At 38.8% G+C, this 72,089-nt stretch overlaps 2 protein-coding genes across 3 annotated transcripts in view; both read right to left on the bottom strand.

The window, feature by feature from the left end:
- Positions 1-7,712: 7,712 nt before the first annotated feature.
- On the bottom strand, positions 7,713-57,252 carry RAMP3 (receptor activity modifying protein 3). Of its 2 annotated transcripts, XM_038129871.1 has the most exons (5): positions 57,056-57,198; positions 43,286-43,430; positions 39,587-39,616; positions 36,307-36,439; positions 7,713-17,271 (listed from the first exon to the last, which is right to left on the bottom strand). In XM_038129871.1, exons 3-5 carry the CDS (start codon positions 39,603-39,605, stop codon positions 17,016-17,018), a joined length of 408 nt encoding a protein of 135 aa, XP_037985799.1. In that variant the 5' UTR covers positions 39,606-39,616; positions 43,286-43,430; positions 57,056-57,198; the 3' UTR covers positions 7,713-17,015. The 2 variants fall into 2 exon arrangements, with proteins under 2 accessions (XP_037985799.1, XP_037985798.1); XM_038129870.1 differs by lacking the exon at positions 43,286-43,430 and having other exon boundaries at positions 57,056-57,252.
- Positions 57,253-69,654: 12,402 nt separating this feature from the next.
- The window catches only part of LRRC14B (leucine rich repeat containing 14B), a 5,543-nt gene continuing 3,108 nt past the window's right edge, over positions 69,655-72,089 (bottom strand). The window contains exon 2 of the mRNA XM_038129869.1: positions 69,655-72,089. This exon is cut by the window's right edge and continues 621 nt beyond it. Within this exon, the coding sequence (XP_037985797.1) occupies positions 72,065-72,089 (25 nt within the window). The 3' untranslated portion in view covers positions 69,655-72,064.

Raw genomic sequence — 72,089 nt, forward strand, 5'->3', positions numbered from 1 at the left:
GAGTGGCAACAACAGCTTCACTTTTCTTCACTATTCTCTTCAACTTTGTAATTTCTCAAACCATAAGCTCATCTTCAATAAGAAATTGTAATATATTTCCAAAGTTTCCAAACAAGGACTGTTCTCTTCTAAATCAACATTTCAAGAAATATATATACCTCTGCCCTGTCTTTGTTCATCACTTAGCTTTTCTTGATTATTGCAGCAACTTCTTTCAGACTAACTATGCACAGGAGAGTTACTGCTTTATTTACTTGGGGGGGGCATGGAGCAAGTGTATGGTTTTCCATGCAATTATTCATGGTTATAATTCAAGCACAATCCTAGGTATGTAACAAAGATACATTCATGAGATTTCCAAGGGAAAAAAAAAATAGATCAGGCAGATACAGATAAAGAATTCATCTCAGAAAGTGTTAGACCTGACACGTCCTTATTACAGGACAGTAAGTAGTAATATGTCCTTATTACAGGACAGTAATATGTCCTTATTACAGGACAGTAATACTCCTTATTACAAGACAGTAAGTAGACTTACTGCCTTGCTTTGATGCAAGAAGAGATAAGCCCATGCAATTCTGTAACATGGAGTAACCCATCAGTACAAAGCATGCTATATTCTCAGTCCCCTACCCAGGGTCTATCTGATGCAAGAAAAAGTCACAGTTTGCATCAAGCCAAATAGATTTTTCCAAAGTCCAAATAAATTTTGGATTATATGTCTTTAGTGATGTAGAAGCTGACGATGTCTATGTCCTCATCAGGAAAAGGCCTGCAACCCAAAACTCTCCTCCCAGGGAAGACAAAATTCAGTTCTGCTGCAGATTGCAAACAGTGAATATCAGGATTCTGCACCACACACAAGTATGAAATGAGAAAGGATGGATTTCTCAACAGGTAACTAAAATACTGGAAAGAACTGGAACATGAACAAACCTATAAAAATCTTCAGCATGCAACAGAAGGGGGCATATTGTCACCTAAAATTAATACAAGAACAGGATGTATGCCCTGTAAGACTTACATTTTTAATTTTTGACACAAGACACTAATATTTTTCCTTTTACAGTTTGCAACATAAATGTGGATATTAGCAGTTCTATGTATAGCAATGGAAAATATCCATTGAATTGTCCATTCAAGTCATCATAACTGTTGTTATCTGTACACAACTGTTGTTATCTGAAGAACAAACTTGTCATTAATTATGTGGCACTACTAGCTTGACTTGTCATACCTTTACTGATTCCCAGAAGACTACACTGGTGAGATAAGACATATCACAGGGTTCTTCCTCATATATGGCTATGGCAAAGAAGACAATGTTTTGTTAAAACCATGACAATATTACTTTTTGCTTTTAATATCATAGCACTGTTTGTTAACAGTCCAAGGAAATTTTTATGTTCCTTACATAACTGAATCCATACAGACAACTAGTAAAGTACAGCTGTCCTCATTTGAGAGACCACCACAGTAGACAGGCCTACAAAATGACAGTGTGCCCTTTGTGTAAGCAAAGCAGAAGCCAAAAGAGTGTTTCAGTTATTAGAAACATGAAGTCAGCAAGAGTCAATTGTCTTAGGTTTATTTGCAAAATAAAATTAGTTTTCCAGTTGAAAACTAATTCACAAGAGAAAGCTGAATTAGAATGTAAACAACATGTCTGTATCCAAGAGTTAATGAAAGCATTGGAAGCAGTACAACAGGGTAAAAATTTGCAGTTAAAAAATTAATTAAAATATGCAATGAACAGCCAAGGGGAGATGGTCCAGGGGACAGGGCACTAGAGCTAAGTTCAGAGGGCTTGATTCTACCATTAGCCTTAGAGGACCCTGGTTTTAGGAAGTACTGAGTGTCTCAACTCTGAGAAGCTGGCCAGTTTAAGGTTATAGTTGATTCTGGAAGTTCCCTCTTTGCTTAAGAGAACAAAGTATAGCCAAGATATAGTTCTGAATTTATTAAAGTATAATCCCTTCCCTAGCTCTGCTCCATGTACCTCTTTCCCAAAAGATATATTAATTTATTTCCAAAGGGATCCTGAGAGATGCAGGAACGTCAACAGCAGTACTGCAAAGCAAATAATTAACTGAGCTATCCAATCCAACCCTCTACACTCTAATGCTTTTCTTTGAACTGCTGCCAGGTTTGCATCTTTTACATTCACAGAAAGCAAGTTTCCACACATAACGACTCTGCGAAGAGCAAACTTTATTTACTATATAATTTTTATAGTCAGAAAAATTAAAATAAACCCAAACATAATTCATCACCACTTATCTTTATTTTGGAGTTGCTCAGTCAAATCAGTGGATTTGCTGCAGAATAAAACTGGCATATTATGATGATGAATCAAACTCTTAGCCTTTGATAATTTCAGGTTATTTGTGGCCAGTGAAACGGCAACTGCATACAATATCACTGTAGCAATCCATTTTTGACCTTGGTTTCCCTGTAATTTGCATCACGATTTATAAGAAAATTCACAAGGAAATTCAGGCAGGTATTAATCTAACGAGAAATGAGGATCATGTAGATTAGGTTATGTAAGCCAGCCTGTGACCAGGCAGCAAAGGAACAATCCTCACAATTCATGACCAAAAAAAAAGGGAAAAAAAAAGTCAGTTGTCTTACTGAAAAGTTTTGAAAATGGTAAATAAAAAGCTTAAAAGGAAAGTCAATATCTGATCCACAATCATATAGGGTTTGCATTCTTCTAAAGTCATAAGTATGTTACTTTTGTAAACATTGTTTCACATAACAGAGTATCAGCATATATCTCTTGGGAAATTTGGGAGTCTGTTTAAACCATTGCAGCCCAGGAACATAAATACAAAATCATCAAACTACTTGATTCACACACACACAAAGAAAAAAAAAAAAAGTCTTTTTAATTGAAAAAAAAAATAAGCCAGAAGAGACATAGAAACATAGAATCACAGGATGGTTTGTGTTGGAAGGGGCCATCAAAGATCATCTAGTCCCATTCCCCTGCCGGGTGAAGGAGTATCTCATACTAGATCCAGTTGCTCAAAGCCCCATTCAACTAGACATTGAAAACTTCCAATGATGGGGCATGCACAATATCTCTGGGCAACCTGTTCCAGGATCCCACCAACCCTCACCACAAAAAAATCTCTTCCGTATATCCAATCTAAACCAACTTACCTTACATATAATTTCAAGTCCTCTCAAACACCAAAGCACATTTTGTTTGCAGAGAACAAAGCATCTTGCTTAATGCAGAAAGTACTTCAGATTTACAGATCTAAGTGAGCACTAGCTACTGGTCACCAGAGCTAGTCAGTCATCCGTTCCATCACCAGTCATCCCATTCCCATTCTAGGATTGCTGGCACATCACATAAACTGCAAACATGTAAAATGTTTCTTGAAATCAGCTCACTTGTAACCTGCTTGTTCTGTAAGGATAAGCATTAAATGTCTGGCAAAGCAGAGTTACACTAAAATACCACAGCCAGCTACTTCTCAGCTGGACAAGGCTTGGAGCGTCCAGATTTTTTTTTTTTTTAACTGTCAGTAACTTTTCTTTTGGAAAAGCAGGGGAATGTTTGAAGATATATTTGTTAAGAACTCTTTTCCCCTCCTCTAACCCTTCCTTTCACCCTCACAGAAATCTGCTATGGCAAATGAGCTAAAAGAGCTCCTTTAGGGAAAATTTCACATCAGTTTCAGATACTTTTCTCTAGACTTAATGACAGTTTATTACTCTCTACTCCAAGGTCATACTCAGGAAAGCTAGTACTTCTCCTTCTAAAATACCTTCTCAGTCTCCAGCAGTCAATATATTTACTTGACTAGGTAAAAGAAGCCAAATATATTGTGTATTAAAGAGACCAAATGAAAGTTGAAAGTTATACATGAATTACAAGAATCATTAACACAATTATTTGCTTTGATTTCAGAGCTACTCTCTGCATTATATATATATTATTATTTTTTTAGGTTTTGAGGCAGAAATGTACATGGACTCCAAAATTTCCAATGACTCCTGTATGCTTTGGTAACATTAATATTCTTGATTTCGATACACTCAGTTTGTTTTTTGATGCTGCTATCTATCTCAACAAATTCCTGGGCCAATGAGTTCCACAGTTTAATCATATTTTGTGTGAAGAGGCCCACTAGATTAGAATTTTGTACCTATTAAATCTATTTTATATTTCCAGAATCTATCTTACGCACCAGGGAAAATGTGGTTAATAGAAAAAACTAATCGGAAAACTGAAGACTTCACAGCATCTACTGCATTTCATTCAAAATCTATGATGTATTCTTTGGCACCACTCTGTCATCAGTGGTTTAAAAAAACTTGGGCAGGAACATGAATGTAGATTTTTCCAACAATACGAATATACTTCCTTCTAACTAAAATAGCTTCCTAATAACTAAAATAACTTCATTTTTAACAAAATCAAGCAAATTATGACTAATTACTGCCATATCTACGGTGAGCTTTTGATTCCTTCAGCTAAGCTTACTGATCTGTGACATCCTCATAACTCATAAAGGCTAATTCCCAAAGACTATGACTGGGTAATTCTCCTCTTTTGATCACCAATTAGTATTCCCCAGAAAAAAAAAAAAAATAAAAGAAAAAAAATTTTAGTGTCATTGTACTGTGCCATGTCTGGTAATATTGCTTATGTATTTAGTAAGTGGGAAGTTACTTCATTAATTTATTATTTTAGGAGGTTTTGGTGCAAATTTCCATCCCATTAGAGCTGTGTCTCATTAATGCATTATCTCAGTTCATCTCAAAATTCTCCAGTGTTTATAACTGTGAGGTTGTTGCACACACACATGTACACACACATATAGCACACCAGGACTCTACTACTCTAATTTTTGGCCACAGTTTTCAGCTAAATATTAGTGGTTCATGCTTTGCAGTAGTCACACCAGTTTACATGCAGGATGTGAAAGAAGTAAGCATGATCAGTGTTCTGTGGCCACTTTTCTTTCCCTTATGTAAGAAATAATTTTGGAAGAGTATATAACCCGGGATACAACCAGTTATCTTCCCAGAGCATCCAAGAGAATTTGTGTGGCTCTAATAAGATACATACAGATGCAAGACTCCCACTGCCCAGACCTATAAAGCAAATAGAAAGAGGTAGGCACCTCTATTCTAATCATTTGCAATGGGTTTATAACCGGGGTGCCACTCCTCATGTCCTTGATACTGACTGCATTGACAGAGACCCAAAACATGGTACCTTATAGAGAAAGGATCAAATCACACCCCTGAACTCAATAGTTATATTACATACCTTAATGCAAAATGGTTTTCAGGCACCACAGGGAGTAAAGGGTCAAACATATCCACCAGGCCAATCTTCCATCCTGGTCCACATGGACAAACTGATGAATGGGAAATCTGGAGAGTGCCAGGTTTGAACTCAAACATCATTGCAAAGAATCCATACCAAGGAAAGACACACATTAAGTATTAGTAGAGTCTTTTATGCATGATATGGTCAGAGTGAACTTGCCTGGGATTCTTCTTCTTCTTTGGAACCTCCCCCAAAACACAAGCCAATTGAAATAAAATTTGAAATTTTCTTCTGAATTACATTATAAGCCAGCTGCAGTAAAAGTGACCCTATGCCATCATGTAGGCTTCTTATGAACTACATTGTCCTTGTCAAATGCTTGACTTCTTGTCAATCTAATCCCAGTCTCAAAGAGGGACTATAAATAGAGAGCAGTTATTGCACACTTCCAATCCACTGCAGCAGCCAGGAACCCTGCAGTTTCTTAAGAGAGAAACACACAACACAAAGCTATAAATATTTCTGTTTTCTTTATTTCTCAGAAACACTTTTCACCCAAGAGAATGGAAATAAAACTGAGGAAGCTGATCATATGGCCCTGAGAGAACTGAAATGATTGCTCTGAAATGAACATTCTTTGGTAGGATCCTAAGGAACAGCATGCACTGGTGACATTAGCAGCAGTCATTAACTTTTGGTCTTGATCATCGGTCCCAGGAAATCTGTGGCTTGCAGCATGCCTCATATTTACTGCTGCTGGTCTAAGATATGGTTTACCACAACAAGCAATCTTCCATTTTGGAAGGCCTGTGGCTGTCTCAGATACATCATGTTTAGTGAGAGAATTTAACAATAACTTGTACTCTGTTTTCAAAAAAATGAGAAATGTTTGACACAGATTTCTGTGATTTAAGGCATATTTTCTGTAACATTCTGTAAAACTGTAAGACAAGATATTGTAAGAGACAATATAGTTTCAGTTAATTTTTTCAGCCCTTTTTTACTACTATTTTTAAATCTCATCTATTTTTTTTCCTTCAAAACCAAAACCTTTTAATAGACTAATGTCTACATTATGACTACCAGCACACAGACTAATAATTTCCACAGCAACTGATGACTAATGCAAGAAGAAGGTATCTGGTTGAAAGTTCTTCTGCAGCTGGAAATATTCCCTTGCCTTTTCATTCCCTTCGGCCACCAAAAAGGGCAAAATTTTCTCACAATATTTGGGGCTGAATCTGTGATGGCACTGTAAAGACCAAGTTGGGGTTATTTTGAAGCAAAAAGTCAACATCAGTCGAAGTCAAACCTTATTTTGCTCTTTCTGTTCCATCAGTTTCAGAGCTGGATCCAAATTTTGCTCTATACATGTCATAGTTCTGGCATAATCCAGCCAAAGGAAGGTCAGCAGACCAACTCAGCTAACTTCGCTGGTGCATGAGTAGATCCTGAAGTCATTTAAGAACAAGTCAGGAAAGAACCATGGAAATGTACAAGCTTACAAGTAACTGAATCCATCGAAGACACTAAATATGCGCAAAAATAAACAACTTCCCAGATCAGGGATTATATTCCACCCTAGGAGTACTGACTAGTGGATTGCATTGTAATAGACTGCACTTTCATGCAAGTTTGCCTTCTGGCTTCTGTTCAACTAAAACACTCCCATGTTAACCAGGCAATTTAGCTCTACTGCTCTTATTACCATTAACTTATAAACATTAAGTGACACTTGCCCTGGAGACTGCTCTTATGTTACATGCTGCTAATGCATTCTTTCACTCAGATTTGTAGGGGTTTATTTCATGGAATGGAAGGGGACAGAAGCATCTCACTGTTGTTGGTAATCACAGGCTTGTGAGAACGACGTCATGTCCTTTTGGGGCATCAAAGTGTATATAATAAGTTAATCAGTATTTCCCTGGTGTCCAGATGTCAGGGAGCAAGGGCAAAGTATTGCACCCTCATCCCTGTGCCACATAACAGGATGTGATGGCAGGGACCCACCAGGCTACAGGGACATGCCTGGAATGTGACCTGGCTGGCAAGCTATGGTGTCAGGAAAGACCTAGAGAAAACTTTGTTCTTAATGTCATACTTGGTATTCATCAAGGATGTATATTCTCTAGCCCGGCTATCAGTGAAAGGTGATACTTCCCAGAAGTCATACTTTAAAAAAATGACTTGGAAAACCTAGTGCATGAGTTACAAGTGATAACCATCTATGGTAAGAAGCAGATTCATTCTCCATAAATAAAGTGCATTGCACAAGTGCAAAACAGACCCAACTTTTGTTGGTTGCTCATCCCACTGTATTGTCTGGCCATTTTCAAATTCCACCAGACAGACATCAATTCCCTTGCCTATATCCTTGAACATTGAAATAATGCTTCAAAAGAGACACCATGAACTGTTTTGGTTTTTTTTGGTTGTTTTTTTTTTTATTCCAAGACTTTTACTTTGGATAGTACTTTACAGAAGGATAAAAAATGGTGCATTCCATTTGTAACAAACATTAGGAATAACAACAGCCACATTTTTTCCTTTAACTATGTATTCCCATGAGCAAGAATAGCATATATTCAAAGCAGAGAATGATACTCTATTTTTGTCTGTGAACTGGGTGGTCCAATTGGTTACTGCATTGGCCTTTCTTCTATGAACACTTTGATTTTAATAATAGCTTTGGGCACAACAGAATATGAGTATGACAAATTCATCCTACATGTCCTCACTTGTGTTACAAAACCTCTGTACAATATACAGTGTACTTTAAAACACTAGGGAAATTTAGAAGCCAAGGGAAAACATCAGTCTGTAACTTCTGTATAAATTAATTTTACAAATACAATAAAAATTTAAATGAATACTTACACTGATTATATGATTTTTGACACCACACTTGTTACAGGAACTGTAAAATGTATGTCAAGTTTTACATCATCTGGAAACTTTGTAATTTTTCATTCAAGACAATACGTCTGTTACCTTTTACTTCTCCTTATATACATCTTTCTATGATGTATAGATAAATGGGAATAGGTAATATTTTCCATTTGATAACATTTATAAATACCAGCAAAATTTTAAAGGAATCTTGAGTGCTGCTTGGTGTATTTCTGAAGGGCAAAATATTTTAAGACTCTGGAGACTGCACTAAGAATGAAAGAGAACTAAGACATGCAGCAGTGGAGATAATGTTTGACTGACATTTGTTTAAAGCTATTGAGCTAAAATGAAGGTTAACCTTATTAAAGGAGACTGTTAAGACAGGCACATGCTGTGGTCCAAAAGGAAAGTTCTTGTTCTTTGAATTCTCTTCAAAGGAATTGAGTCTAACAGAAAGGATGCACTGTTCTACTTCTTACCACACTTCTCCCTGAAACTTCTCATCATGGCAATTGGAGTGATACTAATTGCACAAAAAAGGACATCTAGTGTCTCCAAATGCAGAGCTGACCCTTTTTGTTACACCTCTGCAAGCAAGGGAATCCAACACTGATTTCTTACCATGAAGTACATGGGCAGAAAATGAGCATGTTCATAACGCTCTATAAATACCATACAACAAGAGAATGTGAAATAGAGTTTGGACCCATAAAACTAACCCACCTCTAAGCAAGTGAAATCAAAACTTTCATTTTTGCAAGCCTAAAGTGATAAAAAAAGAAAAACTGATGAGCAATGTGGGTTTATCAATGCAGAATTGAATGCATTATGGTCTCTGGAATACACATTATTAAGTTGCACTGTTTTTTAAATTTTACTTCATTAGCTTTGTTTCTTCTCTTAAATTTAATGTTCTTAAAACTTCTGGAACCCAGGGCAACTAAGCATAGCAATCCACGGCAGGGCAAAAACATTTGACAGACTCAAATCAAACTCTGTTTACTTTTAGGAAACTTCAGCAGCTGATGCAAATCTAGGTCTTTGCTTTTCCAAGCATTCATCTAACTGCATTCCTGCTCATCACCAGGGTTTGGGTTTCATTTTTTAATGAACGCCTCAACTAGCATCATAACCTATTGTATTGGACCCTTTATGTAAGCAAATACTATAATGTTGATTTTTCCTCAGCATAATACTCCTGTTTAATTAGTACACTTTTGCAGTATTAGAAATATTTGTGACCTGTTGCTGCCCTTGATTTGTATTTCTAAACTGTTATCCTAGAGTATACATTATACAGTATAATACTGCATATATACAGTAGAATACTGCATATTACACAAAACAGCATTTCTTTCAGTCTTGTAATCTACCAAAGTATGCAGCCTGAGGTCAGAAGCATTTTCCTTCACTTTTAAATAAAAATAATTTCATAATTGTTCCTGTCCGTTTGGGGGTCCCCGGGGGCCCCCTAAGCTGTATGTTCGCTGGTAGCAGCAGGCAGGCAAGGAGACTCCACAGGGCTTCTGAGGGTGCTCATTAGATGAGGGTTTATTGGGGGTCCCACCCCCGGGAGCAGCGTGGTTTCTGAGGGAGAAGGGGGGAAGGGGGGGAGGGGGAGGGAGAACCTAGGGAGAAAAGGGGCCAAGAGGGCATCTCGTCTCCCTCGCACAGCTTAAGAGGGAGATTCAAAGTGGGCGCGGAATAAGACTCGGGCCAATGGGATTACAGATACATGATACTGCAGGGGAGGTTCAGAGGCTTGGAATGAACCGTACATTTTCGAGGGGTGAGACAGAGCATACCATTTAACTAAACCACATATCATTATTTCAGATTATAGGCAGCATGCAGATGGAGAGGATCCAGTGATCAATTACCACATCTTAAGTCCTGAAATTATGCTTAATGGTTTCTTTTCTTGAAAAGAGCATAAGAAAATCAAAGTGTATGTAGTAGATTTATGAGAGTATTTTGTGTTGAGTATTAAGGTTTTAGTTATTAGAAAGGACTACTAGTTCTGCTACTCTGCTCAAGAAAGTACTCCTAAATCATGTTATTTTTGCTAGCAAAACCAAATCGTTGAAAGACAGAAAAAAAACCAGGTAGTTTGCAGATATTCTGCCAATGTGATTGTCAAATACTGGTGTTTCTTCCAATGTTTTAAAAAGTTTTATTGCCCAGATTAATTCCTTAAAAGGGTAAAATTTACTTGCAGAGCTCTTCACTTTAAAATAAACTGGGACAAATTAGGCAGTCCAAGAGAACTGGGATTCACTCCCTGCTGAGAGGAAAATTCATTGCAACCACACCATAAATGTCATACTCTAAGCAAACACCTCTCCTTAGAGAGTGAAACTCATGGGAATGCACTTACTGAAAATCCCAGCATGGGGATCCTAGTGCACAGGTCTCTAAAATGCTGATCCTATCAAGTTTCTATAAACTGTAACCTCAATTACTAATAGTTGTCCTTAAAAATTATTCGAATTGTTAAAAGACAGCAAACTCAAGTCTTTCCAAATGAGGCTTCCCGGTCTGCAGAGTGTCTCCAGAGAGCCCCAAGGAGCACTCTACTACAGTGCCCTACTAGGATTAAGAAGGTTTCCTTTATAATCTGACTTGGCTATTCCTTCAGGTCTGCTGGCTCAGATGTGACCCTGACACAACTGTGTCCAGTATTTTCATCAAAAATAAAACAGAAAGCAAGGCAACAGTTGTCTGTATTAATATCTTCATGTCTTTGAAAAAGTATCCATGCTGACCATAAAGAAAGTAATGTACTTTTATACAAAGTCAAAATTGCAAAATAAACCACAGCAATAAAAAATAAATAATTTATTTAAATAAATTAGCAAAATTCTTTATACTTCATAAAAATAATCTGGCATTTTTTCCTTACTCTTCTGTCTTCATTCAGGTTAAAACTCATGCAAAGGGCAGAGACCAACTTAAAAATCAAAGTGTAACTTTGCATGCATTATTTTATCTATAAATGAATATTTTGTTTAATTAGCTAAACATTACAGCTTACTCAAATCCAAGCCTCACTACAGCCATTTGAAATAAGAATGACTGAATGTGCAATTGCTTTCAAATCTAGTTCCTATCCAAGTTCCTAACAAAACAACCTGTTTGTTCAGTTCTCATAAAATAGGCATCTTTGCTTTTGCAAAAATTGACACTACTGTCTATCAAAATCTGAATATTTTGCTGTTATAGGAGTCTGATCAGACACAAGTATGCTCCAAGACTGATATGAGTTGGCCTCCCCAAGTGTCTTGGTTCTAATTAAGCTTGGCTCTGTGCTGACATGTGCCTCCAATGGCTTCCCACGCACATAAACCAGTGGGATCTCCTCTTTACAGTGACAGGCACCCACATAACATTTTCTGGTTTATACAGGATTTTTTTATGCATCAAATGTTGAGCAGATACACCACTCACACTCAGCCATGGAGTCTCCATAATATCAACAACAGGGTGATTGATCACTGGATTTTCTCCATCTGCATGCTGTGTATATATATAGCTAGAAAACAGGAGCACATTTCCCTTGTGATTATGCTACAGTCCTGTTGAAGAGTATGGAGAAATAAGGTACATATTTACATACATAATTAGGTTTTCCCCAGTTGTTTTTGAATTACAAACTAAGGTTGTTTTTATGAGGTGAGCAATTAAATGTACCATAATTTCCCAGGATTTAAAGTGATTTTTTTCAGCAGAATTATCTGTGTTCCCATTCACTCTCTCTACACCTGTGCAGCTCCCTGGTGTGCTCTCCAAGAATAGTTCAGTTAGTTTACAAGTCACTCAACATATTTCACTTTTAAGCAGCTATGTGCTAAAAAGCTTCCACTGTTGTCATTCTGAATCTTTAATGGTATTGAAACTGTCAGGCAAAAATTGCATTCTCCTGCTGTTCTGAGCAGCAGGAGAATGAAGATGACAGAAGAGCCATGTTAATGTTAATCATAGATGAGAAATACAATGGCATTTTTCAGAAACTTAGGGCTCTGCTTTAACAGGCACAGGCTCCCTATTTCCCCCTTTTAGCCCATTTAATTCTAAAAAAGAATAACTGCAAATAAAAATATAACAAAGAAAAACAATTAGCCAAATGGACTGAATCACGAAAATTCTCCCTGGCTGTATTTCCCACTGGTTTTCTAATTGCTGTCATTTTGAATCATTAGATTGTTGTAAGTATGTTCTACAACTCAATAATCTTTAAGCAATTTGTGATCATTCACTTTCTTATGCTCATAGCATCCTTCCGAGATTATCCCTACTCAGATGGGGCACTGAAGAACAGAGGTCTAACGTACCTGGGAGCATGATTAACAGCCTCTATAATTTAGATGTCTACCACACTGTAGCTGAGGCTACAGTGAAACTGTCACTAGGATCCATTTAATGGTTCTTTGAGAGCATTTCTGACCATTAATCTCATGAAAACAAACAGTCTCCCTTAGAACGTGATGAAAACAAAGTATGAGACCCTGTTCTCATGCAGATATCTACACCCTAGATATAAAAACTAGTAAAGAAAAAAATATCCCACCATGAAGGATTTAGAAAGACCTCAGTTATATCTGAATGTCAAACCTTAAGGAGTAATTCCAACTATGCTGCTGCCATCCCTGCAAGTTCCAAAAAAAACCCCAGTACCCTGGTAGTCTTGTCTGTATATGCACACTCCAAATTCTACAAAGGCACATCTTCTACAAATGCATTTGAAGCTGTCTCCACTCCACCAGCCAGGCCATCACGCTAGGGATGGTTTCTGCATAAGGCAAAGAAGGCACATCCCTCAAAGCTGAGTACGGCACTGCATTGATGTGTCTGCAGACAATTCCGAGCAGAGCTGGCTCTTACAGCCAGCTCTAAGCAGGGTGGCACCTCTATACTGCCTCTGACCACCTGGGTCTGCCTCCACTCCCCGAGTGCTTTGACACAGTTGGTGTTGACAGGCTATGCCTATTATTCACCATTACCCTTTGTATCCTTTCAAAATGTTCTGCTGAGAGTTCAGACAAAGACAAGGTCTAGCCTCAATGCTCCACAGATTTCCTACTGTGCAGAAAATTTGCTTTTCTTATCAAATCCACAGAGCTATTTGAGGGTCGCAGTTTCTTATTTCAAAATTCTTTTAGAGTAGCAGAAACACAGACTCTTCAACTAAAATTCTATAGCTTTTTCTATATTCTGAGTATTAAGACACCACTGCATGTATTTCCATCAAAGCACATAGAGAGCTCCATAGTTCTTGTATAAAGAAGCAATGGCAGTCACTAATTTTCCTTATAATTCCAAACCACCCATGAGTTTAAAAAATACAATGTTTTCTTTTCCTCCTATGGAACTCAGACTTTGGAAATACAGCTCAGGACTTTCATTTTCTGAAATATCCTCATACTTCTGACGATCAAGGCTTAAGCAAAATGATGTCCAGCACTGCTGCATTACATCTTGCTGCCTTGCAAAATTCATACTTTGCTTCAGTTTCCAAAAGAGCCAATTTATTGGAACAGGTGGACACCAGCTGCCAGGATCCACACATGACATTTAGGCAGGAAGAGACACCACCTACACCAGTCAGAAAAGGGGCACACCTGCTGAGCATTCCAGTAAATTCATCTGGATGCCCAGTCTGTGTAGAGGGGAATTTAAATATTCATTCATTTAATTGTGGGGATGCCAGAAATGAAAGAGGCTGTTGATTCCCTCTGCATGAACGCTGGACATATGCAGACAGCATGCAGGATTTCCTCACCATTTCCTACCAATGCCCAAGAGACATTTGCTACTAACCTGGTTATGGTGAGGTCATACTCCTGGAAGAAAGGACCACATTTTTTTGTGTTCATGACAATTTTTTCCTTGCCCTGAAGGAACTCTGTTCCTCCTTTGGCCTCCTATTTTTCTTGAAAGAGATGACAGCCCTTTCTGCTTTTGTCTTGGTCCTGCTAGTCATCATCTTCTTCTGTTAACTCTTTGATGGAGCTCTTATACCCCATGGAAATACGCACTTCCAAAGTTGCTACTGAATGCAAAAAATCCCACAACTCACAGCAATTAGCAATGTCAGCTAGCTGTCACTTCTCTTTTGGCCTAAATATTGCTGGGGATCAACCACAGTTCCAGCTCTAGGAAAGATTTTGAACAAGTTTTTTTCTTTCTTTTTGAATAACGTTATTCCTGAGACTCTGTTGTGATATCAAATTAATTTGCAATTAATAAATGAGCCAGATTCTTGGTACCAGATGTGATTTTCTTGCCAATGGAGACAGACTTGGGCGTAAAAAGGTCCTAAAATGCACTAACTCTCATCAACACATAATACAACCTATGTCAAAAGATTCAACAGTTATCATTCTAGGTCCCTATTAATGTACACAACTGTTAAGAACAAACTACTGTAGCTGCATTTTTCCTAAAAACACATTTCTCAGATTTAAAACACAGAGACTACATTACAAAATCTGTGTTGTTTTCCATGCACTGTTTCAAGTTCCCTGCCCTTCTTCAGCCATATAAAAAGTAATAGAAGATCACACTTGGGTGAGGAAGACACAAAACAGTGATTAAATTTTCATCTCTAAAGCACAGACTAGTGTCAGCATCCTCTACCCCTAGTCTACGGCACATGAATTAAAATCTACTATTTCTGTTCCTTTGAGTCTTGTATTTTAAAAGACTCTTTGAACTAGAGATTTTAAACATGGCATTCTTTTAAAGACCACAGTACACACCTGGTGGTATAAATTCATCATGCTTTCTTCCTCACTTAGTAGCCAGGCCAATCCATCTTATAAATTAAGCTTATGAATTAAGCTGACTGATATCTCTCAGGCAACCTGTTCATTAGGTGAACATGATTTCAAATGAGTCAGAAACTGTCCAGAATTTGCCCCAAACACGACAATTAGGTTGAAATGAATGTGGTTTTATAAAAGTAAAAATTTTTGCTATGTGGTGTCCAAACCAAAGTTTTGAAACGTGCCTTGAAGCTTGCTGAAGTTTAAGTAAATGAGAATTAAAATGAAACTCTATGCAGAATATAAGATTGTTTGGTTTTGGCCACACAAAATGCTTAACCAAACAATATTTTGGATAAAATGAATGGGTGGGGTGTCTTCACTGACCACTAGTTTTGGTGGTGCAATGCATTTTAATACAGAAAATAAAAGTTCAATAGAAAATTAAACAGAATTGCTTAATACATTGTTTCATTCTTCTTTTTTACAAAGAGCAAATTCTGCTAGCATCTAGAGAATGAGGAAGAGTCTTTGGAAAAACACACAGGAAACACTTTCAAAATTAAATCATTCCAACATCAGAGTAATGAATAAACAAGCTGGTGCCTTCAACCCTTGTGAACAGATGTGAAAACAAACCAGTACAGCTTATAAGGATTATTTATTTATCTATACACAATGTATGTAGATAAATAATCTAGTAAATTGAACACTTCTAATTTGATTCAAGCATGGAAATGCTTTTCATATTCATAGACCTAAGTCTCAAACATGGAGCCAGAACCTTAAAGGAGAAAATCTAACTATAAAATATATAAAACACAATTACTCAGCCATTCAACTGTATTTTATTTGTGTGCATAATGTATGGAAAAATGAAAAGTCACTTGTAGCAGACATTGCACACTTGTCATAGAAAAGCATTGGACTGAAAGGCATGTTGTGAAAAGAAGGTTTGCAACACATAGAAGTTCTTTTGTTTTGAGCATATGATCTTTATTTCAACTATTACATAACTTTATAGAATAAGATTTCTGAGTTGTATTTTTCTCCTTCCTCCTACTACTATTCCAAGTTTTGGTGTTCATACTTTAGTTCCCACACTCTTCACAGGACAAAGAATTATTTATGTACAATACTCTGAAAGGCACCTCAATCCACATGACACCTTTATATTTATTTGTAGTATATCGCTTGCACAAACTGGAGTGAGAGTGGGGAGTATACAGTGAACACAAGTCATCAAGAATAATAATTATAAAAGAGGAAAAATAAAGAGTCTGGTGTATGAAAGTTTCTTCATTACTCCTTAGTGTATTTATGATCAACCAATTTCCTTTCACGTTTTCCAGCTCTGTAAAGTACGACTTGCATATCCTCCCAAAGTTTGTTTGTAAGACATAAAATTCCAAGCAGTCACGCTTAAAGGAGTTTTATAAACTATTTTATAATGTGGCAGGATAATTTCCCTGTGCAGATAGTCACCGGACGCAGGAGTTATTTCTTTGCCAGAACAATACTTCCCAGTTTTGATAATGATGATTTTGACTAGCTTCTAAGAAAAGCTGCCACCTGGTTATATCCCTAATCAGTTCCTGTGCCAGGGATCTCTCCAAGTCACAGGGCTCACAGATGAAAACCTTCAGTGTCCTGCACAAAACCTCAAGAGATATCACTTCCCCCCCAGCCAGTATTACACACATACAGCTTTGCAAAACTTTACCAGCCACCTTTGCCCACAGGAAAGTAACTTTACTCCTTTTGCAGACAAGGGGTCCATTTGTCTGGGAACTTTCCTGTTTCTGGGAGGTGTCTGAATTCCATGCTGATGAAGCTTGATGGAAGTAGAGCTTTCCACCAGCAATACTCATGGTCAAGACAGAAGCAGTGATGCAGCAGCAGCAGCAACAGCAGGCAGCTCTTCATTCACAGGAGCATCTCAGTATCTCACTGGTTCCATTTCAGCAGATCTGAAATCTTTATGCCATGCTCCTCTCTTCGTCCTCCTTTCTTAGTGTTTAGGGAAGAAAGAAATGAAGAAAAAGAAAACCCAGAGGAAGAACTTACACTAAGATATCACTTCTTTTGCTGCACCATACTACCAGTGTTATCATGGCACATGTCAACATGACTGGGATCAAGATCAGTGTTATGAGAATTTCATCTGGTGGATCTTCCCAGTGAACCTTTTCTGAAGTACAGTTTGAAAAGAATTGTTTATGAATGCCAGTGATAAAGCCTTCTGCAAGGGGGTTTGGCCAAAAGCAACTTGCATTGTTGGCTTCACGTTCTGTGCACTGGGTAAAGTTGTCATAATACCTGGGAGTAGAAGAAAAATAAGAGAAGTTGAAATAGAATGTATATGCATATTACACTTGGAGAAAGCTATGGAGGGCGCCATAAGAAATCTCAAAGAGTGTGTCTATCATGTAGATACTCTGCTGAAGGACCTCCAATGGAAGCTGTGGCACAGTGAGGCAGAAGGAGAACTGACTCATATGTACTAATGCAACTGAGAGATTTCATGTGAAGTTCTGAGATCCCAGATGGACAATAATCAAACCTCGACTGCAGCCAGGACCTTCTAATGCCACTTAAGTACAAATAGAACACCCTCACTAGAGACATCTACAGATTCTTTAAAAAACATGTACGCAAATGTGCCAAGAACAGGACATTTTGAACAAAGTATGGATATTTCATGCCTCAACTGCCACTAGACATGATGTTGTCGTGAAAATTAGAATGTGGCACTAGGACTGAACCACAACATGCAGTACTGTGTAAAAATTTTGGTTCTGTTGCACTCTGATGTAAGAAATTAATGGGAAAATTAAAAAAAAAAAGAAAGTTAGCTTTTGACAAAATTCCTCTTCTTTCCAACTTCAGCAAATGCCCCGCAGGGAATAAATAAAGAAATAAATTCTAATTACACATTTGCTTATGAAAGGCTGGGAATTCCTTGTAATACCTAACATGTGATTTCGATGTTGCATGTGCTAAAATTTACCTGTCCAGGAATAACTTCTATTTATGAGAACTGGCTATCCCTCAGGAAAAAAAAGGCAACAATAAGCCTAAATGAGTTTTGTGGTGTTATTATAAGCCAAAGAAATTCAGGAAATGAATGGATATGGGGGAGGATATCGGAAAATAGGAAGACAAAGAGTGTCTGGTCAGTGCATTACTAGGGCAAGAAATAAGGAAGCTGAATTATTGTCTGTTGCATTTATTTTAATCCTGCGTGACTCAATAAACTTACTTCAAAGGGGAATTAAAAATAGAAAGGAGAGAGCAAAAACCCACATGACACCTCCAGGGACAGCATCCTATTATAGCATCTGAAGACCCTACTCTCCCTTACAGTCCATATAAATATGAACTCCTGATGATTGACTCGTTCTGACATTAAGTCCTACAGGGGACTAATGTTGACTCAATGCTTTGCTGAAAACTAAAGGAGAAGAGACATTCAGCGTTTGGGCCAAGACTGAAGTTTACTGTCTACTGTGTGTCTGTCAGGGGAAATGTCTGCCCACCCATGCTACAACCACACAGGTTGGGAACACAGCCTGCTGAGCACCTAAATTCTCAGGGCTATGTTCACAGAAGAAGAAAAAGCATCACAGAAAGGGCCTTCTGCAAGTTCCTTGTAGTTCTCATTCCCAAGGAGTTTGAGCCAATATTGCTTTATTCATAAGCAAACACACTGGACAATCTAACACCAAACTCCGGCACGAAGATGCATATACGCGCAATGTATGTGCCTTTTAAGCAAAGCGACTAGAAAGGAAGCTTTTGTGACATCAGCAACCACAGGAAAACAACAGGAAATAAGCTAAAAATAAAATACAAATATCAGCTGTTTGCAATTTTAATAGCATCATTCTTCTGTGTGACCTGATGGCATCCATTCTTTATGTCCTTGGACTAAATTAGGAGCTGGAGATGTCTAGTTGAATGTGGGAGATACAGTCCCAGAGGACCTGAAGAGCAACAGGCCTGAAGGCAAGGCTACAAGGTACAGCAGGCTACAATGCACAGATGGAGGAGCATCCATCTGCCCAGCTAAGTCGATGCTCCACCTGGCACAGACACCAGGCAAGACTCCAGAATGATAGACTCTGCTCCAGCCTGCTCTGGGCCATGCTCTCATGGGCACCTTTGTGCCATCAATGGCTGCTGGTACAGCCACCTCAAAAAGAAAATCAACAATAAATCCAGGTGATTTCAGCACAAAAGTACCCTAAGCTCAAAGATTTGTTGATGGAATTTTTTTCCTCTGTGTTTAAAATCCTATAGAAAATTCAGTGTTCTACAAAGAACTCTGTAGGTTTTTTTAAATTTTAGATGGTGTAAACAAAAATATTTCCCACTGATTTTTTGATTGTTAATATAACACAGCTAGAAAAAGCTGGTTAAGTGTTGCCAAAAGGCCAGATAAAAATAACTTGCCAAATAAATTGTATTTGAAATACTGAATCCCTAAGGGCCAAAGTAGAATAAAAATGTTATTGGAATACTTGGAATACCTTACAATTTTTCCTTAAAACCTTCTCTCATTAATAAAAAAGGGGGAAAAAAACCTACCTGCACTATAACTCTTAGTTCACACAACTGTGAGAATGTAGGTAAAGGAAAATCTCAGCTACTGGAGAATTGCGTGTCTGCCAGTAAAGCTGAAATCACTTAAATATTTATGTAGTTTTGTAATTTAGAGTTTATGCATTGCAACAGAAAGCTCATACAAAAATAAAAAGATCCTCTCTGCATGGCACTGTGGAAGAGCTGCCTCAGAAGGAAGCAACTGCATCCTCATTACTACAGCATGGATGTTTTTGTAGTTGATCAATTGATTTGCCAGTTGGGCTTTTTTAAGAGAGAGATCGGGTTAATGGATTTTTAATTTCAGTTCAATTCTCCTATGCCTAATTCCTTAATGCCTTCCGTAATTCTCTTCATTCAAGAGGCAAAGGCTGAAATAGGAAACCTTTCCATTCTTTATAGCAAAATGGCTATGACAAAAATATCCTGGCCTCTGTCTGGAGATACTTCAAGAAGTGCATAAAGTTCCAGAACTTGTGAAAAGAATGAACAAGAAATGACAGTTTCTACTTATTCCCGAAAACAAATAACTAGAGAGCACACTGGAGCTCACGTTCCTTCACTTTTCAGATTATAAGAGGGTGTGGGAACATTCTTATTCTTTGTGCTGAGACACATTTTCATCTCTTTCAGGCTAGCTACAAGGGACCTAGGTAGTACTCAGCAAAGGGATATTCACTGGGAGCCAGGTCACAAGCTTCGTGACAAATGGGCCAAAAAATTATAGGAGTTTCAACTCAGCTAAGTAGTCCAGCACAAAAAACCAAAATCTAAGCATAGTCTGAGCAGCAAAATTCATATAAAGATGTGCTTTGACCTGATATGCTCAGAACAACTATAGTTTCTATTGAGGAACAAACTCCTTTGTCGTACTGCACATAATTGAAAATACTTTCAGAGAACACGAAAAATAATTCCTTTCAGAGCAATCTCTGAACTATATCACATTAGTCATGAAAGATAATTTTCAATATTCTAGAACAATACCTCATTTTCAGAGCACACACACTTTTTCTCCTGTACCTTATGTTTTCACTAAACCAGATAATAACAACTGTGTCACTGGGTTTGTTTTTGTTGACGCTGTGTACTATTTTATTTTGTGAATATTTTACCCATGAGAAAATATATTTTTACATATTACCTATAACTAAGAACCTGGAGAGTAGGCAGTTATTATGAGGAATGGTAGTGTACACATTTGCATAAATGGGACAGTGTTTCATGGAGTGTCCACTCAAACTATTTAAATGGACAGCTGGGTTTATTACATCTCATCTGTCTCAGGGTACACAATTGACTCTCACTCAGGGCACTTCTCAGTCTAAGACAGGCTTGAATCTCATCCATAGTTTCCCACATTTCCAAGGAGGAATACGGTCAATTCTTGCTCTTTCTTCCTCAATATCCCTGCACAGGAAAACTGCAGAGATGATTGGTTTACAAACACACAAGTCCCACAACCGCCTCCTCCACATTTTTGTGAGACTAAGAAAACAAATAGATTGTTTAACTAAGAGTTTTAACAAATAAGCATTTTTCAATGTTATTTCAAAGAATCACAAACAATTATGAAAAAGCTGAATACAATATATATATATTACTTAAAACAAACATTTGCGGGCATTTTCTGGCTGCAGGCAGTACTGTCAGTTCCAATAGGAGAATCTTTCCACCTCTCCAGCACTCATGGATAGACCACCACAGAGACAGCACATAAGCAGTCAGGAATGCTTTGCAGTTGCTTAATGAGGAGGGCCAGGGATTAAAAACCAAAACATCACACTTCCACTACCCCATTTTAAATAATTTCATTTCATGATTCTTGATATAATTATAGAAGGGTAGTACAAGATCTATATAATACATTGTGAGTAATTTTTGTTATTTTGCGTCCACTAAGTACTCAGAATACAGTGAAAAATCTCTCAACCATTACTAAATCTTGATGCAAACCTGGTAATAGATACATCAGGGACACTCACTCCTGCTACTCTAAAATCCCAGACAGCAATCTAGAGGCACTGTTTCAGGACACTACAAGTCACGTGGTGTATTTTAATAAAGATGCTTTAAAACTAATTGCACTCCCCCAGATTATTCAACCAAAAATTTCTTTATACACAATCACATATTAAATTGAATTATCATCCTTGTAATGTCCACCCAGACTGGAATACAAAATGCTGAAATGTAAAAATATTAACAAGAAATATCACATGATAAGAAAGGCTTTTCTTACAGCATTTCCAGATGAAGAGGAGGCAGGAAGTAGCAAAAAACCTCACAAAAATAAAAAGTCTATTCTTATGAGAGATGCAGCCAGACTGTATAGAACTTCAGGGCGTGACAGCCTGATGAACTTCAAATAAGGATCCAAACCTTAAGATGATAATTTCCTGAGGTTTCACCACCATGTTAGAAGGACGTCTTTAATTTTATAGCAAGTTAGGAGCCTGTTGTAAATATGGTGGAATATTTCTGAGATTTTTCTCACGCAACATCTCTCCAAACAGACTTGTGTCTGTGTCTCACCATTCCTTTAATCACATATCTTCTGCCAAGATAAGTATTCTCACAGTCACATTTTTACCTCCCTAATCAGATCAGATCTACTGTTGTGCAGCTCCAATACAGAATTCAGCTTCAAGAAAATAATGTGATACAAAAACACAAGGAAGGAAATGAATGGGGGTGGGGGAAAATGGGTTTAATGAAAAATTATAAAGTACAGTTTACTCTCATGCCACTAAATAATGGACATTGTGACATATTTACTCACTTGGGTTGAAAATAATAAACAGATTCTGGTATTCTTTGAAGCAATTACAGATCTCCACCGTTAGTTTCACATCAACAGCTGTCTGGAAAATTCAAAATAAACCAAACTAAAACCCAAAAATGCACAACTATTACTAAATTGTTGTTAATTCCCTAAAGATACAGCCAGAAAATGTAAATATAAAGAGAAACTACAGATGTAAGCAGTTACTTTATACACCTAATAGCCATCTCTAATAAGCAGCAGAAACCACAATATTAAGCAAATGTAGAAGGAGGAGGTAAATGTAGCCTGACATAAGGAACTGCATTATTAAGATCAAATATTTGGTAGCACCAGAATTTTACCAAGCCAAAAACTTCAACTGGCAAGTGGGCTTTACCTAGATTTTAATGATTACTTAGTTGTACACTCAGCCCATCTTAGGAGAACACCCAGTAAGAGGGGAAGTAGTCTCTGAAGCCATCACTACATCATGTCTTCAGAAGCCAATCCCATAACTCCTTTGAATTAGGCAATAATCAAAAGAGTAAGTGAAGGCAAATCCTAATCCCACAAACACTTAAGCATACATATCCAACTTCTTATAAGCACAGTATCTCATAAATAGCCATCACTGATGATGTGTGAAAACTGTCCTTAATGGCATGAATAGAACCATTACATATCTACTTCTTACAGTCAAACACATCAGGGTTGTGACTCTGCCAGGGAAATGCAAATTTTAACACCTCTTATTTATGGATCAAGTTTCAAAGTTTTTGTCAAGTTGGTCAACTAGTGAAAGCCTTCATTTTTTTGGGCTTCTCAACAAAGCATGTTTCTGGGGGCAAGCACTGTTTTTGTGTACATCAATATTTGAAATTTTACAGTTAAAATTTTAAACCTTGTACTAGAACATGTGAACAGAAGCAAGAAGCCTTCCAAAATTCACATCCAAATTATAAGACCACCTTCTGATCTCCAGTCAACAATTCTCAGTGCTGAAAATGGCAGATGCAAAATCTCTGCTACCTCATCTGCTTTTTTCTCTATCACAGTCAGTTATTTCTCTATTTAATTCAGATTACTTCACAATGACAGGGCAAAGGCAATACCTGACTAAGGCTGGGATTTTTTTCTTTCCCATCAGCTATGCATCTCACCTCAGTGTCATTAGCATTTTCTGGCACATATCCTCTTTCAAAGGCCAAGCATGACAGAGATGAGAGCCCTGAAAAGCCAATAACACAATTTGAAGGCCCATTCCTACTATTTATTGTCATATACAATTTCAAATCAAACTTCTGCATACTTCAAAACTATGTTGCCTTTACAGTCAAAGGTAAAAACACTGGAATAATTGTAGGGCATGATGCACAATATGGCTTCCTTGAAGCTTCCCTTGCCAAGGCAGAGAGCCCAGGACAACTAGTACTTTGGACAGATGAGTCCCACACCTGTTGTGCCTGGCAAAAAAAAAAAAAGCCTCATTAAAAAAAAAAAGCAAGGTAGTAGAGAATTACACTCAAATCTGCCACTGTAGTGATGGAGAGACATGCAAGCAGCACGCTATCCTTGTATCTCTCAGCTCAACTCCTTCCCAAAAGCACTTCCACCTGAGTCACCACAGACAGGCACAATCCTCGCTCTAGTCAGCGTGAGTGTAAGCGTTCTTGGTGCAAGCAGGCATTTGGGTCAGCCACAGACACAGCCACCTCCTGAGGTGGTTCTGCTTTCTCCCAAATACATCAGTCACTTTGTTCATTCACCTTGTAAAGTGTACTACACTTAACAGCTTACTTGTCTCTAGTCTTCTCAGTATGTTCCAACTCCATGATAAAACCATAATTCCAGCACTGCTTCCAAAATTAAATGCTCAGCCAGCTTCAATCCAATCACCCAACGTCTGGGGAGGAGCCAGAGTCAGGAGGGAAGTTGCTGGCCCAGAACTGCTCTGAGCTCACGCCACATTTCAGGAGCTCAAGGCTTTTCTTTCCATCTAGATTAACCAAGCTGACAGGGGAGCAGAGAAAATGTGGCTTGAATTCAGACTAGTGCTCCACAGCTGGGCCTCCAGACAGCCACTCAAAACAAGCAACCATGAAGATAATAATTTTCCTGACCAACAGACAAAAACTCACTGAGAAAGAAGTAACAGAAGGGCCCTTCTTCTTCATTCCAGCTTACATCTACGAACAATTGCTTCATGTTCCATTATTATGAGGACAGTAAAGAGTATCAAAGTGTCACCTGCTGAGTGGAAGCTGTTATTACATTCCACTTAGTCCAAAGTAGCACAAGCCTTTTATAATACCACAGCACTATTTCTTCAAGTGGAAAGAGGGGAGAGAAGTACCTGGTAATATGCAGCTGTGAAACAGAAATCATCAGTCAATCAGGCTTGCATTTTGAAGAACACCCACTGTAGCATCTCCATAGATGATTTTTTTTCATTAAAAAAAAAAATCTGTTACTAAGTTGAACTTTTCACCATCATTTTCCTAACCCTGTACACTTTTCCTGATTATTTATGGAAAATAGGTTTTATATAAACTTATAAAATTCCTGTAATTAAAAAAGCCACTTGCTTTGGGAGGAGAGTGGCTGTTGTGTTCTGCTCCAAGCAGAGCACAAATAATGGGAGTTAAAAATCAGTTGACTAATTACAGATCTTAAGCTTCAGATTAAGTCAGCTACTGGACTAGTTAGAGAATAAATCCTTTTTGCAGTCTTGCATAATAAATGAATTATGTGAAATTGCAATCTAGGCACAGACAGCTCACAAACAAGACCAAAACTGATGAAAAATTAACCATAAAATCGGAGGAACGCTAACAACATTAGAAATTGATTTAAGATTAGGCATAAAGACTGCTAGGGAAGAAGTCTAATATAGAAAAGTTCTGCTTATCTACTATCCAAGTACATAATTATGTTTAGCATGACTTTGACAGCACAGTATGTTCACCACTGATTGTGGGTTTTTTCCTTTCTTATGTCTTCTCCTCTTACTCGTAGTGGAAAAGACACATTACCTCTCCTTATGTAACTACTTCTTGTGCTTTGTGGCTTCCCAAGACTGTTCGAACATCTCATACACACAACAAAAGCAAATGGTGGACCCAAAGCACCTTACTCTTTACCCACAACTGTGTATGAAAGACTGGAATGCTGCAACACTCCCTGGAGTTGCTTAAGGGTAAGCCGGCAACCTCCTAAGCAGGTGCAAAAAACATTATGTCAGAGGATTTTGGATAATATCCAGGCTGATGAAAACAATTATTTATTTTCACAGTGATGGTTAAAAACCAATCTGTTTCCCTGGACAGAAACAGCCAACAGCAGAAAGAACCTTACATTTTTGCACCTACTTTTTATAAGTAGTAATACTAATACCTTATCCCTGCATACTACAAATCAGCCCAAATATATATTAGATATATATACTCCCCAGTAAGAGGAAGCAAAAATCCATTATAGATTACAGTGCAACATGGTAAGTTATACATAATATAGAACCAACTTAAGATCATTGCGACTCTTAAGCTACCTTCCTGCAGATAAAAATTGGACTCAGCACCTCACTGATAACTCCCAGTCCCACAGGCAGACATAGAACCCACTTCTAGATGCCAGAATTCTCATTTTTATATTTCTATGTTTATTTTATAACGATACCTTAATATGAAATGGTACATTTTAACAGTCAGTGAAAAGTATGAGAGATATTTGTATATCTGAGAGAAATGCAAAACATCACTTTCTTGAGAGCTGCAAAGAGCTGTGCTCATAGTTGTTCATCAATGCACTACTGCCTTGACAACCTTTGATTTCCACTCCTTCTATTCTCAGCACTTATCTTAAAGAAAATTTTTAATTTTACAAAGCTGCCATATCTCTATTATTTTTATAAACACTACAGGCATCTTATACATTGCCTACAAGTTTGTCAATGCAGCCAGCAACATGTGTCTGCCTTTTGCAGATTACTCAACAGGCTGAAGAAGGTGACTTATCTGCTTAAGAGTGCAGAAGACTGCACTTCATGTCTTGGAACTACTTTCCAACACATAACTACATACTATTCTGTAAAGATAAATAAAAATAAATAAATAAAATGAGAGTTGGCAATTAACCATGTAGAATACTTTTTTTAAGTACTGTTACATAATAAACTTCTGTAATTGAAACAAGACACTGAATACAAAACATGGTAGTATTAATTCATACCTATTGTGTTGTCAGCAGTTAACCACATGACTAATACCACATGTTGCCTAGAGCAAGAAAATCTATTTTTCTATCTCTGCTGAGTTACTCTTCATTATTGTATGTTTGTGGTTGGTCCATTTAGAAAACAAGAATGTAGAAATTGTTTTGCAAACCAGAAATACCAAAAAAGTTTGCATTAACTTTTCCTTTTCATAATACATTTATATATTCACTTTCACTGCCTCTAAAAAGATAGTGTCTATTATATATGCATTGCATAATACAAAATACTGTTATGTTATGCCATACTATTTTACCACCAAGCAACTTTACACAGAAATCTTATGCAATCATTTTTATTAAATACAGCCTTTAATAATAAGCTCCATGAAGACTGTTTTTGATTACTGATAATAAAATAAAATTCAAAAAGGTCATGAAAGGTGTTGAAAGGCATATCAGCTGACAGTCCTGAGATTTAACAGCAGAACTGCTTTCTAACATGACCTCTAAGGTGCTTACATTATTTTTTCCAAGTGACTTAGAATTATTATATTCTTATATCTATAACTATTTATTAGTTGACTTGGAAATATGAGCACTGACATACTGATGCCACCATGTGAGTGTAAGCTACCACCGTTAGTCCAAGGCATGTGCTGAAGTACACACCAATTTGACCCACAACTCCCTTGCTAAAATATTGTTACTGGGGTCTTCAGGTGACATCGACTTCACCAATGTTGAAAACTCTTTCAGAACTTAAGAAAATAGTGAAATTTATATCACTGACCTCTAGGCAACTGCCAGATTTCACTCCCTTGTTGAAAAAAAAATACTCAGGACAAATAAATGTAACAGGTGTTAAAACTTGCTGAAAAAAGCACTTGAAAAACTGAAATCTGACATTAAAAACTCAAAAATTTTCAGCTCTTGATAATACTCTCTACTTAGCAGTAGGCTCAGAAGATACTTCTCTTTTTTCATACTAACAACTTCCACAAAGATTTGCAAAATTATTGATAAATAGAAGAAGAGAAAGATTTGAGCTCTTGAAAACCTTGAAAAGATCGATAATGGGCTGAAAAAGCATATTATTCTGCCATGATATGGTCATTATATGTTTTTTAATAAAAGACCCAATGTCTCCCATGGCTTAACAAAGAAAGAAACAGTTATCCCTGATGAATAAGAAATTCCAATTGTTTTCTCTTCTCCCCATTCCACTCCACTGGTATCCCTGAATGGTGGCTTTTGTAGACTGTGACTACAACATGTATTGTGGTATAAATAACAAATACATAGTTTTAGTTCACCAAATCTGAGTTCTTGGTAGTGAGTGTATTTAATTCAGCAGCCTCCCAAAATATTGGCAAATTTCTCTTTATCCTCTACAATAAACCCATTTACTGGTTTCAGGTGAGCTCTTCAAAGCAAGGTTTTGTTTGCAACAAGCAAGATTTTTCAGTGTCTAAAATGAAATCCCAAGAAATCTCATCAGACAAAAAACTGATAAGGCTTTGCTAGTTTGTAGCATAGCTATGCCTATAACATGCTGCAGAACAAACTGATGGCTTGGCATTTATAAGCAAAGTGGTCTGCAGGTCATCACAGAATTTAGAAATATCTGTGTTCTTAATATAACATTATAATTCAGAAGTCAGAGTAATTCACTAAAAATTCAACATTCATGACTGCTTTTCATCACCTTTCTGCATCAGGTAAGACAGCCACGGAAAACACAGTTTAAGAAAAACATTGCCGTAATTCTCCACTAAAGAAAGAAAAATTATTAGAAATGAGTATCCAAAGCCTTTCCAATACCTTACCTGGAATTATCAAATATAGACTTTATTTTCACAGCCACATATTATATAAAAAGACTGTGCCTCTCCTTCATAGTAAAGGTGAAAGCTATAATGCACTAAAGAACCATAATTCAGCCTTTGCATCTATCAGGAGAAAAGCAGTTACACAGGAATGATGCACTCCTTTCTCATGTTGAGCCCTGGTGTCTGAATTCAAACTAGCCACTTTACTCATCAGGACATATCCTTATCTACACAATACAAAATAAAGCCAATAGATTTCATATGAAAATATGATCTGAAATCGATATCCTATGGAAGATATTCTTCTACAGCACCATTAATTAAGGGACCCACCGTGCCTTTGCATTAACCTCACAGCAACTAGGATGGCTGATCCCAAAACAGTACATGATTGTCCACATTCTCAGCACAGCCCTGTACCTGGCTACTCCATGAGATTTTATAAACTTTAGGTTTCTTTCATTCCCAATGTTTTAAACAATAGATGGCAAGCATTATTATTTCTGCAATGAAAAATTGCTATTGTCAGCTACCAGCATGATAGCAACACAGGTGCTCAAATATGACATTCTTTTCCATTGTTTTACTTCCTCACACCTAACTGATTTATTAGCTGCTTTGCTTTTGTTTTGAAAAGAAAGGCATGAGTCACAGAAGAAAAATAGTATGTTCTCGGGATAACAATTACCAGCCTGGTTTTGCCATTGCTGCCATGAGTTTTTAGATGGCTTTTTTAGTACAAAACTACTGTAAGTTTTGAGAGGTAAAGAGGTGAAAGAAATATGCAAGTAAGAAATATTAAATATCAGCATCACCTTCATCTTCAGCATCATAAATATAAATATCATAAATATCATAATATCATAAATATCAGCATCATCTTCTTCTTCTACCACACCAGTCCTTTTCCTATACCCAAATGAAGACTAGATGCTAAATCAGCTACATTGACATGAGGCCACACAAAGTGCAGGTTTATTCAACCCTCCATCACAGAGACACTGAGATGACAAATAGTATTTTCTTCTATAAAATCTGGACTAACAAATCTGTGAGGACTTGCAGCCGGCTAAATAAGGGATTTTGGTTCCCCTTCTCAGTTAGATCTTCAGGGGAAAAGATGACATTATTTTTCAGGTCCATACAGAACTTTTGGTAACAAAATTGCAGAAAATTACCCAGAGACCAGGCAATATGATGGCCTTTTGTTGTGCAAGCACATTTGTGATTTGCAGCATTTTCATAATGACTTTGCCAAGGTCCAACGTACTTGTCTGTCTACAGGCATATGAATCCCAACACAAACACAGACAGCACCCTCCTAACATGACACAAATGAGGAATGGTAGGACTCCCTTTAATCAGTACTGTTCTGGATCTAAAATTAAATGTGCTGGTCACTCAAACATCCAGTTTCCAGCAGCTCCAGGTTGCCTTTCATGTGAGAAAATCACATACAAAAATCCAGAATCAAGACTATTCTGATAATATTTAAAAGAATGAACTAAAGGTGTCAGCTTTTTAATTGTGAGACCAATACCATGGAACATATTAGCTCACACAAATCACTGGCTCACCTCAGCTGCAAAACAAACCCACTGGTTTGTCTGAGATTTTCACTAGGGATTTATACTGAGATTTGATACTAGGGAATATGCCAACCCTATCTGGAAGGAAACGGAAGAGGTAGTTACCCAGGAAATGGTAACGCCAAGGTACTCTAATGACCCTTTTGCCTTGGTCTTCACTGGCAAATGCTCCAGTCACTTGCAGACAACAAGTCAGGAATTTGGAGAATGAAGAACTACCCGCAATAGGAGAAGATCAGGTTCAAAAATATGTAAGGAACCTGAAGGTCCACAGGACCTGATGAGAGGCATTTGAAGGTCCTGAAAGAACTGGCAGAGGAAGTGGCTAAGTCACTATCCATCACATTTGAGAAGTCACAGCAGTTGGGTGAAGTTTCCATTGGAAAAGAGGAAACAATCCACATTTTTAAAAAGGAAAATGAAAAGGAGCACCTCTCCTCTGAAAACAGACTGAGATATTTAGGGTTGTTACGCCTGAAGAAGAGGCTTTGTGAAGGAAGACCTTACAGCACCTTGCAGTACCCAAAAGGGACTAAAGAGAGGTGAGAGGGATAGTAGTGACAGAACAAGGGGGAATGGCTTTAAACGGAAAGAGAGTAGGTTTGGATTAGATATTAGAAAGAAATTCTTTATTGTCTAAAACAGGTTGCCCAGAAAAGCCGTGTATGCTCCATCTCTAGAAGTGTTGAGAGAATGGTTGGATGAGGCTTTGAGCAATCTGGTCTAGTGGAGGATGTCCCTGTCCAGAGCTTGCAACCAAAGGATCTTTAAGGTCCCTTCCAACCCAAACCACTCAGCGATTCTATGGTTTTCACAGTACATTCCTCTTCTGTAGAAGTTTTGTCATTAGCAGCTGGATGCAATCGGTGATTGGTGTCTAGATCAGGCTTCATGCAGCAGCCAGTGGGGAAAATGAAAAAACTCAGACAACCAACAAACAAAATTACTCAGTTTGGAGGGTTCTTACATACACACTCAGCCAGCAGAGGTTCTTAGCTCCAAGCTTCAGGAAGTGTGGGCATGTAATTTCATTTTGGGCTGCACATTTTTCTTAAACAGTTTGCCTTCCCATTGATCTAAATGTGATCTGGCTTTCTTTCATTTAATATTTTACTAAGTTTCTTTGAAAACTAGGCACTTTTACAGTTAGCTTAGTTGGGCCAAATTGTAACAGGCAAAACTCCCACTGACTTAAAAATTGTGCAATGTGCAATTGTGCAATTGTAATTTGGATTACTTTTCCAAATTACATCAAATGTAGTCATACAGATTTTTTCCTTAGTTCCTTTTTCAAATCCTCGGCATCTGTACAGAACATGGATGGACTCCCTCATCATCTTCAATGGGACTGAAACTGTTTATAGAATTAACATTTCATGTGAAGTGTTGTGGGAAAACTACACTAAGGCTGTACAGAAAAAAGAACAGTTATTTACAGTGGGCACAGACCTCGGACCATGCACACAGTAAAGCAGAGAATTTCATCAGGTACACACATACCTGCAATGAATCTGCTTCAGATGTACAGTTAAAGAAAAAATTTGCCCTCTTCTATTCTGCTATGAACTGAAATTTAAAACATCAGAAAAATGAGACTTTTAACATCTTCCAGGTACTGTAAAGCAACGTCAGAGAGCCACTGTCTCACAGCAAATCAGGGACTCCTAGAGCTATAAAAAGAAATGTAGAGATTGGAGGAAGAAGTTTGTTACAATCCGTTCTTTTTCTCAAACAGAACACCCAGATCTGACCTGTGTTACAATGCACTTCTTTGCAAGAACTCTCTTCCAAAACGCAAATTGCTATTTCACCCTTGGACTCTAAACCAAATTCCTTGGCTGGTAAACACAGAAAGACTGAATGGGAGCTCCCAAAGTAGCAGGTATACAATCTTAGCAACTTGTGAGATGAGTGCTGCAACAACAGTATTGGCTTGAAATAAGAGAATGCCTCACCTGTAACAGATGACACAATCTGTTTATAGATATAATGGATCAACAGCAATCTTTTAAATGAAGAGCTGATGCCTTTCCATAGTATACTCACTCTTACAGGGTTTAGAGTAGTGACCATTGGGTAGAATACATGGCCTGTATTATGCAACAGTGCATACATGGCCACAGCCATCTCTCTGGCCTCAAAATTACTGAAATGCTGGTAACTACACTCAGAAATATTTGGAAAATGGTGATCCAGAAGAGAGAAAACTGGTACTTGGGAGCAGGCCAAAAGCATAACAAGCCATTGAAAATCTTCTTTAGTACATTTTGGTCCTGCATTTCCATAGGGGTTAGGCCTAGGAGACACACACAGATTTGATCAGAGAATGTTTGTTCTAGCTAAATTGTTTCCAGGATCCAGTCAGAAGTATTTGAAAAACTGTTTCATGAGTTAAGAATAGAAAGTAATCTAAGCAATTACAATAAGGAACATTTTTTCAGGTTCATGTAAGACAATTCTGGGCACTTCCGTCTTCATCTGGTTGTTTGCTTCAGGAATTAGTCATGCCTGGCCTCTCAGCTGCAGTCCCACACCAGTATTTATCACAGCACACAAAAAAAAGTCTGACTGTTAATAATGAATTTTGGCTTGTGGACAGTAGTTGACTTTACATATTCAGCTGTAAATGCTAAATATTAAGAAGATAATAAAGAAATATAATGCATAGTTATTACATGTAATGCAGCACTATTAACATAGATGTTAATATAAGCAGACATAACAGAAATATTACACATGAAAAATAAAAACCTTCCTGCAATTTCCAATCTTCTGGCAAATGAAAAGTGTATTTGCTTTTGTTAATTCCCCATATAGCTTTCACCCACACTTTAGTCTCTGCTAATTCACCTGCCATGCACCATAACTTTTAAACAACCTCGTTGTATTTTCATCTCTTAATAATCTAAAGGCCTCAGCAAAACTGCAATTAGGCAAACTCCATCCCTTCATCAATGAACACCTATGGCTGTGTATGGAAGGTTTTACCTTTCTTGTAAGCTGTTTGCAGTTAGCCTTCATATTCTGATGTCCAAGATAGAACCACTGAAACCCTACCACATCTAAATGACTTAAAAGATGTTAAAATCTCACTTTGATCCCTCATCGTATTTCAGCTTTCAAATACCTTTGGACAATTTGACCCAGAGTACTTGTATCCTAACTAACTGAGAATCCTCACAGAAATATGCAAAAATTAATAGGGAAACTTCCATTAAACAGTGCTTCTGTAAAACTTTACCTGAGAATTTACTGTCTATATGTGATCATCTTATGTTTCCAGCAAGATCAGTATCAGCTGTGGAGGCTAAAACTCTCATATTGGTTTGCAGTACTAGCTGCCACACACAGAAGCCTCATCTGTTCAAAATCAATGAATAGGCTGCTTTTTAAAGAACACAAGTTTGTTAAGAATGTCAGAGATGTCAGAAAATCTTACAGGTTAATTAGGTTACAGCACATTGGAGTCACTGCAAATTCTCTCACAAATGTTTGGCCAAATGGTGAAGCACTACAGATAATTGTTATTTACAAACCCATAACCAAAGGACAGCCATTTACACCAAAGAGCAAAAACTCCTCCACAACACAAGGAATTTAAAAAGTTAGCAGATTTCCATTAACTGTTACATTTCAATATAAATTACAAAGATTTATTTCAAGGTGAAAAGTGCCATGTAGAAATCACTGCATGAAGAAACAGTTTCTTCTACATAAAACTCACAGTTTTAACCCACTATCTGATCCAGACTGATTAATTGTTACTGCTGGAGGCTAGATATAAAATCAGCACAAACTAATATTAACAGGTTTAAATATATGAATTTAAGTGCCTATGGATAGATATACCAATTTTTCATTCATTTGTCAGATTATTCCAAAGAAAGACGTGTTTCTGTCCCATCTCTCAGGGTTCTTCCAATGCACTGGAATAAATTAACCTCTATGTGTCCCTGCTCACAGCAGACGGGCGGGAACTAGAGGATCTTTACAGTTACTTCCAACCCAGGCCCTTCTGTGATTCTATATGCTTCTTATAGAATGCATGATATCAAATAACAATGTCTATTCTCTAAAAAAGTAAAAATCTTAAAGGTAGATGCACATTTGCTGCTTCTTCAGTGCAATGAACCCTAATGATAAGTTTGTAATCAGACTTCTAATGCTGGATTAATGCTTGATTCAAGAGATAAATTTCAAAACAAATTCCTCCTGCTACCCTCTTCTAAAGTAGAACTTGAAACATTTAAAAAAAGGTTTTTTAGAAAATATATAGAGTGTTTAAAATGTAAAAGGTTTTTCTTCTGTAAGAGCCTTGAATTGTCTGGTACTGCTTTTGAGGAAAAATGAGCAAAGCTTGAGACTGACCAACTTCTTCAGAAAAATTTTGTTGTACAGGGAATGAAAACAACACCAAACAGTGAGCACAACTGGAAAAGATAAAATCAAGGTGGGTTCTTAACTCTAATTAAAAGTCAGGAAAACTCAGAGACTTCAGTCACTTCCAAAACTTGAAAAATTCTTGCACATAATATGTAAAGTCTTGAATAAATTTTAGCAGAAGTCTCTCAAGAAGCTGCCTGATTTTTCACCTGCATTAATAAAGATACAGTCTAATATTTTGGATCCTATAGGTACCTTTCACTGCTGCAAGAAATCCCATTAGTTGAGGTCTCTTATTGATTCAAATAAGATATCAGAAAAGAAATCTTGTTATTCTAAAACAATTATAATGAAGATAAAATGGAGCAAAATTACAGTGTTTCCTTCAAAATAAATAAAACATAAATTAAACTCATATAGATGAGTTATAAAATTAAATTTATTGCTGCATAACGTACAGATATTTATTAAATAAATTTAGCAGTACCAGCACTGCAAGGATTTTCTTTTTTTTTTGTATACACACACTTCTTTGTCAGGTTTGACTGCAATTTCTGCAAACTGATTTAGAAGAGCTAACTTTCTCTTACTCTTCCCCACAGCTGGAGAGAGCTGCATGAGTGCATCTTTCACTCCAGTGCTGTAAGATTTAAGAATCTACCTTTTAACAGATTGCAAGATTTTAAAGTCGTCAAGGTGTATGAATAAATGTGCTAAGAAGAAATAGCACCTAAATTGATAGTATTATGTCAGATTATGAAACATTATTAACAGGTGGGGTATTTCAACACAGGTGTTGGTGCTAAGGGAGTCATGGGAAACTGATGCAACACAGCACTGCAGTCTAACACTTCATTATCTGTCCAGTTTGTTGGTGATCAGCTAGTTAAAGTCTGCACCACATGACACGACACTAAACAGGACACAAGACCACTGATCCCACCAGAACATATCTGGGGCTCAATGACACTCTAACATGTGTGGTGACAGCTCGCTTGGGGCTATTCTGCCTCCACAGCAGACTCCAGAAACAACACCAGCACAGTTTCAAATGGAGGAAGTGTTCTGCTTCCTGCTGGCTCATACCATACCAGCTCTAGTTCACTTGACTCTTGTTTTCTGAAGTGCTGAACACCTGCATCTTCTTCTAATTTCAGTTGGAGTAGAGGGTACTCAGCACTTCTGATAACAAGGCACTATGCATGAGCAGACGTGGTCTTAAGAAGCAGATGTTCAACAAAGCCAAAAATGCCACCAATTTCACAAACCCTGTGAGCTTTTCCCAGATCAGAATTTGAAGTGTGCAGCTTTATAGAGAGATGTTTAAATAACTCTTGTAACTATGGAACAGTAAAAAGAGATTAGAGAATAATAATGCCACCCTCACTACTGTCAGTCTTGCAGTATTTTAGACATCCAAACAGAATGGGTGGTGCTTGCTCTCTCCATGCTAGCTGGCAGGCAAAGAAGTATATGACAGCAGGTTCAATCAGACAATTCACTTTAAATTTGGATAGGGCAATTTCACATGAGTTGAATTACTGAAACAGTGTCATCTTACTGAAGAAAAGGAAATCAGAGGAGGGAACTGCATTGCTGTCGAGAGAACAGCATGATTCTAAAAGCATTATTGCTTTAGTGGTTTCACAGAAAAGAGATTAGTTATGGAACATTTGCTTAAAAGGCACGGAAATATAGATTAAATGTAAACACAACTGTCTGAGGTAATGCAAGAGCAGCTAGTATTAAATAGCCCATTGGTTAGTTTTCATTAAAGTGGACTATTTTGCACGCTGTTTGAGTTAAGAGCCAGGTGTCTCTGTGTGTACATGGCCTTACTACCAGGCTTAAGAACTACAGCTTAGCCCTCTGCAAGTGGCAACAAAATACAGAAGGTTTTCTATATTCTGGAACACAAATATTTTATATGCATTAGGGGAGAACTACTAAAACCAAAACTAACTCTTACATGATAAATTCTGTAAGGTTGCACCACTTTCTTGAGTCCACTTTCTTCATCATCTCTTCAAAGGATTTTCCACAGGCAGGCAACTTTTCTAACATGAGAGATTCATTGCAGAGCTCAGTCTGTTGACGTGCACCTAGAAAACATCAGATGCATCTTTAATCACAAACAGTGAAACAGAAGCACAAACACATCACACAAATTTGTTCACACAGCTCAACATGCCAGTTACATTCTCATAAGCTTAACATTTAATTTTCTAAGCAATTCTAGAAAATAGACAAAACACATATTTACGTAAATATGTTAAAAACATAACTTGGTATAAAAAAACTAAAGGTTACCATATACAGTACTGCCTTTTAAACCTAGTGTAGAGGAACCTATCTAATAACTTTTCTAATCTTACTTAGCTACTACTCATACTAACTCATTACCATCCATTTGCATTTTTAGTTGAAAGCTAACTGGATCTCCCAATCCCACATTTCAGTGTAGAAAGCACTTTTCAAGCTTACACACATGCATCACATTTGACTACCTATATTACTGTGAAATTACTTTAACATTGGAAATATTTGTATGTCTTACTAGCTAAAGGGTGTGAATTTCCACAATCAAAGCTTTTTCTTTAGTACAGCCACTAAAGGAATTGTCTAAAGAGATCATGTCCTGTGAGGAGCAGCTGAGGGACCTTGGGATTGTTAAATGTGGAGAAAAGGAGGCTCAGGGGAGACCTTATTGCTCTCTACAACTTACTGAAAGGAGGGTGTAGCCAGGCAGGGTTTGGTCTCTTCTCCCAGGTAACAAGCATCAGAACAGCTCAAAGTGCCAATGGAGGTTTAGACTAGATATTAGGAAAAATTTCTTCACCAAAAGGGGAGGAACAGGCTCCCCAGGGAGGTGGTTGAGCCAGCACCATGGAGGTATTTACAAGATGTGTAGATGCGGAACTTAGGGACAAATTTTAGTGGTGGAATTGGCAGTGTTGGAGTAACAGTTGGACTCAATGATCATAGAGGCCTTTTACAACATAAACAATTCTATAATTCTAAGAATTATCTGCAATTATCAAATGCTGAAATTACAGCATATAGCTACTTGCAAAGAAAGAGTTAACCTTGACTTGAGCAAGCCTGTAACTTTTTCAACCTATAATGGCAACTTCAGTATATTTAGTCAGTCAAATGTTTTTATCATCCAGCACATGCCTGTGTGATAATATTTTAATATTTGTTATAAAATATATATTTGTTATAAATATAACATTAATAAATATTTTAATAAATAAATAAATATGTTAATAAATATTTGTTATAAAATTGAAATTCTGAAAAAATTCTCTTCAGACTAATGTGTTTGATTTTGATAAGCCTGAAACATTTTGTTTTGATCAAGCCATTAAACGTCTTGCTTTACCTCTACAGATGCCACTATTTTGACCATTATTCTGTATAAAAACTGCATTAACATTGAAAATTACCTGTAAATATATGTATATTAACATCTTTAATACAAATGCCTAAATTAAATTAGTCAGAAAAAAAACTGTGTCATTTTTTCCTTTCACAGCAGCTCAAATCCAAGAAATGTATTTACTTGAACAGAACTGCAACCCTAACAAACTGGTACATCAGGGAATCCCCCTGAGAATTCTGCAGGAACAGCTTTTTTTAAGAGTACAGCCAAGGAGAACAGACCATTTACTCCTAAAAAATATTTTCACTGAGGAGAGTGAAAAAAATATTTACACCAGGGAGAGGAGGTACTTCTTTTGCTTCTACTATTTACTTTGAAAGCAGGATCCTATCACTGCTGCAAAGAGCTGATAGTTCTAATTTTGTGTGGTAGCAGCCAAATACATTGCCTGAGGCCAGCGGAGGTCAAAATCAGGCAGGACTTTGCTTGGTAAGAAGAGAAGTCCTCATGGCCCCATTCCTTACCATCTAGTAAAGAAAACCCTGAACTCTAAGGCAAGATGAATGGTCTCAGGCTTCACATCATAACCCAGCCATCAGATACTCAGAAGCTTGAGTATCTCCATTAGAAATGAGGCATCTGATTGTAAAAGAGGCTTGAGTGACCATCATTTCACCCAGGAAGGAGCTGGTTCCTTTGGAGCCTGGGCAGGAGCACCTTGCAATTGCACTCCAGGTATCACAGTTGACTCCTTAGGTGGTGGTCACTCTCTCCATGATGCTGTATGACAAAGGACAACCATCTCATCTGGCCAAATAAACACCTTGCTTTCACATACTTGCCAAGAGCAGCAGGCCCACAACAGGACAGCCTGTGCTGCACCTGAAACCACAAGTCTAATTTCCTACAGACCGCAAACTTCTCCAGGTGTACGGCTCACTCACTGGGACACAATCCTTACTCCTTCATATCTGACTGTCAGTGCTCTTAAAGCTGTCATGAAACCTTCATCCATATTGGCAAAAAGTCATAACTACAATTACTCACCAGTGATAGAAATGGTGAAAATTACCACACAAGGGCAGCATAATTTTATCCATGAGAAGTTGACATGATAACATGGATCCTGCCTACTTAAGTGTTCCTGTCAATTCATCGGGCAGCTGCAGCAGTTACCAGTTACACTTTCCACAGACAGACCTGCAGAGGAATGCTAAAGCTGTGCAGAATTCAAACCACATATGAAAATTGCATAGCTCACAACTTAAATCCTGCACTGATGCTTTGACAAAAGTTACGCAAAGCTGCTTTTTCTGGCAGGGTATTCTAAACAGCCAGCTATCTTACGATTTAAACCAAATCCAACACAGTATAATTTTTTCTTCCACTATGTTTCATGGGCTGACAATTTACTCCAGACCCTTCACACAAGGATGTTTACAAGGATTTTCGATGCCATTGGTATTTTTGCTTGTCTGTACTTAAAATTCCAATATTTTGCAGGGTCATAGGAAAAAAACCTCCATCAGAATCATTTGAGCCCAATCTGATGAAACAAGAGTTTCTGCCTAAAACCCTGACCAAAAGAGTTCAAAATCATGGATAATTCTGCAATTTTTTGTTTAAGGCTGCACCTTAAAACAAAAATGTTTTAAGAACAATTCAGAAAATCTTGTGTAAATATATTGAGAATCACCTTTACAAAACACTACAACACCCTCTTGCATACAGCCAATGGATAAGACCAGTTGTAAAAAATACATGACAATTGACTAATTGAGATGAGATAGGATGGAAGTGTTTCTCAAAGGTCAACCATTAGCAAAACAGAAACAAAAGCCTGAATTTTTGAGGTAAGACTCACCTGCAAATCCAAGCGTCATTACACCATTAACTAGGAAGGGGAAAAAAGAAAGAGATGAGTTAGATACCTCCACACTCTTCTACAAAAGGATTAGTGCAATTAAAGCCAAGTAGAGGATAACTACATTTCAACAGAATATTCAAACTGCTTATTTAAACATTAGTTTGTTTTCTTAAAGAGTAAGTCTAAAAGAAATAATAAGCATTTAGAGAACATTTTGTTTTTAAATTCCTTTTTATCTGTCCTTTAAATGGCTGAGTCAGACTTGTTATGGGTCTCTATTCCTTCCTCTAGTTTCTAATATTAAGGATTAGGGACAGGGCAATTTTTACTTCAAGCTTCTTAAGAAGCTTGGGTGAAAAAGTTCAAGAAGATAACACACACACTCAAAACATAGGGGTACTGCACATTCTAGCATGTAGAGAATAAAAAATCCTTTCATTGTTAAGCAAACACAACCATAAGTAAGTCTGTACTCTTCTCCTTAAAAGCATGTTGCTGTGTTTAAGTCTCCAGCTTTTGCACAGTGAAGCCACACATCTTGAAAAACATTACAATCAAAACCTATAAGCTTCTTATGCAGAGGTTAGACAGGTATACTGGAAGAGCAACAAAATGGAAACAGACTATACCAACAGAAGAAGCCTTCTGACTAGTGATTTGCAGTATAACCAGATGGATTAAATTAACAGAAGCCCACTGGGTTTGCACAGCTCCAGCCACACCCAGGATTTTGTAATAGCTAAAGAGGGACATGGCTTCAATTATTTTTGATGTCCCACTGAAAAATAAAATTGCTGACAAATCTTTATAGTGTTAACCTCACATTAGAAATTAAATTAATGATTTCACACAGATGGGTGCCTCCCTGTTTATACAATACATGACACCCCAGTAAAAAGAATCAAGATATACATAGCAGAGTATCAGTACCAATCATTAATCTGGACCATGGTCACTGGGACGTGCCAAGCTGTACACTGAGTTAACTGAAAATTATTGTGTACATGCATGAGAGAAGAATTTAGATCCTTTTAAGGAACATACTTTTCTTCCAGAAAAGCATTAATCTCTGTCTTAGTTACTAATGAGCCAGAATGTACTGTGAAGAGCAAGAATCCACACATCGGAAAATTGTCATGCATCCAAACACACAGAGATGAAACTCCATAATACACTCTGATGGCTGTATCTCTTTCACAAATAGAACACTTTTCTTTCCAGGCTATTAGCAGATGGACTAATAAATAGACTTGATTCCCTGTGTAGTTTTTTCTTGAATCTTCATTTGAAAATGTGCCTTATTGACTGCAGAAGACTGAAGATCACATTAAAAGTACATGTTTTACAATGAGCCCAAACCCACCCATTCTGGGCAAACAGTGTAGGGTGCACACAGATACCCCAGGTACTCCCCTGGCAGATCACAGACTGCACCCCCAATTCTTATTCTATCAATTCATATCACTGTGCTCTAGATCTTTTATGGTTATGGCTGCAGTAATCCTCACAAGATCACAGCAATATAAGAGAGGGTTTACAACTAGAAAGAACCAGACTGCCCCAAGGGTCAGTGAGGAAAGATGTGAAAAACCAAGTACTGAATAAAGGCTTACAGGTCAGCGCTCACAAATCCTCCTGCCCATAAGAAAATGTGCTTTTTGCATTTTCTTATCGCTCATAACAAAGTAACACAGGATGTTTTTCACCTATTCTCAACCAAAAGATTCTGGATACCTTCAGAGAAGGGTAAAACAGCCATTCAGATTACCATGCACCACACCTCTATTTTCTTTGCTCTGAGATACTCAACAAAGATTTAATCGGGAGACTACTGCATGCTGGCCTAGATAGCTTGTACAAAAACTTTCCAGTAGCTCTTTTAAGATGAGGAAAGCTCAGTTTTTTTCTTGAAAGACTGATGCCACGACATCTCTCATTAGAAGATTCATAGAAGAAGCAAAATGGGTCAGTGTTGAAAAGTGTTACCAAGACCCCAAAATAAAACAGTTGGCATACACTCCCACCTAAACTAACATTTAGGGAGATAAAAAGAGGTTCAGTTTAGCTGTAGTAGCTGCCTGAAGTAGCTGCTTACTTTTTTTTCTCCATACATGGTAGCAGCATATGTGATCATTCCTAGCATCAGCAGAATCAGATGGGAAGGAAACCAACCAGGTTAGAGACAGAGCAAGAGGTGAAGCAAATATCATTAAATGAAGGATGAGGAAAATTAGGTTTGAAAGGCTTTTGGAAAGAACATGAGAAGATAAACAAAGCAGGAGAGAGTAATGGAAAATAAGAAAACTGAGGAAAAAAAACCCAATTTTTTTATCACAACCTTCTTCAAGATATTGCATATGAAAAATCTCATCCTAGACTTTCACTAGAACCTATTATTGATGCTCTACTCTCCTTTTACAACTCTCCTTTTTGTAAAACAAGAGTAGAGAGCAGATAATAAGAGGTTCTAGTGAAGATCTAGGATAAGAGTTTTCTCCTTTTTTGTCATTCTGACACTAAAAAAGGAGTTTAAAATGAGATTCACAGCCATACATAAATTCACAACTGGGATACATGACAGGGTAACTGTCCTGTAATTTTGTCAAGTATATAAACTTTTTCTGTGAAATGGAAAAACAGTTCTCAATGTTTATTTTTCTTCTATACAGTTATTATTCACTGATATTTTTCCCAAAGGCTTAAAAGAAGCACTGAATTTCTGTCTTGCAACTACTTCAATAAATCTGAAGCAGCATATGAATTGTTGTGTTCTCCCTACTCCATCTTTCTCCAAACATGTTTTAAGAACAATTCTGAAAATCCTGTGTAAATATATGAATGAAATGTTACAATTTTCCCTTGTCTGAATGTTTCTTCAAGATGCTGTTACTGACAGCATATAGTAAGATATTTTGAATGGCTCCCATACTTTCTCAGAATAACTCCTATTTTAACAGATAAAACTACTGTATGCACCTTTTAACCAGCAATTACAACAGTGCAATACTGTGTATATTCTTCAAAATTTGTGATGTTTATTCAAAACCTCATTTTTCTCAATCATAATTTTCATAAGAAAAAAGAATGTATAAGGACCTCAAGTTAAACCTCATGTCAAGAGATTACCTCTGTATCTCGTTTTAAAGACAATCCTGCCAATTACCATCATCTAATATTTCTCTACATCAGGACAGATCTCCATTGGAAGTTATGTACTAACCAAACAGCTGCCTCCCTGCAGAACTTGAAGTTTCACTGATAGTCGCACATAACTGTGCAAGAACTGCCCTGACATACAATTCACAAAAGCAAGTAAAACCAGAGTTTGAAATGGGAACTGCTGCTCTGCAACCATGCACATATGATCTGTTGGAAACATAAGTGAGAGATTAATACTCTATTATTAATATATATATATATATATACGAACATATATATGTCTAATTTGTCATACTGATAAAATCTCAATACTTATATTTTCTTATAAACCTGATTTGAAATACTGAATAAGCCAATCTTTCAGCAGTCTAGTGTTTCTCCAGGTATTTTAATGTTGAATAAAGCTACCTGTTGCACAGGTATGACCGAAGATCATGTTAAATTCAACAATCTTTTATGCAAATCCCAAGACATATCATTACAGGTGCTCTAGCAGGAATGCAGACACTTCAGGGTATCAAATGCAAAAGAAATTACCTGTGGAAATTACTTCTCCTGTGCTCTCACACAATGTCAAGAGGCATCCCACATAAAAATATTGGTTGCAATTGGCATAGGTTTTCTTTATTATCTGTTTCCTGGATATTCATCATTTTAAGAGATTCATTTCATTAGGGTCTGTCTGAATAAAGAAGGACAAGATGAGCTAAGACAAGAAGCATATGGTTGCTTTCCAAAGTCTTTTCTAAAACTCCTCTATTGGGGTCAAGTCAAATGTACATGGCCAAAATATGACACACCCTGAAAAGGCTAAGAAATCCTACAACTTGATGGGAAAGCCCAGAGGCCACTATAAAAGTGGAAGGAAAGAAAAAATAATGCTATTAGGACAAACCACCTGTCACTCTTTAAATAACTCTCTGCACAATATACATGGCTCAGAAGGTCATCTTTTGTTCTCAGCTACCAACTGTCCTTTTGACACTTCATAAGAGGAATGGGATGGGGAGAGGGAGACAGGGACAGGACACAAGAACAACATCACATAGTGTGAAAGCAACCAAGGAAGTGAGGCAACTGAAGTTCACAGAAACAGGCAATGACAGGAACTCAACACAAAGGAACGTTGCCAGGAATAAACAGAAGCTTGCAATAAATATAGTACTTGAAAGAAGTTACACTTGCATTCAAAATTGGCTCAGAAAAAAATGTGTCTCAGCGTATGGAGTGGCAGGAGCAAGGTAAATCTGTTGGCAGGGTGTACTGATCTGTCTCCAGGTTCAAGAAGTTTTCTTGAGAGCTACCATAACGTGGAACTCAGCTTTGCATTACTTACAGCTTTGATGCTGAAGCCCTGTTTAATGCTTTTTATCCCCTTGTGTAAATGGTACAGAAAATGCATATATAGCCATAGAAATATAATATACAAAACTAAAAGGGCAGCTCAATATTTACTTTATCACAGTTTGAGGCACTACATTATTGTTTTTAAATTGCGAAGGTAATTTCAGACTGTTAACTATTTTGAACATAACAGTCTTCTTCCTGCAGAGCAAGAAAAGCATGAGAGGAAACAAATAAGGCCTTTTAATTTCATCAGTAGAAATCAACAGGGAATGCATCAGAGGGTATCAATTGTTCCAACCCACGCTGGTGCAGAGTTCCCCAGATTTCCTGTGACTGCAAGGCAATGTGACCATTATTCTGAACTCATGCTTCAACTGAGAATCTTTCAGAGTAGCAATGCAAATTATTGTCCTTTACCTTGTTTTCTGAAGTTCTTTAATAACTGCAGGCAGCATATTAAGAATGGGGCACAATTTCTGAACAGTCTGTCTACTTCCAGAAGTGTTGGATGGGTTTTCTACTACTTTGAAACTGGTATGGTCTATTTAAATAAATATATAGCCAGTATTTCTAATAAAATATTTCTTTCTTTATTAATAATAATTTAGCAAATAAATAATTAAATTATACATACCAGTTCCACAACTAACTTGTGAAGGGATTTCTTAGCTGTACACTAAGATCCATATTGTGCTGGAAAATGCATGGCTCAGCTTGAAATGTAACAATGTTTTCTTCAAGCCTTTTCTGTCCCACTACTTTTTTGATGAAACAGTATGAAACTGAAATGTAAAATACTTTTTTTTATAACCACTGACTTTCAGACAGTGAATAAAATAAATATTCCAAGAGCAGAAGCAATTGCTTGAAGTAAATTTCTTTCACACTTATACGAAAGTGGAATACACAAATGTGATCCTTGACTCCACATCCATCCTTCCAGAAAGTAAAACTGAGAAAGGGTAAGAGGAGTACATTTGTTTCTAGACTAGAAAGATATCTGTGGCATTAGAAACACTTTAAAAATGACATTTAGCAACAAGCACAGCATCTCTAGTCACCAGGGAGTGACTGTCCCACTCTAGTCTGTGCTGCTGTGGCCTCATCTCAAGTCCTGAGTGTAGCTTTGGGCACTGCAACATAAAAAAATACATTAAGCTATTAGAAAGCATCCAAAGGAGGGTTGAAAAAATCACAGAATCAGTTAGATTGGAAAAGATCTCTGAGATTATTGAGTCCAACCTATGATCTCGTCAACCAAACCAGAGCACTAAGTGCCACATCCAATCTTTCCCTAAACTCTTCCAGGGACGGTGACTCCACCATCCCCCTGAGCAGCCCATTCCAGTATCGAATCACCCTTTCTGTGTAAAAATTCTTCCTAACATCCAGAAATTCTAACCTAAACCTCCGTGGCGCAGCTGAAGACTGTGTCCTCTCATCCTGTCACTGGTTGCCTGGGAGAAGAGACCAACCCCCATCTGGCTACACCCTCCTTTCAGGCAGTTGTAGAGAGTGATAAGGTCCACCCTGAGCCTCCCTTTCTCCAGGCAAAACACCCCAGCCCCTTCAGCCATTTCTCACAGGTGTCCTCTAGACCCTTCAACAGCTCCACTCCCATTCCCTGGCCTTGTTCTAGCACTTCCATGTCCTTCTTGAATTGAGAGGCCCAAAACAGCACTCAAGGTGCGGCCTCAACAGCGCTGAATACAAGGGGAGAATCAATTCCCTCCTTTTGCTGGCCACACTACTTCTAATATAGGCCAGGATGCCACTGGCCTTCTCGGCCATCCTGGCTCATGTCCAGCTGCTGACCAGCATCCCCAGATCCTTTTCTGCCAGACAGGTTTCCCACCACTCTGCCCTCACCCTGCAGTGCTGCATGAGATTGTCGTGGCCAAAGTTTAGGACCTGCCACTTGGCCTTGTTGAACCTCAAGCATTTTATTGATCCAGCCTGTCCAGATCCTTCCGCAGAGCCTTTCTATCCTCCAGCAGACTGACATTTGCAACAAACTTGGTGTCATCCACAAATTCACTAACTGTAGAGTTGATCTCCTCACCCGATCATCAATACAGATATTAAACTGGGTCCAACACTGATCCCTGGGGAATCCCACTAGAACCAGACACCAACTGACTGCAACACCGTTCACCCCATCTCTCTTGGCCTAGCCATCCAGCCAGTTCTTCACCCAGCAAAGGCTGCACCTGTCCAAGCTGTGAGCTGCCAGCTTCTCCAGGAGCATGCTATAGGAGTTGGTGTCAAAGGCTTTGCTGAAGTCTAGATGGTGAAGGGGGAAGCCATACGAGGAGCTGCTTAGGTCACCTGGCTTGTTCAGCCTGGAGGAGAGTGAGGAGAAACCTCATTGTGGTCTACAACTTCTCCAGGTGACAGGACCTGAGGGAATGGCCTGAAGCTGTGTTAGGGAAGGTTTAGGTTGGTTATTAGGAAAAGGTTCTTTACCTAGAGGATGAGCACTGAAACAGGTTCCCCCAGGAAATGGTCACAGCACCAAGCCAAAGGAGTTCAAAAAGCATCTGGACAATACCCTCAGGTATACAGTGCGATTTATGGGGCTGTCCTGTGCAAGGCCAGGAGTTGGACTTCAATGATTCTTGTGAGTCCTTTCCAACTCAGGTTATTCTATGATATAAGATGGAAGGAAGAGAGTTCCAGATGATTACACACATCAGGAGGTGCCTACGGCCAGCAGAGGCAAGCACAACATTCCTAACAAACCCTAATCCACTGAATTCACTTCTGTGAGCATTACCTAGGATGTAAGGCAAAGACTGTTATTCACCATGTATCTATTGGCCTGCCAAAGGCTTTGTGCTCTGGGTTTCATCTAGCCTCTGCCTGCAAGACCTGATCTTCTGAGTCTCAGCATACAGTAGTTGCCACATAAGTGTGTAACATCTGGAACAACAAGACCATTGATCTTCATAATTTATAACTACAGATAAATACACTTCTCACAAATAGAAGCGGAAAATCCTTTTTTCACCCCCTAAACATCTCTACTTCTTCAGGTTCACTACAATCTTGTGAGGTACTGCTACTGAGGCCTCCATTTTACGTGAACTATGGAAATAATGACAGAACTAGTGAGAAGTCTGTCTTAGGTCACAAGCAGAAACCAGCATCAGTCATAACTACAGTGTGAGGCAACAGCAGTCTGGTGCCAGTGCCTATTTCACCACTATCTCCTCTCAGAAAATCTGACCAAAGCAACTGAAGAACGTGATCTCTCTGCCCAAAAGATAATTGTCAAATGTGTCAGTTGTGCAACTTATAGGAAAGGTACATCAACTAATGAGACAGCATAATTCTGATTCACTGCCCTCAACAGTGGGACAGCTTGCCATTACTCTTGAGAGACACACACACCCCAGACGACATGAGAACTGTGACAACCCCTGAAGATGGCCATCTGCATCCAGGACCACAGCTTGACACTGTATCACGTGAACACCTGGATACACATATTTGATTTAATGGCTGCTCATTATTGCAACCCAGATGCCTATCATCAGTCAAAAAAGCAGGAAAATGCAAAAGAAAATGTGAAAATGTGACGTGACATAAGGTTTCCCTATAATAAGGAAAAAAAAGTCAGCACAATACAATTTATTCCGTACCTATCCACCTCTGAAAGACTGTGAAACACCAGTCCCTCAAGGCCAATAGAGACTCCAGTTTGCTCCTATGAGGTAGCCTAAAAGAGAAGTCAAGCAATCTTTTTTTTTTTTTTAATAACCTTGGGAAGGGGAAATGACCCATGAAGATTTCGCAGACAAGGGTCACTGCACACTCCCTCCTGAGGAAGTGTTTAAAACCATGAGATACTTGAAGACATTTAAAGTTCCTTCTTCCCTTGACAGGCAGAATATTTAAATCAATATAGTACCAGCATAGGAGGCCTGGGAAAATTATTTTTCCTTTTCTGACCAGATGACAAAAATTCCCACCCTGCACATCCACCTTCTCTTTATGCTGCATGTGTTCCTCTCACAGATTCCTGATGCTGTTACATGCTACCATGTTGAGGCATTACATCAACATGATTCCAGTGAAGTCACGTTTTCTTTCAATTCTATGCCTACTATGAAATGTTAAGTTGGCCTGACCATCCAAATGTGGGCTATTTCTCTTCAGCAGTCCAGCTTGACTAGCAGGGTTCCAGAGCCCTGGATACTCACCTACATGATCACAGAATCTTTTAAATTACATGCTGCCATGAAGAATTCATAAGAACAATGAAACACTAACAAAATTTCAGAGCTTCACATGCCTACTTATACTGCTGTACATGTACCTCCTCATAGTAGCTGCAAGTGGCTTTTCACAACACCACCCTTGCTCCAAGGAATAAACACTGAAAACAGATCCTTGCATGGCAGCATGATCCCTCTACATCATAATTTTTTCCTAGGTGTATACAGGTATACAAGAAACTGCAAAGCAATAGGTTCTGGCAGAGGAAATTACTTAGGCCAATCCACTGAAGTAAATCATTCCACCAGGTGCCTATCAAGCCACTCTATCACAGCCCTCCTCAGCTGGACAGGAGGAGACAAAATATAATGAAAAGCTCATGGGTCAAGGACAGGGAAAAATCACTTAACAGCTACCATCATGGGCAAGAGACTCAACATGGTAAAATAAATTTAATTTATTCCCAATTAAAATCAGAGTAGGGTAATGAGAAATAAAATCAATTATTAAAATACCTTCCCCCTACCTCTCTCCTTTCCCCAAGCCTAATTTCATTTCTAATTTCTCTACCTCCTCCTCCTGGAGCAGTGCAGGGGGACGGGGAATGAGGCCAGCAGCCAGTTCATCACACATTGTCTCCATCACTCTTCCCTCCTCAGGAGGACAACTTCTCACATTCTTCCCCTGCTCCAGTACTGTACCCCTTCCACAGGAGACAACCCTCCACAAAGTTCTCCAACATGAGTCATCCCCACAGGCTGCAGTTCTTCATGAACTGCTCCAGTGTGGTTCCTTCTACTGGGTCTCAGGTCCTGCCAGGAGCCTACAAACTTCCCACAAGGTCACAGCCTCCTTTGGGCATCCACATGTTTGGGAATGGGGCCCTCCAGGGGCTGTAGGTGGATCTCTGCTACCGCGGGATCCTCCATGGGCTCCAGGGGCACAGCGGCCTCACCCTGGTCTTCAGCACAGGCTGCAGGGGAATTTCAGCTCTGGCTCCTGCAATACCTCCTCCACCTTCTTCGGCACTCACCAGAGTTACTTCTCTCACATGTTCTCACTCCACACTTCCATCTGCTGTTCTGCAGCAGTTTTTTTTTTCCCCATCATAACTATGTAATCCCAGAAATGTTCCCCCTGCCACTGATGGGCTCGGCCTTGGTCAACAACAGATTCAACTAAACAATATTGGTTATTCTCTATATTCACCTATAGAGCAGGGTTTGTTTAGTCAAACACTACCAATAGGCCTGCAAAACAGTTACCTAAATCTGCCTGCCTTCACAGCCTTAGAGATGTTCTAAGGTTTTTACTTTCTGTGCCTTTGCTCCCATATGGCGGACAAACTTTTTCACCTAAAGCCTGAGGGAAATTCTCCTAAGGATTTTGAATTCATACAAGAAATAACTAGAAAGGAGAGTACATAAGAATGAGTACTCTTTTCACTCTAGTTTTGCAAATGTGTCAACAATATTTTTACTCATGAAGTTACAAAGAGCTTAATTTATTTATACAGCTGCGAAGTGGTACACTCTGACACCAGAAGGAATTCCTCACATCTTCCAGATCTTTTGTAGAACAAGGTGAAGAAGGTCTTACAATAATTTATAGACTAAGCCTAGAACATCTACTGCAAGACAGATATTCTTCATCAAGATTTCCAGTGTATATTTCAAGACTGCAAGAATCCCCCATTTCCTACAAGAGGTGTTTATTTTACATTGTTCCTACCGGCACTTTTTATTGCTTTGACAAGTTTTTGTTTTCTAAATCACTGCATGATAAAGTATGAAGTAGTTGGGAGGAAAATAAAACCTAAATATTGCACAGACACATTTGGCATGGAACAGCATGAGCCATATAGCAACAAGCATCCTTGGGGTCTTGCAGTGCACATTCCACCCATTCTGTATTGCTTCATCAGAAAGGTAAGACAAAGAGGAGTTAGAACCTACCTTAACTAAAACTCGCTGAAAATAAGAAGTCTAAAATGTCACATTACTTCACAAAAAGAGTGAAGTAATTCCTCTCCCAAATTTTCCTCCTCCTCTCCCAAAACTCCTTCCTCTCCCTATTTTCAAAAATATTTAAATCCAAGAAAAGAGCACTAATATTTATTTCCAAAAAATCTTAAAAGTACAGAAAGAAAACAAGTATTTTGAGGAGCTTAATTTTCTTTTGACCTTTACTTCACAATGCTCAGACTTTTTTGCTGTTTCTGGTTTACAATGGAGCCAGTTAAATAGAAACTGGACTGATGGCTATTCCAGCAATATTATCTCTACTTCATTGTGCATCACTTAGTGTTTCATGGTAAAATATTCCCACCCCAGCCCTGCAATTATGTTCAGCAGCCACATTTACTAATGGCAAAGGTTACCATTCCTGAATGCAAATTTACCTAGGTCCACTGTCAAAAGTAAGAGATTTACATTATTTTTAACACGATACAGTAAGTTCTGACTTTGCATGAAATACAATCATAGCTTATAATAAAACAAAATATTGATCTGCTGGCTAAAAATAAAACAGGAATAGTGGCAATTTCACACATACTAAATTACAATTGACGATTCCATGGAAACAAAGGCTTTGAGCATCTCTTCACTGAAAAATAAAAATTTATTTTTCCTATTTCTCTTGAAAACGTAAGTTTAATGTTTTATCAGTGTTAGTTTACAATACAGAGGGCTAAACACATTTAAAGAAACCTCTTCTAATATTAAATTGGACAAGTTATGTTCTTGGTACATGGAGATCCTTGAGGAGCAAAGCTGGAGCAGCACATGGACTCAAGAGATGTGGAGAGACAGCATTACACTTGCAGCCACTTGTCAAAAACAAGCATGAAGAGGAAATCTGTTCCACAGCCCCATGTGGCTACCAGACAGCAAAACCCTGACGTGAAGGCTGAGATCCCTTCAAGCAAAGGCCACCTCCACTCCAAAGCTGTAGAACACATGTCTGGGTAGCCCGGACACAGCCACAGCTCCTCAGACAACACCAACTGCAAGCAGCCACTGGCCTTCACACTGCCACACAGAACTGTTCAGGCAAACAGTTCTGAGGATGCCCTCCAGACAGAGCATGAACAAGAGAGAAGATTACAGATCAGAGTTTAAGTCCAAGTGCTGAAGTCTCAGAAGAAACCTGAGCTTTGTGTCCTATTGATGACCACTTGAGTGAGTTCTGTACGGTTCCATTTTCCGTGGCATTATCTCCCCATCTCTTCACAACATTTTATAGCTGTGAAATTTCTTCCCCTTTCTGCTAAAGGCAGGAGGGCCACCCAGAAAAAAGGCTGCACACCCTGCCAAATCTCAAACTACATATTTTGACACAACAACAATAATGCAATAATATTTTATCATGATTAGAGTCTTCAGCATGAATCTCTCTGGACACAAAAGGATGCAAAAGTGATCTGTCACTTGTGACATTTAGAAACAAAATGATTTCACACAATAAGTGACAGTCATTACAGGCCAATGCTAATTACACTACTTATTCTGACATTGACCACAGATAATGCTCTGCAAAATAAAGTCAAATTAGTCATATTTATTAGAGTGTGAAAATCTTAAGACAGATGTGCTCTGGCACAGTCCTTTGCTCACCCAGCTTAATCTGGTTAGATGCAAACAAGATGTGCTTTCATCAGCCTGGTGCTCTGCGATGGGTCTCAGCAGCACCTACCACATCTTCCTCTTTAGGTGAGAGTTCCCCTGGCTCAGAGCATAGGAGAGAAAGTGACACCCCATTTGCAGAAGGCCATCGATCAGTCCCCATACAGGCAAAATTCTGTATTCCTGGAGACAAACTGAGGCCAAAGGCTGTTATGCAGGCATGCTCCTCATCCAAGACAATGTGGTAGATCATGTTAAGCTGCTCTGAAGAGAACAAGGAATCCTCTCCACCATTTGGACCATTTCTAACAGTGACACCGCATTTTCTTTTGAGGTTTTTAGCAAGGAAAAAAGCTGTCTCCTCAGACTGGTTTCAAGGAAGCCAACATATGAAGGGAGATTAGGACTAAAATCTTCTGAAAGGGCACCTTTCTCCTATTCCACTTTGCTGCTCCTTTTTTTCCTCATACTTGCACATTTCCACAGAAGACCTAAGAGTCCTTCAAGCAGTTTTCAGGTTGCTCTACATATATATTCACATTAAAATAATGAGATTTTTTTTCCCATTTATGTTTTCCAGTTTATTTCAATGAAAGCCTGGCTGTGAAGAGATTCTTATTTTAGAAAAGACAGGCTGTTTCCATAATACACTTCTAAAATTCTGTTCTGAAATAAAATGGTTCATGTAACAGCTTTCACTAAACTAAAAGGGTGTGAATTAAAACAGGTTTCATTATGCTTGTAAAAATTAATCTCTCTGAGCCCCAAATGAAAGCAGTTTGCTTTCTTCAAGCATTTCTCAAGTAGTAATTTCAATAGCCAAGACACAGATGGTAGCAAATGGTTTGGCAAGGGACCACTCATTGCATTTTTTTCCTTGGTAAGGAAAACTGGAAATTGATTCATTTGTCTGCAATTCAAGCCGTGAATCATCTCAGTTACCAGTAGATAGGTGGGAGAAACTTGAAACACAAACAGTACAAAAAACTACTGGTGGTGCACTGCTTAAACACAACTCAACTGGCAAAACCTCCCATAGCTCCCCTTGAGCTCAGCTCGAGACCCCTTCCTTCAAATCATGCAGTTTGTGTGTATCGCACCTATTGCAGTACCTGTCTATCTCAGTGAACAAGTCAATCTCCACTTCATAGTCTCTTGAGATTTGCCTCATAGGCAAAACAAACCTACAGGCAAAGCCCTGAGACACCAAAGGTATTTAAAACCTTAATGAGGATGTAGATAGCGAGAACTTACTCATTTAGGAGCAAGAGTTTACATTAGCTAAATGGTCTCCAGGATTGGATCTCATTGCTGTAAATCAGGGTTTAAAAGCCTTAATGGCACTCAAGAATGGAGTGCCATTCCTCCTGAGGGCTGGGACCAAGCCAGCTGGAGATAGCATTTAATGCTCTGTGCTACCACGTGCAGTCCACCGGCCACCACAGGGACAGTCCTGCCATTTACCCTCTCAAGGAAACTGGTGTGAACCTGTCCCCTGTTGCACATGTAGATGTTAGGAAAGAAGCAACACCTTCCCAAATAAAAGAATTAGGAGACACAAACAGGGTGAAGGTTGGTGGCAAGTATGCCTGGATCCAACAGCAAATTGAAACACAAGCTGCATTTACACCAGATGCTCTGCTTCCAGGATGGATGTTGGTGGGGTCTGCTGCCTGTGTTCCTGCTTGCCTAGTGTGGAAAATAACATATTTAGAATATGAAGCATCATGAAGCATCATTTTGGTAGAGAAGTGTTCTTGTTAGAGCTCTGTGGTCAGTCTCAGAATAAGATGTTCCATTTTGCAAAGGTTTATTTGTTTTACACGCACACACTCGCCTGGGTCTATTAAATTCAGAACTCCTATGACGGTATTCCCTTTCTTTGTTCCACCCTCTGCAGCTGCAGAACAGCATGATATTCATAAGAAAATAATGGAGAAAAAATCCCTTGATTTGGTTTTCAAACTTTAACCCGCTAAAATTGTTTCCTGTTGGATATTTTTTTTTTCCATAATTGGAATCCAAACTCTTCAGGACTTACATATGCCATTTTTCACACAAGGGGAGCTCAGGACCTTACAGAATTTGGACTTTTATACACAGCTTTTTCATTATTGTTTGCAGATGAGGTATAGTCTTTAAAACAGGAAGTAAAAATGTAATTGGGACCAGGCTGTTTCCAGCTGTCCGGCTGCTTACCTGTGACCAAAGCACTAAGCTTGGCTAACCTCTGTGAAAACAGGATTATGAAATGCAAAAACCTACCAACTATCATTGAAATATGCATACAAGAACTGCTCCAGATAAGGATCACACACCATCTCTCTTGATACAGGTTTATACAAATATATTGAGAAAGATTACTCTAGAATTTAAAAAATACCCAGCTTTACTCTGGTAGCATCTTTTAACTCAAATACTAAGGCAGCAGCTCTCTGGCCACAGAGAGCAACAGACTTCCCCAGGCATTGTCCTGGGGAAGGCTGTGAGAAGATCAGAGAAAAGAATGAGAAACATTTCTTATCTCCACTTGCTACACCTGTTTTGCATGCGTGCAATGTGTTATGGAGATTGTTTACCAAAGGGTGATTTCTTAATTGGACACTGGATGGTGTTTGGATGGATTGACCAATTAGGTCAAAGCTGTATCGGACTGTTTGTAAGGGTTACGAGTTTCTTAATAAGTATAGTGTAGTATAGTATAAGATGATATAGTATGATATAGTATAATAAAGCAATTTATCAGCCTTCTGGAATCATGGAGTCAGTGCTAGTTATTACCCAGCTGGGGGCCTGTGGCAATAAAATACAAACAGTACCACTGAAATGCAGGTGTTACATAAAGAATGAAGGAGAAACATTTAGGCAGGGATTCCAAAACAATGGCCTGTGTAAAAAAACCACTTTGTTAAAAGTCCTGGTCAGGCCCTTATGTTTCTTCTTACCTCAGTTTCCATACATAGAAGTATTGTAAGATAATTTGGTATGATGGTAAATACAACACTATTTCTTAGATTATTTCTTAGGTGCTTAGATTCCACAGTTAGCAGGTGTCTTCTAAGTATCTACAGCTCTGCTAAGAGCTGAGAGAGAAGAAATCAAGAGATTTCACCTGACAGCTGATGTTTCCAGCTCTGCCCCATTCTGGATGTTATTGCACTTCATAGAACTGATGGCATGCCTGTGTACCAAGAACCTCGGCTGATGCATTCTTTCCCCTCCACACTCAGCAAATCCAACCTCTCCTACAATCACTGAGTGAACACATTGCATTTTTTGCCATCCTCACTAAGGATGGACAACACAACAAGTAGTTATGCATAGAGATAATGTGTCAAGAGTCCTAGGTAGAGAGATACAGAAAGTAGTCACCTGAGGTTACAGAAGTACAGTCCCACACCCCACCCAAATGGGCTTCCCACTGCCTTCAGTGAGCTTAACACTGAGGAATGGTGGTTTCACCTAAATGGCAGAGGTCACAGCTCCCTGCTTAATCAAAAGAAGCCATTATGAATGATCATTTAATTAAAGTAAAAATTCTTCCAAAATAACTGGTTTTAAAACTGCTTTTGCATTCTCAAAGAAGAAATTTAGTTTCTACCACTTCAGGCTTTTCTTATTAAAAACCCTTGATTTCACATCCTAGAACTCTAAGGTTTTTCTACAGTCTCATTTCATTCGTTCTTGATTATATCTACCCTTTCCAATTCCAAGCAAAAGTAATGTATTATCAGTTAACAGAGATTTTTAAAATCTTTTGTGTGTGTGTTATTCCGTTAGGAACGGAACTAGCACAATTAAAAATGTGTAGCACAATTGATTTATCTGTGCCTCTCTGGTGAAAAATGTCCTTCTGTAGCTTCCTGAGCCACAGGGACACTATAGTAAATCTCTGAAAATAAATCTCTAGTGGGTAATTCTGCTTTGCAAAAAAATCACAATAACATCAAGAAGCCTTCTCATACAAAAAGATTATTGCCTAGTTCCCTAAATTCAAGATTGCATAAATCTTTCACATGTCAAGACAAGCATTTGCCATCTTTTTATTCCTTTTCAGCTGAGGAGTAACAGAAATCTGAGCAACTAAGGTAAGATTTTAGAAATCCTCAAGCCACTGAGAATCAGAAACTTATGCACGTGACATGTAATTCTTTTGACAGACCAGCTAAGGATGATGCGACTGAACACTGTCAATACTGTCCATTTGTTTGTGGGCATTTTCATAGAAATATGTGCAGTGTTTACCAGTTTTGTACTTTGGAAGGGATTTAAAATAGCAAACAAAGTTCTGAAGTTCTCAAATACATCTTCTAAAGGTACCAGGCCTGAATTTTTGCCCCCTAAGTGTGACTCACAGGGAATCAACTGTATCTCTTAGTTTAGTGTTGAGTGAAGGTGATCAGAGCCGACTTCTGGCGACTTTAGATGACTGCAACACATTAAATCTGAGAGCCCTAAAACAACCTACCTGACGAGAAACAATAAAATAGTTTTTCCAGCAGCCGAGGCACTCTAAGTGAAAGACCTGAAGGATACCTGCACTTGATAACTAAGTCCTTGGAACTCAACTACTCTAACAGAACCAGCCTTTCAGTCTGCAGGAAAAAACCTTCCCCAACAGCCAAACACAGCCCCCCCAGAATCCATGTGGGATCCAAGACGGAAAGCCTGGTTAAGGCGAGAAGTTTGAGATTGTTTTCCCTGGGGTTCGGGAACTCCCCTCGGCGATGTCGGCGTGATGCCGAGGGGACCAGCGGCCCTGACGCGGCGCACGGCCCCGCTGCCCGCCTGGCGCGGCCGGAACGCTCTCGCTGCGAAGCCGCCGCTATGCTCGGGATGGAGAGTCCCGGAGGGAAAGCGATCCCCGCTGCGTCCCGACCCGCCGGCAAGGGACGCCTGGAGACCCGCTCCCAAAGCGATGCTCTGGCCACAGCAGGAGCGCTTCCACCTTCCCAGAACTTCAGCCCCACGCCCCGGCTTGAGGCACTGCCCTCGGGGATCGCGCACACGCGAGGATGCTCAGCCGGTCCCGCTGCAGCAGTCCCGGGGCGGTAGCGGCGAGCCCCACGGCACGCTGCCGGGACGCCCCCGGCCGGCCCCGCCAGCCACTTACCCCAGAGCAGCAGGACGGGGAGGTGCCGCCGGCGGCTGCCCTGCGCCTCCATCCCGGCGCGGCCGGCAGCGGCGGCGAGCTGCCGCGGGGGACGGAGCCCGCATGGGGCGGCCGGTCCGCAGCCGCAGAGGGCCCGAACCTGCCTCAGCCCGCCCGCCGGGGAGGCTCCTCTTCATGCCTCGGCGCCCAGCCCCGGGCGGCGGCGGCAGCGGGGGCGGGCGCGCAGGGGAGCGGCTTCCCCGCCCCCGGGTGCTCCCAGCGCCGGCGGGGAGGACCCGGGCCGGGCCGGGCCGGGCCGGGCCGGGCCGGGCCGGGGCAGGGCAGGCACGGGTGAGTGTGCTCTGTGTGGGGCCCTAGGAGCGCGGCCATGCCTCCCGCTCCTCCAGCAGTCACGGCAGGAGTGATGCCGCTCCCAACCCATCGGTCTGTGTGGCTGCCGAGGGGAAAGGCACCTGCCCCGCACGGGGAAGGTTCTGGTCGTAAGTGTCGGTCGTAAGTGTCCGAGGGATTCAGGGACTCTTCACCCTTTGCCCTGGGAGCCAGAGCAGCTTCTCTCCTCTTATCACAACATGCTGGCGGTGGAAGTGAAGGCATGAGGAGCTGGAGGATTACCTGTGTTAGTCCACCTGCAGCCCTTGCATGGCACCGACGTGTTGGCGTGCTCAATATTTACAGCTGAACGTGGGCAGCGGGCTGGCCTGACCCCACACAGACCCTGAGCAGCCCGGAGTTCTAAGATGCTAAATGTATTTTTATGTTGCAATTTCATCTTCGCCTGTCTCTGAAAAGAGATGGTACAGCTCCTGATTTTCATCAGTATTTAAAGGCTGTGTTTCTGGAGCTCTCTGTCTAGGAAATTAACATCTCCATCAAGAAACACCAGACTGGGAAGCTGGTAAAGGCAACTTTTCTTACCTAAAAATAGTAGTATTGCTCAGTAACAAAGACCCAGACTGTTTCTCTGGGTACATGGACACTCCACTCCAATAATGGCCTTTTAGTCGAACATAAATCACTGCCATTATTAAAGGTCAAATGTACCATAAAATTTCAAATTTCAAAAGATATTTTCAAGCCACATACAAGAACAAAGGGTACTTTTAGGTATCAGTCAGGTTGTTGACGATGACTTTGTATGCTTGCCTAGCACAGTGCTCCAAACAATTTTGGAGGGTGGGACCCCAACACAGGAGCACATGTGCCTTTGTGACCACTGTTTTCAGTACACAACCTTTGTCTGATTTATGCTGAAGGGAATGGAAAACTTTGGAAACCACAGAGAAGGCTGGGAATCCGATGTTGAAACAGCTCTGCAGACATTTAAGTGTGTCACATAGAATGAACCTCCTATCACTTGTGTGCCACTTCTTCCATTTGACTAGAAGCAAATCTTGTAAAATACCATAAACCATAAATAAACCATAGCTCAGGGAGATCATCCTTCAGCAGAGGGGCTGCCATTTCTGCTTTATAAGGAGTGTTTGCAAGTTGCCCCTGCCAGAAGGAGCTGCAGCGAAGTGACAAGCGTGAAGGCACATACACCGCAGACTTGTTATACCATCTATAGCATCCTTTCTAACAGTAAGATCTTGATTTTCATCACAAATTCCATTTCTTGCAAATCTGGAAATACAGTTAGTATTTTCAATACTAATTTAGATTGATTTCCAGGATGTTAAGTATCATGCTTTATATGCAATGTTATATGTTTCAAATGTTTAAAAAGTACAGTATATTATACAGTATAAAGGCAATACTTTTTGTAACACACATGGAAATAATGCTCACAGGTCTTTTTACATCAATACCATTTGTTTTCTTCGCCTGTTTCAGATGAAAAACTGGCAAAGTGAGTGTTACTTCTTCCAACTCTCAACATTCAGCAAGCACTTCCCATTTTGTGCTTGCAGCACATAGTTTGAAGGTGCAAACAGTACCTCTGAGGTAGAAAAAATAGATAGAATTTACAGGTAAATGCACTAATGCAGCATGTTGCACTTGGATCACAAGCCAGCTATGCTAGGTGGTATCTTCAGCAATGTTGTCGAAAATGAGTATGTCTGTTGCACTGAAAAAAACAGTGACAGCGTTAGAATGGCCAGCAAGATGGTTCAAAAAACTTCAGCAGTTTGCAGTTTTTCAGTAAGACTGTCCACTCCCCCCAGCCCCCATTGTATTGCAGTAATGCAAACAGATTCACTCCAGAATGACTGCAAACAACCTTTTCTGTTCTGTAAATCTGCCTCGGTAGCATCATGTACCTACACCAGCAGCAGAAATCCAATTCACCTTCAAATAAGAAATACTATAAATGCCCTTTGCTGTACAGAGCTCAGAATCCCATCCCCGACACACACACTAACAGTGACCTCAGAACCATAGTCTGTTTTAATTTCCAGACATACAACCTCCAGACATCACACTGACACCTTCTTAGGTACCCTGAAGACAGTGCAATCACATTACTTCAGGTATTTTGTAAAATGCTTAAATCTGCTAACAAGATACTGAGTAAAAGAAAATCTAGCAACAGACATGTAGGTAGTTGTTTCAGTATGGCAAGTTCCTGAGGAGTCCATTGTGAGAAGAGATGGAAGAAGTCAAGCTGCCCAGGACAGGTATTATTGCAGCACTACAGGGTTCAGAATGGTGCAGGATAAGGTAATAAACTTTCTTGCTCCAGTGTTTAACTGATACAGCAGAAACTGAATAAAATAAATTAAGAAAAAGCTGAAGACATTACACTACAGAAAACAACACTGCCTTTCCTTGTCACCTCACATATTGGCCCAGAGAGAGAGGCTACTTGCCTGTATGGAGGGACTTTGCCCAGTGTCAGATGAAAGCTTTCTTCACCTCTTCCTAGCACAGCAATTTTGTATAAAAGACACATTAAGATTTCAAGACCATGTTTTAATGGGATTGCTTGCTGGACTGAGGTTTGAAAAGTAGGTTCAGTTCGCCTGTGGTTTTTATCTAAAGTAGGTCATCCTTCCTATTTAGTGCTCCTAGAAGCATGCCGTTCCTACTCCAGAAATTAAAGAAAATATATATCTGCAGGTTATTAAAATAATTCAAATAATCCCTCTCTTTTTAGCATCAATATAGGAATGTCAAAACATGATAAAACACGTCCCCCAGTTAAAAAACAACTACTTCCTGTGACTCAAAGGCCCCACTTTTGTATACTGACTGCACATAATACCCAAATTTAGTTTACATCAGTCAGATCTGATGAACTGAAACTCTTTATGCCTATGTTACCTGAAGTGAAGGAGGAGAAAAAAGAACAATTTTTTAATGTAAAGATCTGAGACTTTTTTACATAAGAGCAGTCATGGAATACAGAAGCACACAAATATTTTGCCAGCCTTCTAAAGCTTAAATTTTAAGCCATGTATGGATGTGCTCTGTGATTTCAGCAGGGTTTCTATGTTCAGAGCACCTAGGGAGTGTTCACATATTCCAGACTGCATTCTATTTCAAAAAGTGCTGAGCTGTAAGTATTTAGCACCTCTAAGACCTCAAAGCACCTCTTATTTTATACACCTAGCTCTGACATGACAGCCTTCCCACAGCACAGCATGTGGGCTTTGTTTGAAGGAAGTGGAATATGCAATTATTTTGTTTTCATACTAATTTCTGGTACAGTAAATTGTCTTGATTTAAAAAAAAAATCAGAAAACAAGGTTCTTCTGTACCCTATGCCATCAACACCAACACCAAATAAAAATTAAAAATTCCACAAGTGTCCTGATGCAGGTCAAGGGAAAGCAGACAGGTTTATGGAATGATGGCAAATGCCTCTTTCCTCTCTCTGAAAAGAAGCTCTGCATCAAGGGTCCTCCACTGAGGCACCCACCCTTTGTTTTACAGCCAGCAGTGCAAAATGCTCCCATCAAAGGACCCAAGTGTGAATATGTAGGAACTGGGATGTCTTGCTCATTCCTATCCGTTGTTCTTTTACCTAAAAGAGTATCGCAAGACCACTGGTGACTGTATGTCATGCACATCGTAATTGTCTCTTCCTGTTGTACCAACTATTCTTTTTCAACACCAGCCAGAAGCTTTGTAATAACAGAAAATCTTTGTAATTTGGTCCAGGGATGGTAAACAAATCCTGCCTTCATTTTAATGTAAATGTAAGCATAATCAAAAGGCACACAATGCTGTATTCCTTCTAGACTAAGTAAAGCCAAAACTAATTTTAAAGGTTTTAAACCTTTAAAACTGTCAGTTATGTTCTAGAGGCCCTGACTTTCTACTCAGAAATTAATTTTGTTTCTCATGACAGGCTCATTGAGCAGTTTGGAAAATGCCAGGAAAGAATATAAATACAATGTCTCCCATACATGGTTGTGTCTGAGAAATAACTCAGCTTAGAAAATCAGGAAGAAAGATAAAAGAAGCAAAGTAGAAGAATCACTGTTGGGTTGGGTTTTCTTTTCCTTTTAGAAATATTAACACTGTTAGAGTTTATTTTCATACAAAATCTTACAGACATGAAAGCTGAGACATATCTGAAGGAACATTCAAGGATCATTTTATAACCATCAGAACTCAGCTGACTCCATAGAGATTGGCGAGACAGCAACATAAACCTACCACAAGAGAAAGCAGCAAAGCCTATTCAAGTTCAGTCTGACCACGGGATTTCTTATTCCACATGGGGGCTCTGATCAGTGCAGTTCTGAACCAGCATCCCCTTAAATGAAAACAGACTAATTGTACTTCCTAGGTGCATGAATGACTGGCTTTAGGGCTGAGCAAGACAGATCCTAGAATACTTCTAAAATGAGAAATTCCATAAATCTCCATTCCATGGGAAAATGCAGCACTATATAAAATAGAAGATATTACTATAGTAAATAGAATGTTATTTGGTGGCACAAAATGAGCACAATACATTACATTTCTAATTATCCAGTCCTAATCCTTAGTATAATTGTCCTTCTAAAGTAAAATAGAAAATAAAAAAATAAATCATAACATGTTTTCATTAAGGCTGAGTTCAACCTGCTATTGCATTCACACATATTTCTATCATAATAAATCATCCTATTTTAATTTGTCATCTTTACAGCCCCAAGGCAACCCCAGTTCATGCACAGAACACTCACGCCTCTTTCACTGACACATCTCACAGCATTTGCTACAAATTGCATAAAATGTGAAAGCAGACACAAATATCGCCTCGTGCTGTTCTACTTGATCAATTTCCCTCAGAGTGCCATGGTGCAGAGCCACAGCTTCCATTGCTTGAGGAGAAGACCCAGAGAGCTTCCCCTTCATCATGCATTCACTTTATTAGTACTACCTCCCTTATTCCTGACTTGGAAGAAATGCACAATAAATACTTCCACTTATTAATGAGAAATTTGGAGAAAGTTTGTTGGCAGTGTGCCTGAAGAACATCACTGATCGTCACTGCCATTTAAAAAAAGGGAAGGGAGGAAAGAAAGGTGGTGTTTCAGAGACACCATTGGTTATGTTTTCCATCTCTTTCATAATTTGTCCGGGATTGCAAATGTATCCATTCACAAGGGTTCTTTCACTATTTGACCACATACTTTCAAGTCTTGGGATTCCCTTCAAATGATCTCAGTAAATGAGACCAATTATTTTCCCCACATAGGAATGAAACTACTGTTTGCATTTACAAGTGCATCAATTAAAGGTTTAATTGCGTTTATTGCACTTGCGGAAGGGAGAGCATCTGCTCATGTTCGCTGACCTCAAATGACAGAGAGTATCTCAGTGTGACAAGTGACTGTAGCTCTCATTTGAAAAAATGATGTTTCTCAAGCATCTGGGGCAGCACAAAAATAAGAGGACACAGGTGGAAACAGTGGGTAACAGATTTATCCTGGTAGCAGTCACTATATTTGCCCTTTATCAAACAGCAGTGTAGGCTGCTGGGACTGGTGTGCTCAATCTCTGATTCACAGACAACCAACATAAACTTTAAGAAATTCCTGTTATTAAGAAAAGTGTGTATTTATGCATTAGTTAACATGAAATAATATCAATCCTCAAATGAAAGTATAAATGATGGAAGAAAGGAAATACTATCTTTTCAAATGTTCACTCTTTATGAAAGGCTTTGTTCATCAAAAATTTCACTCTACAGAATATGTAGCCCTTCATATTTAATTGAATTGCTGTGAACATCTCTCACTATTTTTACTCTAATAGTAGAATGATCTGCATCTTATTGAAGTATCAGTTAAATCTTACTCAGGATCTCTTCTTATCATCACTTCTTTTTGCTTTAAATTTAGAAAAGGTAAAAAAAAAGTGAGATAACAATAGTTTCCATAACGAATTTACTAGATACTAAATTTTTTCATGTAAGGGAACTGAACAAATAATAATAGATGAGCAAAAGTGCTTTCAATAATCTAGATTAACTGACATAGGCAGCTATTTTGTTAGTAAAAACAGATATAAAATATTCCAAAGATGAGCTGTCTTTGTCATTGTCTCCAGAGATTTCTAAATCAGAGGCAGGATGTGGGTAAGTAAACGACAAGCACACCAGGTAGTGTAACACTGGCCCACATGCACACTTGACATTTCCAACTACTATATCAGCTACTGAACTGCAACCCGATGATTTCAGGTGGAATTTGCTGCTTGATCTTAGCAGGCATATTACAATGCTGCACTAGAGGAAGTGACACCTATCAGAAAATATTAAATCTACCCCAGCCCAAAAGTCAGAACAAGATTTCAAGTTCACAGTAAAGTCAGTGTTGAACATGTCGAAGGTAGGGGTTTTTTTGCACTGCTAACACAAGAATGTAATTTGCCTTAATCATATGCTAGAACTTCAAATAAATGTGAGATTCAAAACCAACTCCAAATGGAATAACCCAGAACAACAACAACAACAACAACAACAACAACAACAATAATAATAATAATAATAATTGTAAGTCCCCAAAAGTGCTTAAAGCACATGTTGGGGGGAAAAAAGAATCCTAAATATTTAACCAAAAAACCAAAACCTGTTCACACTGTAAATTAGGCAACCACTTTTAAAAGACAATACCTGTGTCCCAACTCTTCATCTGTCAGAACCATCACTGTTAACTTTTTGTCTACTCTTCAGAACAGTTCTATTTTAATTCTGAATAAAGTAAAGGCCTATGACTGACCTTGTGATGAAAGCTGGGTTCATAATTAAAGACAAAAAATTAATTTCTTAAATGAATAAATGAATAAATTTTAACAGATTCCTTGTTATATTTCTTCCTTTCTGGAAGAAATAAATAGAAGGATCTGTCCTGGTTTCAGCTGGGATAGAGTTCATCTTTTCTTAGCCAGTACAGTGTGATGTTTTGAATTCAGTGTGAGACTGATGTTGATAACACACCTATGGCTCAGCTGTTGCTCAGCAGTGCTTACCCAGATCCAGGGGCTTTTCAGGTTCCTGTGCTCTGCCAGTGAGGAGCTGCACAAGGACCTGGGAAGGAGCATGGCCAGGACAGCTGACCCAAACTGGCCAAAGGGATATTCCAGATCATGGCACCGTGTCCAGTATATAAACCTGGGAGAGCTGGCTAGGAGGGGCAGATCACTGCTGGGAGATGGGCTGGGAATCAGTCAGCGGGTAGTGAGCAATAGTGCTGTGCATCACTTGTTTTTATTGGGTTTTATTGCTCCTTGCCTCTCTTTTCAATTAAAATTGTCAGTAGTAGTATCGTTTATTTTGTTTGAGCTATTAAACTGTTCGCATCTAAACCCAGGAGCTTTGCCTCTTCTTTCCAATTCTCTTTCAACTGGGGTGAGGGTAGTGAAGCAGCAGCTACATGGCTCTTGTTGGCTGGGGTTAAACCACAACAGACATTTTCAGTAGTACCTGGAGGATTGAGATAACAACAAATCTGATCAGAGCTTGTTAAAACAAATTACTTTAAGGAACCATTGAATTGGTTTAATCATTGCTGGTCACCATGTTGTTTCATTTGCTCCCTGCATGTGTGCTCACATGCGCATTATAGAACACTGTTCTTGCTGCACATGTTCCCTGTGGTGATGCTGATCGTCCATGGGGTGTGGGCTAAAGTTACAACTCTGTTGCTCTTTGCAGGAGTGATTTATGACATGATGGAATTGCTGGTCATGAACCAAATCCTGTCTGTGCGCTTGGCACCGCATCACCGCTGAACCTCGGGAGCCATCTGGTGGAAACTGTTAACAATCGCACCTTTTAGCTGCTGCTCGTAGCATCAAAAGGACCTTAATTTCCTGAACATTTCTTTAATTTGTCCGTTTTGCTGAGTATGAATAAGACAGTTTGTGAGATGAGCTCAGAAAGCCCGAGTAGGAGATTTTTCTTCAGGTGAACACGCACAATGATTTACATTAAATCCGTATGTGTAAGAGATGGGCAGGGATGTTTTCTGAAATAACACATAGATTTACTTTTCTCAAATATTTTTTCTGGAACCTAAAAAATGTTACTTAATTGATAGTAGAGCTTCCATTAAACTCCAAAGATGCTGATCTTAAGAAACTATGGAATAATGTGCTATTCGAACAGTAACTGAGAAGACTTAAGCAGGAAAGCATTAATATTATCCAGACATCATATTAATGAATTTCCTTAATCAAAGAAATCCTTTGAAGATCATTTTCTTCACCAGATAAGAGAAAGTAATTATCAGCGAGGAGAGGATGTGGGTCACAGTAAAAAGAATGTCATGCTGTACCAGGGAGAGACACCCCGTGGTAGCAGCCTGAACTGCCATTCTAGCAGTCGCCTGCAAAGAAACAGCAGAATGAATTATATACAGGGATTAAATTATTACTTTAAAAACCATCTCTTTTAAAAATACAGGTAACAATAGGACAGATATGATGTAAAAGTGGCAGTTTCAGTTTCCAAAATGCCACTCACAAATTTAAGCTCATCTTTAAGCTCACAAATCAGTGTTGATTTTTTTCATGCCTTCCTCTCCCCTTGCCTGAGGTGCGACTATCCATGCAGCGAGAGCTCTCATTCTGTCACATCCTCTATTAACTCAATTCACAATAAACTCTTTTGCCATCAGTGCTAGGCACCCCCACCATCTCATTACATTAAGAAAATCCTACAGTTGGTTTTTTCTTCAAATTTCTTGTCTTCACTTAAAAGATCCTTCAAAGCCCTCCCTGACTCTGCCTTTTGCTGACACCTTTGTACACTTACATTCATACACTAGAACTCCTAATTCTCAGACAAAAGGATATGGAGGGAAATCAAGGCTTTCCTGACTGTAAGAGCCAAAAGAACCCATAGCCTCAGAGGTCACTGCAGCTTTGGTCAGGTGTGGTATAATAATGTACCCAAGCTGCCTTTTGAGGTCTCCTCAGCTCCTCTGCTCTACTCTGCTGCTCCCCGCCAGGGGAGGCCATGCAGCAGATGCTTCCCAAGAGGCAGCATGTTAACTGGCTCCCTCTCTTCGATTGAGAAAGCAGCTGGGCCCCAGCCAAATTTCTCAAAAGAAGTTCCGCCCTCAGCCAAAGAGAGGTGCTGCTCCATGCTTCTCTGCAGATGTTCAGAGATGCCCCAGACACAGGAGGATCAAGTAGGGCTGCTTCAAGGTAGGTGATTTTTTTTATACAGTCAAAGAACAGCAAGTAAAATGGGGCATTTTATTCTTCAGAGGGTTTCCTGACAATTCCCATGTACTGGAAATAAACACTGATTGAGGAACTTTTCATTGGATGTGCAGGGTGCCTGTAGCTCTGGGAAGGCAAAAGATAACACTGGTTTATATTTTCTTCCAAATCTACCAGGCCAGCTAAACATGCAGCCACTCCCTTGCCTAGTTTTATCAAAGTGGGCTTAGCATAAATAGTTTAATCTAATGGAGATAAGAGGAGAGGTTAACCTGGATTGTGTTCACAGAAACAGGCACAGGATAACTACGTGTGCCTTTATATTGGGAGCTCCATTGGACTGAATCTCAGGCTCAACTGAAATCAATTTGATGGCAACTGAAATACAAAGATAGAGAAAAAAACCTCAACACTTAAAGAATCTGGAAAGAATATATAATTCTCAAAGTATTTAAAAGGAAACTGAAAGATAACTGAAATATATATATTTAAAATTTTCCATTAAATTAGTATTTCTGAACATAAATAGCATCAAGGTAAGTTGTAGTGTAATAAAATCAGATCAAAGCATATGGTTGAGCAGCCTCTGCTGTATTATGTTCTACATGATAGTGCTTCCAGGTAAGACCATTAACAGCACTGACTTAAAATCATCTGACTCATTTAACTTAGTGACTTGGAATAAATGTCCATCATCTCCCTGAACTACAATGCTAAAACCTCATGCATTATTCCACCCACATTTCTTATCTTTACAGGCAACAGTTACACACTGAATATGTAAGCTTTCAGCTTTCCCTCTACTATGCAAACATAAAAAAAAAAAAAAAAAAAAAAAAAAAGAAAGAAAAAAAAGAAAAAAATAGTAAATAGATTTAGCCCAGAAATAATGTAAGGAAATACTTACAAGTTAATTTTTGTTTCCCGTTGTTGAGGAGCTAGGTTTAGAACTTGTTCTCTTCTGATATCCAGGAATCAGACATTATGAACCTAGTCTTGAATCACCCTAGAGCACATCACAATAGAAGAAGTGGGCAAGCCTCACTGCATATTCCTTTAAAAACTCAGTAGAATGCACTGGACTTAAATATTTAAAGAACTTCATGCAGCAGTCATACTATGATGAGGCCACATCAATGTGCTTCAATGTACATGTTGCACTAGTGAACAGCTGCCCCTATATACACCATACCAAAATATCAAATTCCTGCAGAAAACAGCTCCAAAAGCACTTTGAAACACACAAAGTATTCCAAGTGGAAACAGGACCTTATGTTGGTTTAGAAAAGAGAATGAGAACTTAAAAGAATGAGTGAGGATTTATACCAACCACACACAAAAGAAGTATGTGGTGCCATGAGGCATTTTCCAAAGCAGGTCATGCATCAATGACAAGCACACATTTTGCCCTCCAAAATGTGCTCTGCCACTGTGTATCTTGGCCAGTGATGCATGAAAAGCACTCTAGTGCTTGTCCTGCACTTGTATTGGACACAGGGAGAGCTGGGAAGCAGCAGCTGTGAACTGTGCAGCAAGTCAGGAGCCCTTCCAAGCACAGGCTCTTTTGCACAAGGAAGAACCTCTGGGGAAATGGAGCCAAGGGAATGGCAGAGCTCACTTCTATTCCAAGCTTGCAATGGCCAAGAAAGCCAAAATATCAAACCACTGCAGAAAACAAAAACAAACAAACAAACAAAAAAAGAAATACAACTTTTATTAAGCATTAATGAAGCTTATAGTCCTGCTTCATTAGGAGCACGTGAGCTGGTGCTCAAAATAAAAAGTAAAATAATGAGAAGCATAGCCAAGGTTGTCTTTCAGTATGTAAAACCTTCTACAGCAAACAAATAAAACTCTAACAAGTAAAACCAATGTTATACGGTGGATCTGAGGTTAAGAGAAACCTTCAGCCCAGTGAAGAAAAGCATGGAAAAGGAAAAAGCAACAGCTCAGTGAATAATTTCCCACAGTTCACAGCAGAGGCAATAGGAACAAAAAAATCACTTCTGATTGAAAGATTGAGAAGGATGAAAAAAAAAATTACCTACATCTTCATTATGAATTCCCAGAACAGATATGTGGTTTAGATTTTTGAATATTCTCAGTTCTGGAATGTAAAACACTTTAAAGTTGAGAACAAGGTGGAGAGTTGATCATCTTCCACAGAGAGAAATAATTTTTCTTTTTTCTGGACAGACAAGTTGTGTTCCCCTTAAAATCCTATGATCCTATGCTGCATAAAGTCTGCACATTCTACTTGAGATTAAAACTACCTTTAGGATTATTTTGTAAAACTTTCTTGGGTAAAATTAAGCAATATCAATGCAGCAATACCTTAGACAGCAAACTGTCTTTAATCTTAGTGCCTGGAAGAATGATAGAGAAGGTCATGCTGGGTGCTATTTAAAGACTTTTAAAAATAATGTAATTATCAGTCACAGTCAATGTGTTTTCTTCAAAAGTGAAACTTCTGTGTCTATGGATAAGACTATTTTAAAAAGCCCTACAAAATAATGATTACAGTTGCTGCTTTTAGGATTAACCAGAGGCAGTTTTGAATCTCTGGCCATGCATTAATTGAAACAGGTGTTAAATTTACATCATAAATTATTATCCTAGACACCATAATTTTCACACAGGGTACTTTTACTTGAAGGCAGTATGTGGAGAGCATTAGGTACAATGTTCCTTCCCTTGTTTCTTTGCAAGGTAGTTTATACAGTCCCGCTCTGTTGTTGACTGATGCATATTTTAAGGAGAGAAAGAAGAGCTTCATCAGCAAAGTTCATACTTGTTCAGAAGAATTGACCTGTAGTGCATAACTTTTGAGTTTAAGAAGATTAATTTAAAAGATGTAGGGTTATATTGGGAAGCTTGTTTCAGTTCCATGTATGACAACTTTCCTGCAACAGTAGTGTTTATTTGCCTTTTTCTATTGATAGGCTTTTAAGTTGTTGAGATAGCTGTCTCCAAGTACAGAGCTGCTGTGCTGCTTCTTCCACAGTAAAAATCTTACAATCATCTTTCTTCCTGTTACTTTTTTCAACTGTTTTGTGTGTAGCCAAAACATAATATGACTTAAATTATGAAGAGATCAGATGTAGCAAAGGTCACTTATATGATTTTTTTTGCCTGTTCTTCAGTTTCATTAAGTTTGTCAAAGGAGAATATTTATTTCCTACAGAGACAGCAGACTTTATAAGGCATCTAATTATTTTGAAATAAGAGTTGTCTATTTTGTGTGTACCGAGAAAGGCCAAGGACTGACTGTTGTACCACAGCATGCTCCAAAATGGCCAACCTTCACCTCCAGGTACAACCTGTTAGATTGAAGGGGGGAAGGATCAGTACAGTTTTACAGCTACAGGACAGTGTCCTTTCCCAGCAAAAGCACCACTACTCATCCCAAAGAGGTAGACATTTGGCTTAGCAAAATTCAAGTAACTTAAATCTGACTGAGAAGTCATGGGTTGAGTCTGAGATGGAAAGAATGGTGAGGTTGGACGGAAGAAAAGGTGCAGTAGAGGCAAGGATAAAGGAGCATGTGGAATTCTGTCAAAATATAAGCAAGGTCATATGGGACCTAATTCTGTCATTTACTATTCACAACTCCTTAGCTTAGCAACTTAGATTACCTTTTTATTTTTCACAAGCTCTGTAAACATAAACAGGTCATGACCATTCACTTTCAATTTTACCATCATATGTTTAATAAATAAAACATGTTAGAATGTGAGCTGACATCAAAAAATCATTTAAATGCATGCTGTTGAACCTGTAAGTTCTGCTTAGTACTTGGTCCATTAATTTTTGGTTTGTTTGGGGGTTTTTCTAAAATAAATTAGGTTAAGAGTTGCTTGCATATTCCTACTGTAGATAAACAGAAAGCTTGACAAATCAGCACTGCCTAAATGAAGAAAGTTTTTTTCCTTACCCTCAGATGATGAGGCCCAGTATTATTTCAAATAAACTGTCCTGGTTATCTTAATGATGATCCTCAATACTACAGTGACACCTTCAGCTCCTGCTACAAACATTCACTTTCAGTCCTGTCTGAACAAGTTTTCATGAACTATTAAATGATATTTATTATATTTTTAATATTATTATGTTTATTTTTTTAATTATCAAGTCTCTAGTTTTACAGGTGAGAAGCTGAGTAGCAGTTGTTTACCACTCAGGCCCCAATTATAGTACTCTTCAAAGATGTGCATCCTGTGGCCACTACTGTCCTGACATCCAGTTGGCCCCTTTAACTATGCTCCAATGCTGCTTGTGTGGAGTCTGGGATACTGTTTACTCTGTCATTCTAATAGTTTCCTTGCACTAAAGTTAGACAAATAAATGTGATTTTTCCTGATACTGGTTGCAAGTCTGTAGAGAACGCAGAGTCCTGACAGAAAGCCAGCAGTGTTTTATACAGATGAACTTCTAGTTATTCAGCAACCAGCCTTGTCCCTTTTCCACATTTTTTAATTGACATTGGAATAATTTTTTTTTGCATGTCTTTTCAACACCAGTCTTTTTTTCAGTACTACCACAGTCCTAGACTTTCTTTAAACCAGCTGAAAGGAACAGGGTACATTCTTCCAGCCAAGAAGCTGATTCCAGGAAGGGAGTATCTTGAGGTACTGACCAGCTGACATGAGAGGCATGGCTGTGCAGCACTGTCCTGGTCCACCTTTCTAAAATACACATTGCAAGAACATCAGCAGAGTCCCCACAGAGTGCTTAATATTGCTGGATAAGTGGGATGAGATCTCCTACTGTCAGCCAACCACTTGGTTTGCTGCCTCCTCAGTATGGAATTTTACTCCTCACCAAGGGCAGTGTGTAAAACAAATTCTGTTTATTGCATTTGACTCTGCAGAAGAAAGAGGCACAGGGATATGGAAGCTGTTACACATTCTCCATTATTTGGAATATACTACATAAAACAAAGATTGGTAAATTCAGGTCATGAGCAGAAAAAAAAAAATCAGTTTAGGGAGCCACACGTGAGGATATGTGCACAATCTTTTGACCATCCTGCTGGACTTGGGAAAGGACTTCCCTATTTTTTCTCCAGGGCTCACAGACCAGCTGACAAATCTAAGGGAACCTGTATAAGAAATTAACCAAGCTTAAACACCTATTTGATTTACTGAGAAAAAGTGCATGTGTATAAAATAATGCACTCTTGAGTGTCCTCTCCTCTTCTGTGAACAAGCAGTTCTTGTGTAATGTGTATGCAATAGATATAGCGTAAGTTACAGTACCTCGGGTAATTAGAGGCTATAATAGTAAATTCAGCTGAAAAATAAAAGAAAATTCACAACTGATGATTGAAGGTGCAGATCTAGAAAAGACTAAGTTCTGATTTGGCAGATCATCTCATCGCTACTTTACAATTTTACAAATTTAACTCATTTTGTTAAATGAAGAA

This window comes from Motacilla alba, chromosome 2 (assembly GCF_015832195.1).
Source record: "Motacilla alba alba isolate MOTALB_02 chromosome 2, Motacilla_alba_V1.0_pri, whole genome shotgun sequence".
NCBI classification, from domain to species: Eukaryota; Metazoa; Chordata; class Aves; order Passeriformes; family Motacillidae; genus Motacilla; species Motacilla alba.

Bases quoted from the DNA above. Each gene is read 5' to 3' on its own strand.
- RAMP3 (XM_038129870.1), bottom strand. From the start codon at position 57,107: ATGGAGGCGCAGGGCAGCCGCCGGCGGCACCTCCCCGTCCTGCTGCTC. The intron at 36,440-39,586 runs GTGAGTCTTACC...GATGTTTTCTAG, and splicing joins AATGACGCTTGGATTTGCAG to GTGCACGTCAACAGACTGAG. The intron at 17,272-36,306 runs GTAAGAGTTAGT...TTCTACTCCCAG, and splicing joins AACCTTACAGAATTTATCAT to GTATTATGACAACTTTACCC.